Source organism: Sinohyriopsis cumingii, chromosome 10 (assembly GCF_028554795.1).
Source record: "Sinohyriopsis cumingii isolate HCF-2022 chromosome 10, ASM2855479v2, whole genome shotgun sequence".
Lineage (NCBI taxonomy): Eukaryota > Metazoa > Mollusca > Bivalvia > Unionida > Unionidae > Sinohyriopsis > Sinohyriopsis cumingii.
In genome coordinates, this window is record NC_142970.1 from 96,548,510 (window position 1) to 96,620,598 (window position 72,089).

Below are 72,089 nucleotides of genomic sequence, written 5' to 3' on the forward strand. Positions count from 1 at the left end.
ACCCTCTATAAATGAAGCACTATTTGCATTATTATTATTATTATTATTATATGTGTATATATACGTGTATGTGTTTAGCTAAGTATAGATTAATATATATGTGTGTGTGTATTGATATTTATAATATTGGACAACGCCGTGTTATGCCTTATTCTCCTAGCCTTGCATTGCTTCACGTTGCGTGGTGAGTCAACTTGTCTGTAATAACGTTTTTATTTTGCCGTGAATCATCTTGCGTAGCCAATGAGTAATTGCTTGCATTGCGTTGTTTAGCTAAGCCTTGCGTTGTCAAATGTGGCGTCATTTGGCTACCTTGTCTTTTATAATGTTCTTATTTTGTCATGCAAAGTTCTTGCCTATTGCCTCGTCTTGCCTTATTCGCCTAACATTGCATAGCCACACGTCTCGGCGTGAGGCCACCCTGTCTTTCAACGTGTTCCCATTTTGCCATGAATCATCTTGCATAGCCCATACCTAATTCCTCGCGTTGCCTTGCTTACCTTAGGCTTGCATGGCCAAATATTACGTAATTTTTCTACGTTGTCGTTTTCGTATTTTAATTTTGCCATGCATAGTCGTTGCGCAATGCATTGCCTTGCGTTATTAGCATATGCTTGCACTGCCTCACGTTGCGTCGTGAGGCCATCTTGTCTTAAATAGTTTTCTCATTTTGCCCTGAATCATCTTCCGTAGCCCTTGTTTAATTCCTTGGGTTGCGTTGTTTAGTCTAGCCTTGTGTAGCCAAATGTTGCGTCATTTGGCTACTTTGTATTTTATTGTGTTCTTGTTTTGCCATGCCTGACCTAGTATAGTCCTTGCCCAATGCCTTGCCTTGCATAATTATCCTAGCCTTGCATAGCCTCACGTTGCTTCGTGACGTTACTTTGTCTTTAATCGTGTTCTCATTTTGCCTTGAATCACCTAATGGCGTGTGTTGCGTTTTTTAGGCTAGCTTTGCTTAGCCAAATCCTGCGTCATTTGCGTCATATTGTTTTTTATCGTGTTTTATTTTGCCACGCCTCACATTGCATAGTCCTTCCTAATGCCTTGTATGGCGTTATTATCCTAGCCTTGTATAGCCTCACACTGCGTCATGAGGCCATCATGTCTTTAATTGTTCTCATTTTCGCCGAGAATATCCTTGCGTACCCATTGCCTAATACCTTGCGTTGTGTTGTTTAGCCTAGCCTTGCATTGTCAAATTTTAACTTTAATCGTGTTCACATTTTGTCATGAATCACATTGCGTAGTCCTTGCTTAATACATTGCCTTGAATTGTTTAGCTTAGCCTTGCGTAGCCTTCCTTTGCATAGTCTTTGCTAATGCCTTGCCTTGTAAACCCTAGCCTTGTGTGACCTCGCGTTGGTTCAGTATGACACGGTGCGTCATATGTATGTGTGTTTATGTATATGTATATATGGAATATATGTAAACAGTGAATATATTTAAAGATGTGTATATACTACTCTAAAGGCCCAGTGGTTTTAGAATTCACCTGTGAATCGGGAGGTCGTGGGTGGCTACTTGGTCGAGTGATACCAAAACTTACGAAACGGTACTCAACAGCTGCCTCGCTATGCGCTTTGCATTAAGATGTTTGTGGTAGGTCTGGTCGGCCTGGTGTCAGGATAATGTGACTAGTTGGGACATCATGCTACATGTATGCGGCATTATGCCCCAATGCTATACATCACTACATCGTAGCGGTATGACTGAAAAATTGTTAAAGCTACGTTAAAAATGCAAATCACAAACAAACATATGTGTATATATGTGTATGTATATGTGAATATATGTGTAAATATATTTGTAACAATATCATTTTTTGCCGATTATGTCGATAAGTAATTATTGCTATCTTCGTATAATGTGCATTGTTATACTATTATTATTATTATTATATGTGTATAGATATGTATATATATATATATATATATATATATATATATATATATATATATATATATATATATATATATATATAATCTGGATTAAAAATCTTGATGTTTGTAAGATTCCCTCAAAGTATTCCCCTATCTCAAAGTTTTCCCTTCCTCAAAGTATTCCCTTCCTTATAGAGGATGCCAGATTAACCTCTTAGATTTCTAGAACAAATGTGCTTACTTATTGCAAAGGACATGGTTTTTATGTGTCACATTTTTTGTTGTCAGTTTAATTTTAGAATTCAGATTTTATTGCTGGTATTAACCAATTTATAACATTTTCATGTGTATGACATGAGCGCACTTTTCTTGCAAGGGACAGTTTCAAATGTTTTCAGAAGCCGTATATTGCGTTGCTTGCAACTTTCACTATGCTAACATATTATAAACACGGTTAGTTTATATTATTCAAAGAGCTAATTATATTTAAATTGACTGCATAACAGGATATGGAAGATATTTTATAATATTCACAGAATAATAAGTGCTTCCATGAACAAGCTATTCTAATTACCTGCGCCATATTCTAGATATCAATAAATAGTGAATTGTTCTGCCATATCACTTTGCCTTGTACGTTCTTTATGCGCCTTGCTTGCTATGTTTGCCTTGCCATGTATGTTGACTGGCCAATAAAACACTAATGACCTTTTGTTGAATATTACTGATGCTAATAGTTAATATTTAAAATACATGGTACATTATATTTATATCACAAAAAAATATCCCCCCCCATTTCAGTCCTATTTTGAGCCTGAAATGGGACACGTGATGAAAACATTTTAGTTTGTGTTAATACTTGTGTCCTCTGCATTTATTTACACTGATGCTTAGATAGTCTGTATAGTTAAAAATATATATTTCATACGTGGATAATTGCTACAAAAATGATTAATGAAAACAAATGTTATGTTCATATGAAACAGACCTGTCAGCCCTTCGATTTCACCACAAATCTTACAGAAATAACCCTTAAAATACAACTTGTTTGCAGTCAGATCAGAATTATGACTTGTCATTGTTTGATTCATATCTTGGGTTCATGATAGTCAGTGGAATTAAGAAACCAGATTACCTTGTCCAGAGCATCTCAGATGCGTTAGATTGTGCGTATTCGGCGATGCAAAATGTCTCCATGATTGATCTGTTTATTACTATTTTTAAAACTTGCTTCCAACAAGTGACATAAGTTTTACCACTGCAGAAGATTCATGGGGGAAAAAACAGGAAGGGCAATAACTGCATTTATGGACATCATGTATTGATTTGAATATATTCACATGGCGGAAAGAATATTGCCATTTCCACAGTCAAAGTTTTGTTTTGTTTTCTTAAGGACTACATCAGGAGATATCTAGAAGCTTTTGAGCTTCAAAGGGTTCTGAAACTTCAGTGTGTGAAACTGCATTGGAGGTAATTTAAGTTCAACGAAACAATACCATTGCTTCAACAGTCTTAAATGAGACTTCTAGACTTTTAAATGTTTTCAGCATGGCACTAACAGTAAATATCTTATTTATGCCAAAAACTGGTCCAACTTCTGAACAAAATTGCCTTACTGAGGTTTTTAAGGTTTCATAATAGTCAAGTGTGACGGCATCATTGTCTTTATAGATTTATAGACTGGTCTGATGAGACTAAAACATGAGATGAACGTGTAATCTAATTACAGGACACTTTATTATATCCATAATTAGAATGACAAGTTTTCATCACGTGTGGCTCTTCACGTGGGGCGGCCTCCTCGTTGGCAAGAACTGGACAATACTAGACACTCCGATTGCCCAGTATTGACTAACTGGCCCCACATCTACTTTTTTCTTTTTGTGCAAGTAATTAAAAATGTTAAAGCAAAATTCAAAAGCATGAAAAGACGAAGTGTTGAATTATCATTGTAAGTGAATGGGTTGACGTGGTGCCAGGTCACAACTTTTTATTACACTGAAACCATTCCATCCTAACATTCATGGTTTTGGACTAACAAAAGCCAAGGCATCGTAAGTGTAGAGTGAAAATGGATATTTGCATGAAGATGCAGAAGGTTAGTTTCATACACATGTTCCAAATATTCTTGTGTGTGTGTATATATATATATATATATATATATATATATATATATATATATATATATATATATATATATATATGTATGTGCATGCGTATGTATGTATGTATGTGTGCATGTATGTATGTGTGCATGCGTGTGCATGTATGTATGTGTGCATGCGTATGTATGTATGTGTGCATGCGTATGTATGTGTGCATGTATGTATGTGTGCATGTATGTGTACATGTGTGCATGTATGTATGTATGTGTGTATGTGTGTGTGTGTGTCGGGGTGTGTGTGTGTGTCAGGGGGTATGTGTGTGTGTATATGATTTGTGTATATGTATGTGTGTATGTGTATCGGGGGTATGTGTGTGTATATGATTGTGTGTATATGTATGTGTGTCGGGGGTATGTGTGTGTATATGATTGTGTGTATATGTATGTGTGTATATATATATATATATATATATATGTATTTATATATTTATATGTATATGTATGTATATATCTCTATGTATATATGTATATATCTCTATGTATATATATATATGTATGTGTGTATGTATATACGTATGTATTTATGTCTGTGTGTGTCTGTGTATTTATGTGTATTAGTGTATATGTCAGGTTCATGTGACTGGGTGGGACATCATCACATACAAACTGTAACACTGCAGACATCGTAGCGATGTGACTGAAAAATTGTTAAAGCTTTGTTAAAAATCCAAATCACAAACACACACTACCCAAATAACGGTCGTCTTTAGCGTGTTCCGATGTTGGTTAAGATCGGAACAAGTAGCCAAAGTTACAGGAATATCTCACACACTTGCCAGCCCATATCAACACTCTTTCACAAATTGCTATGTAATGAATATACTTACTGTTCTGTGTTTATCCTGGTGGAATCAAAATCTGACACTAACAGTTGGACACTTTTTCATGTTTGATAGGCATACATTTGAATTTGCTGACATGTGACGGTAGTCGAGGCATGCTGAAATATGTTAATGTGGGGGGATATGTTTTTTAAAGGAAACAAAACATTGCTTACAGTTCCAATAGATAAAATATATTTTAATTCGTTTCATTAGAGAATAATATTTCAACTCAACCCGATTTTGGCATTCATGACTTTCATCGCTTTCCTAATCAACTGAAATGTTGGCCAACAAAATTTGAAAACAGGTCCATTTCTTTTGAGAGAATTGGTATTTATTAGAGAAAAGACATCAGAGTAAGTAAAGTCTTTGACTTTCTTTACAATGTTAGTTGATGTAAAAACACTATACACAGTGATGTTAGTTAGACAGTAAGACCCTGACGCCCATAACATAAACATCAGTGTCAAGGTCTTAAATGTAGGACTTGGAAAAAGTCAGAATTGTAGAGCATTGGTTGGACTGCACCTTACATACAAGGTTGATTAAAATGCCTGTAAACTAGATTAGACCAGTTTGTCTTTGAAAAAATGTTCATATACAGAACCCCAGTCTGATGATCATGAGTAACGATTTAGTGTTAAAAAAAACACCTTTTCAAGTTTGAAAGCCACTTAGACAGAATTATGTGCCTGTCCAGGGATCACATTGAAGGCTTTCAGGGATGTGAGCTTCCGCATCAAATACACATGAAATTCTCTGAGGATGCACATTTTTTATGTCTAATGCATCCCCACGATGCCCCTCAGTTTCCACCGTAATACTCCCCTTTTTATATTCTTTGTTAGTCATGGCTGATATACAGGATAGCTAATGATTAGACTTAGGTGGTATGCATGTGCTTCGGGATTAGATAGAACACTTAGGTTACACACACACACACACACACACACACACACACACACACAGAGTAGTAGCAGTATTACCGAAGCACACTATATATTTAGACATAGTGTACACTTCGGTAATACTACTACTGCTATTACTACTTCTGCTTCCAATGTATGCTAATGTCAAAAGAAAAGGTGGGATATGCAAATGTTAGAAGAAAAGATGGGATATGCAAATGTCAAAAGAAAAGGTGGGATATGCCCTTATGGAAGGATCCAGAGCTTACTGAAAACTAAGAACTACATCAGCCCTGTTGAGTGAAAACACCGTCTCACCCATTTCAGTTTGCGCAGTAACTTTAGTTCTAGACTACGTCGTTTGAGTACATTTTCACGTGCTCAATCAACGATTCCAATCCGGCTTCGCCTTGATATCGGCGCAGTATGGATCAAAGGCGTAGCTATGATATTTTGCGCCCGAGGACGAACTATAAAATTGGCGCCCCAGCCCCCTCCCCGTTTAATCACATTTTTGAATATTACCCTTGTTTACTTATTATAATGTAACGTTGTAAGCCTCATTTTGGCGCCCCTGTACATTGGCGCCCGGGGACATATGTACCCCCCTTGCCCCCCCTCCCCCCCCCAGCTACGCCTCTGATATGGATGGTTCCAAAGTTTTACGTAGATATGAATCAGTGGAACAAAATCCTTATCAATACTGGCATCAATGGTCAGCACCGTCAGCAGATTCCTCAGACTTATAACCGCGATCAGAATCTCTTACTTATATGCACTATTAAATCTAATCATAAACACAAACATCAAAGACATTATTAGCACTTCATTGATTAAATGTATAGTTTCATTGGTCTTTTCTAGGCTTAAACATTAGGATCTTACAATAATTGTTTTTCATCCAGTAGCTGATTAGTGAAAGATCCCCATTGTCAGTAGACTCGTACAAAATAAAGTGATAGATCCCCATTGTCAGTAGACTCGTACAAAATAAAGTGATACATCCCCACTGTCAATAGACTCGTACAAAATAAAGTGATAGATCCCCATTGTCAGTAGACTCGTACAAAATAATGTGATAGATCCCCATTGTCAGTAGACTCGTACAAAATAAAGTGATACATCCCCATTGTTAGTAGACTCGTACAAAATAAAGTGATAGATCCCCATTGTCAGTAGACTCGTACAAAATAAAGTGACAAATCCCCACTGTCAGTAGACTCGTAAAAACTAAAGTGATAGATCCCCATTGTCAGTAGACTCGTACAAAATAAAGAAATACTATCCTGATCTGTCGGCAATAAATCACTACTAGGATAAAACCGAACAATATATATATTTGTTACAGTAGATATTCACAGTACACTAGCATCAAAAATCCATTCAATTTATTCGTCCATCTGATTTCACTGAACTGTATGTCCACATAGTGTTTTGTCGCAGCATCATCACCATGAATTGACTCCTGCATGAGTTGAATACTGTTTCCACTCATGATAAAGTCTTCACTCATGTCATCGCCAGGCTCTCTTTTTTAAAACTTTCGACACCGTATTTGTGAAGATGTAGTCCTTAATAAACGCAGTCAATATACCATAGTCTTTGATTTACTCCCACCTGACTTATCACGGCTAGGTTTTGCGCGACAGTACCTCTCAGCCTCACAACAATATCTCGAATGTCCATTCAAGACGTTTTAAGTTTGCTTGTTTGATCTTCTCGTATCACAAGCTCACCGGTTCAACATGATTAGTAAACAGGCTGGTAAACTCAACTAAATCGGCTTTGGTGGCAAACCTGTTCAGTTCCACATCAGCGCAGTGTCTGGTTCATAAATAGTATTATGTATATTTAATTTGCATTGTCATTTAGTCTTTCTTTAAACTTCCCTATATGCTATGGATTATGCGCAAATTGTAATTGTGCAGCTGACCTTGTCCAAAATCAAACTCATTTTCGACTGGACCCGAATCGTTGGTTCATTACACCTAAAAACAACACAGAAATGCTTGACCAATTATGTTATCCTGAGTAATCAAGATTGGTTAACGGACGCGTGTAATAGTAGACCTCGGTCCAATAATGTCTTGCGACTTGTCCCTGGTAATTGAAGGTATTTTCTTCTTTCGTTCGTTTACGCGACAAAAAGCCATGATTTGTTTGCCAAAGCCATTCTGAATTCAGTTACATCCCATAACACGGCCACGTTTGCTATCGCCGGTGCGGCAGTCGCTATCAACGCTTGAATCGCTACTAGGATTATAAATATTCCACCCGTGCTTTGCAGTTGCATGATCATAAGTACTGTTATAAGAGCAACATTTGTTTGTTACTGATCGACGTTCCTGTCTTGTATCTCACATAACTATCTTTTTGCATGAGCGTCTGTTGGTAGATTCACGGATCACAATCAGCAGTTTCGCATTCATACGCGTATGATTTGGTGTGGTATGAGGAAAAGTCATGTGGGGCAAAAGTATATGACTTAGATCAGTAACATAATACAAACTGGTACTATGACACTACTAATCGAATTTAAAATGTTAAAATGTGGCGCGAAACGGGGGGGGGGGGACAGGAAAGAGAGAGAGAGAGAGGGAGGGAGAAAGAGAGAAAAAATAAATTAAGACAGTGAAAACGGTTGAGGCTCACATTTATTGACATTTGCATGTTTATATATTGTTTACAGGAAGTACGCCAAATGCTGTGGGTTTCGATAATTAAAGACACACCCAATATTAATATCTTCAAAATGTTAAACAAACCTGTCACGTAATACCACGCAAGGTTATCATTTGACTATCTGTGATATTTACATTAGATGTAATATTTCACTACCAGGTGAGAAATCGAAATTCGGTAGCATCAGCTTCGAGTACATGATGAATCTTAAGTGGACTTGTACAGTTTTGGCTCACAACCTGCAATTATATAACGACCGAGTTTCTATTATTTTTGTCAGTATTAAAGAGAATACATTATAATAACACTGTGCTTACATACGAGGAAACATCTTTTCCAATGAAAAAGCTTTCATTAATTTGAAACGATATATTGGCCCGCATCCATAGACTTGGGGCGAGTACATGCAGATTCGCTCCTTCAGAATAAATCAGTGTGCATAATCTAACCATAACAAGTTCTGATGCTCAACAGCTCTTTGGCGCGCGTGATTTATCGATTTCATTTGCATATTTTCCTCTATCTTCTTATCAGTGCATTCATTGTAGCAAGGGCATCAGATTTAGTAATTTTTTTACACATGTACTCAACGCAAACATGACATTAGGATGAATCGAAATGATGAACATGTTCAGTGTTGAGACACTTGATATAAAGCTCTTGCAATAACTGTCCTTTAAATAAAAGCTAATTTGGAGACCAGGTTTGTAACTAAATCCAGATAATTCTGTTTCACAATTAGCCGTTAACTTCCTAATGGTGTTCACATTTACAGCTACACTTAAGGTTATCTAAGATCATTTTAATGTGAAGAAAGTCTCTTTTCCAACAAGTTGCCACATTTCTTCGAATTAAGACCCGTGACAGGTAAAGGGCCAGAGAATGTAAAAATAAATTCTGATTCATCGTACTGCCACAGTTATTTTCTCTCCAAGATCCATTATTCTCAATATTGCAGATTTGTTGATAATTCTCACGCCAGAAGAGAAGACACCAGCAGATATATTTATACCTATGCCGATACTTTTCACAAGAAAAATATTTCTGAGTTATATTATAAATATATACTTCTCGTAAATGCGCCGATTCCCACCAACTTTCACACAATGCATGCTACTGTTATCTATTAGCAAAACACATACTTTCAGGAAAACAAGCTAATGAGTCGTAAACTAATTGTGGTGATGATGTAATAATCTTCCGATCTTGACATGGAAATTTGGTTAAATTGTTCACAAACTTTGGTGAAAGTTGTTGAGAGGCTAGCATTTTTTCTTTCAAATACAAGTAGGAGACATTTTAGTCATTAAGTGTAATTACACGCTTATAGAATATAATTTGGCATTTTCGCATTGGCGCGACAATGTATCTGTAGCGTTACACAATGTTGAAAATACGCGTGACCTGGAATGAACTTGACACTGTTACAAAACTTAACAACATTTTGAAATTTTCTGTCCCATAACTTGTCAGATATCTAATACCATATAGTTGTAATAGCTTGTTGAAAGGCAAAACTTATCCACTTTAAAGTGGCTCCTAGATTACTGAAAAGTGTCACAGTAAATGTCCATTTTAAAATGGCTCGTAGATTACTGAAAAGTGTCACAGTAAGAATAACGTAGTACGATTTTCTAATAGCACGTAAGGTATATAATCACTCATTTAGGTCTGGTCCTTGCCAGCGCTTTCTTTTGAAGGGGAGGAAATCCCATTTCTGGCTCCGTCGTGTGCACAGCTTAGCCGGTATATATCATTGCATGAAAGGTCTTTTGCTGAAAGTCTGCTTCCCTTCACTTCAAAGCTACACTTTGCGACAATTAAACCGTCGAGAATAACCACTGAACTTCTCGTACATTTTTACAAATAGAATAAAAATCAATTAACTTATATAAATTGCTTGTAATACCTCAATAGTTCCGTTATGACATCCGAAGTAGACCCCATATTCAATCTGTCCGGTTTGATCATGGGACATAGAGATCGGGGTGTACATAACTCTGTCCTCACACCTCATTCCAGTTACCTGGAAATCCATTACAGAATCATCATAAGTTACTTAAACTACCATGTACAACTTGTGTAGATCACGACTGATATGGTTCAAACTTAATTATTGTGTCCGTTCAACATGCTATATATTAATTACCTCTTTTTTTGCCTTGTTATTCATATAAAATAAATTCAACAAACCGTAGAGCTAGTGCATGGTACAATTAATTGTTCTAATAAGTTCTAATATATTTAATCGTTTGTTCACATTAATTAAACTGCATCATTTACGTCAGTTGACGTTAATTTATCTCTTTCAGTAATTAGCCCCAATAATTACTAACCCGACGGGCGCAGTCATAATGTACATGCCCTGGTGTGTATGCGAGTTGTATCTAGATGCGTTTCTGATTTTCAAACAAAAATATTCAGTGTTGCAATTTTGTTGCTTCACTAGTTGATAAATCATGCCTATATTACCATTTAGGACATTCTGGTCATGAAAATAGACCTAACCATTCAAACTGTGAAAAAGCACGCCAAACGTCTTACTCATAGATATATCAAGGTAGGCCGAGTCTCTGTGTTTGTAAACTCTCCCGATTATCTACAGCAATAGAAGGAAACATATCTATAAAACAACTGAGCACAGTAAAGTCTTACTGTCAGAGCCTAACTTTGTCAAGGACTGGTAGTCCAAGAAATATACAGGACCGTCATAAACAAAACTTGTAGTCTGCACATATTGCTCCACATACAGATCTTGGTAAATTTGTGTCAGAATACGTCAATTCTGTACAGGGTTTTGTTTCTGTAACTCTTGTTGCCATCGATATTACATTTCTCGATGTTCCAGGAACAAGAAAGGACAACAAGAAATACATCGGTATGTTTACCAACAGGACTCAAGATAGTAAGTATACAGGTTTTTGACTGAAGCTTGGGAAAATATTTTGAGTAAGGCAGTACGATGATGTTTTGATCCGCTTGTGCATGAAACTGCAAGGAAGTCAATATTCAGATGCAATGTAGAGTCTGCTGTACATTCCTGGAAGAAGTGATTCTACTTTTAAAAGAAACACAGGTTATTTGTGTATTTCTTTTTCCACACACAATCGATACCTAGCTTGGTTGGGGGGAGTCTGCTGTAAGATAGTTTGCTTGCAGACTTTTTCTCGAAAACAGGACATGTTCCTGGCACAAATCGTTGTGTTTTAAGGCTTTTTACATTCTTGGAGATAATGCATTTCCTTTCAAAATTGGGATAAAAAAAAAAACAACACAAACGCCGATAATTCTGTGCAACTAGTTTCGCATTTAATTGATGCTTCTTCAGGCACAAAATGGTCTGAAAGAAACGGATGACGTCTACATTTTGTAAAATAATTATGTCATTTACGTAATTTCATAAATGATATGTATCATCATAACAATTTTATAAAGAGGATCTCAAATGGGCAATGATATAATATTGAATTTATGAAACGAGTTGAATAATGTCCAACTTTTGCAAGCCTTGGCGATCAAAAGCTTACATTATTCAACGAGTTTCATAAATTTAATATTATGTCATTAACCGTTTGAGATTCTTTCATCACATAGTTTTTATTTCAGTGGAAAGTATTTAGATAGAAAGAAGAACGAATAATTTCATATGTCTGACGCACGGTGCACATTTCATTTGTTGTGCATAAAATATAGACCAACACAAAGTTGAACTAGTAAAAAGAGATTCTACCTTTTTACAAACTATAAACCAAAGAAAAATCTTCCATCCGAATAAACAGAACATTTTATAACGGCAAAATCATTTTTCAAAACAGAATGATCTATGCGATGTGATGCCACATTGTTAGATACAGAACGCAGTTGCCCTAGAGTACATGTTTACCCTAGAATGTCCCTTTCAGAACAAAACATTACATTGTTGCGATTTTCATGTGAAATAGGATTACTGGATGCAGAAATTCCCACATTTACTGCAATGCATTTGTCACCGGATATATGCAGTATTTGACTGCAACAAGACTGTACAGAAAACGTAAACAAAGTTCTTTTTGAGTCGGATGTGCATCCCATATACACTGCGCAAAGATCAGCTGTGGTTGGATAAAGTTCTATCAGTTAAGAGACCCCTTTATGTTCAAATTCGTCCGTGAACAGAGGTGAGTTTATCTACTTCTGTAAGTTAACATTTAAACCACGCTTGATTATACGGTGGATTCTATATCTATGTTACATATATACCGACACTCCCCCACCCCGCCATTAAATAAGCACTACCCTTAGTTTTACTTCTTATTGTTGTTCTTGTCTTGTAGTTTTACGCCTTTTTTCTCATTATGATATTGGTATTCATGACATAACAAACCCCTGTGGGGGTAGCATATCCATATTCAGACAGCCGAAATAATTTTTCCTCAATTTCCTTTCGCGAGTCAAGTTCAAAAATGGCCGCCAACAATGTACATTCAAAACAAAATATTCCAGAAGGTGGGGTTAAAAATGTTTTCCCACGATCCCAGCCAATCATTAAAGAGGATATTGCACAATAATTTGATGGGCTTATTTGGACCAATCAGAATCACATAAAGTGATATTGTAACATGTGGTAATATAAAAAATATGAAACTGCACATACGATAGGAAAACTATACCTACTATGTGATAAATATATATATGACATGATCAAAAAGAGACACGAGTCTCTAATGAAACCTGAATCAGTAAAATAATAGAATAAAATAGAGACAAACAGTCATGCATATAATTATATTGTTATAAAGGATATACAATTTATCAATTTTTAAAGAAAAAGCAAAAGAAACTTTTTGTTTTACAATTTTGTATAGTATATTGGCATTAAGGCCATTATGATACAAAGTATCTAACTTATGAATCCAATAAGTTTCTTTTATGAGTCTATTCATATCACCATGTCACCAGGCACATTATCTATTGGCATGAAAGAAAAGTCGAATAGAGAGTGATTACTGATATCATTTTTTTTTTTATATGAAAGCGATGATTAATCATTCTCTGAGAATCTTGTTGAAGTGTTTGTCCAACATAACGTTTGCTACTTGTTTTACAGGTTATCAAGTAAATCACATCAGTTGATACGCAGTTAGTGTTATAACGTTGAGAAAATACCTCATTTTCATGAGCGGTACTGAAAGAAATACTTTCTGTTATGTTTGCACACTGAGATTCATAAGTTAGAAACTTTGTATCCTATGGCCTTAATACCAATACAATTTATAAAATTGCATCATTTTTTTTTAATTGATAAAATGAATGTCCTTTACAACAATATACTTATATGTATAAGTGTTTGCTTCTATTGTTTTATTATTTCCTTTCAAAAGAGACGCAGGTACTGATCAAGATAATCAGTCTCCATAGTTATGCTTGAAGCATTCAAAGATGAATTTTGGTCTAGATTTTCCATCAGCAGACGAGATTTTTGTTCAGCTGTTTTTAAAATCAGATTTGCCACAAAATATGGACTTCTTGCAAATGGTAAGTATCTCTTCAATGTTCACTGTGTATTATACAGAAATAAATTGCTTCTAGATTTTACTTGAATTGGCGGTTTTCGTTTTATCTTTTTACGTAATTCAAGACCAAGATTCGTAACACAAGTGGCAACGGTAAAATATATTTTGTTTTCGTACCGAATGACCCAGTTTCCACGTGCTATTGCTTGGTGCACTACAGAACTTGAGTAGTGGGGCCCTAGACGAAAAGAAGACCTCGTCTGTACAGGAGTGAGCGTCGCTATGGTGGACTGATAAATGGTTGAATACAGCAACCAACATACCGACCTTGTCACAAAGATGTATATCTAAAACACAAACGAAGTATTATAGAATTAAGGATGTGGAGAAAAAGTGGACTGCCGATACAAAAACGCAGAAACAACCTAGGTAAATCCCAGGATTCACCTTTAAAAAGAACTAACTCGCTTTAAAACGGAACTGACTAACTTAAGCAAAAAATTACTTATGCACAAATTGTTGAAACTTCTAATGCTTACAAACGCAATCTGGTTCTTCTTTCGTTGGTTTAATTTGCATTTAAGTCTCTGATAGGACATATTTTGTGGGTACCCAGTCAACGTGCTAGTGAACTGATGCATAAGGTGGATGTACTAACGCATAGATGCTACTCGGGTCAAAACAGCCTTCCAACAGTGATGTATTCCAAATGCGTATCATCTGTGATGAACGCGCATTTCCCATATCAGAAAAGTCTTCTACGTAACGATGTTTCTTCTCTGGACAACGTTATTTTGACGTTATTGTCGATTTACGCCAGCAAAACAGTAAATCCTGTCGTAACTGGGCAGAAAGCCTGTATATATTTTAATATTATACTGAAGTTTCCTTCTGAATACAAGGAGTGATGAAGAAGTTTTATGACTTTTAAAAACTGCAATTCAACACCATACTATTACTGGTGTTATGGCAGAGTGCACGATCAAAATATCTCTCAATTTAAAGTTCAAATGGAACGTTTCTTCAATGATTAAGTTTATTTAATAAGCTCGGAGTGTTGGAAGCCGAAAAAATTAAGCATAAAACACATGGAATCGGCAAAAGTGGAAACTTTGTATTTTACATCTAAAATGAGATATGTTTCTTTCCGTTTTTAATCTAAGTCAAAGAAAAATTGTGAGTCATTAAAATAGAACCCTATTTGATCCCTTAACCTCGCTTTCTGCATTCTGTTACTATGAAGTGCACTTATAGTATCTGTTTCATGGCTATGAAGTGTACTTGTGCTATCTGTTTCATGGCTATGAAGTGTACTTGTGGTATCTGTTTGATGGTATATATCTCATGACTATGAAGTGTACTTGTGGTATCTACTTAATGACTATAAAGTGTACTTATGGTATCTGTTTGATGGTATCTGTTTCATGACTACTAAGAAGTGTACTTGTGGTATCTGTTTCATGATTACGAAGTGTACTTGTGGTATCTGTTTCATGATTACGAAGTGTACTTGTGCTATCTGTTTCATGGCTATGAAGTGTAGTTGTGGTATCTGTTTGATGGTATCTATCTCATGACTATGGAGTGTACTTGTGGTATCTACTTAATGACCATGAAGTGTACTTATGGTATCTGTTTCATGGCTATGAAGTGTATATGTGGTATCTGTTTTATGGCTATAAAGTGTACTTGTGTTATCTGTTTGATGGTATCTGTTTCATGACTATTAAGTGTACTTGTGCTATCTGTTTCATAACTGTGAAGTGTACTTATGGTATCTGTTTCATGACTGTGAAGTGTACTTGTGCTATCTGTTTCATAACTGTGAAGTGTACTTGTGTTATCAGTTTCATGGCTATGAAGTGTACTTGTGGTATCTGTTTGATGGTATCTATTTCATGACAATGAAGTGTACTTGTGGTATCTGTTTGATGGTATCTATTTCATGACTATGAAGTGTACTTGTGGTATCTATATCATGTTATCTATTTCATGGCTATCAAGTGTACTTGGGGTATCTCTTTGGTATCTATTTCATGACTATGAAGTGTACTTGTGGTATCTGTTTGATGGTATCTATTTCAGGACTATAAAGTGTACTTGTGGTATCTGTTTGATGGTATCTATTTCATGACTATAAAGTGTACTTATGGTATCTGTTTTATGGTATCTATTTCATGGCTATGAAGTGTACTTATGGTATCTGTTTGATGGTATCTATTTCATGACTATGAAGTGTACTTGTGGTATCTATATCATGTTATCTATTTCATGGCTATCAAGTGTACTTGGGGTATCTCTTTGGTATATATTTCATGACTATGAAGTATACTTGTGGTATCTGTTTCATGGTATCTATTTCATGAGTATGAAGTGTACTTGTGGTATCTGTTTGACGGCATCTGTTTGATGGTATCTATTTCATGACTATGAAGTGTACTTGTGGTATCTGTTTCATGACTATGAAGTGAACTTGTTGAATCTGTTTCATGGCTATAAAGTGTAATTGAGGTATCTGTTTCATGGCTATAAAGTGTACTTGTATATCTGTTTCATGGTTGTAAAGTGTACTAATGGTATCTGTTTTATGGCTGTGAAGTGTACTCGTGGTATCTGTTTCATGCATATGAAGTGTATGAAGTGTACTTATGGCATCTGTTTCATGACAATCAAGTGTACTTGTGGTATCTGTTTTGTGACTATGAAGTGTACTTGTGGTATCTGTTTCATGACTATCAAGTGTACGTGTGGTATCTGTTTCATGGCTATGAGATGTACTTGTGGTATCTGTTTCATGACTATCAAGTGTACTTGTGGTATCTGTTTCATGACTATCAAGTGTACTTGTGGTATCTGTTTCATTACTATGAAGTGTACTTGTGGTATCTGTTTCATGGCTATGAAATGTACTTGTGGAATCTGTTTCATGGCTATGGAATGTACTTGTGGTATATGTTTCATGGCTATCAAGTGTACCTGTGGTATCTGTTTCATGACTATCAAGTGTACTTGTGGTATCTGTTTCATGACTATGAAGTGTACTTGTGGTATCTGTTTCATGGCTATGAAATGTACTTGTGGTATCTGTTTCATGACTATGAAATGTACTAGTGGAATCTGTTTCATGACTATCAAGTGTACCTGTGGTATCTGTTTCATGACCATCAAGTGTACTTGTGGTATTTGTTTCATGACCATGAAGTGTACTTGTGGTATCTGTTTCATGGCTATGAAATGTACTTGTGGTATCTGTTTCATGACTATGAAATGTACTTGTGGTATCTGTTTCATGACTACCAAGTGTACCTGTGGTATTTGTTTCATGACTATCAAGTGTACTTGTGGTATCTGTTTCGAGACTATGAAGTGTACTTGTGGTATCTGTTTCATGGCTATCAAGTGTACTTGTGGTATCTGTTTCATGGCTATCATGTGTACTTGTGGTATATGTTTCATCACTATGAAGTGTACTTGTGGCATCTGTTTCATGACTGTGAAGTGTACTTGTGGTATCTGTTTCATGACTATGAAGTGTACTTGTGGTATCTGTTTCATGGCTATCAGGTGTACTTTTGGTATCTGTTTCATGGCTATCAAGAGAAATTGTGGCATCCGTTTCATGACTATCAAGTGTGCTTGTGGTATCTGTTTCATGGCTATCAAGTGTATTTGTGGTATCTGTTTCATGGCTATGAAATGTACTTGTGGTATCTGTTTCATGACTATGAAATGTACTTGTGGTGTCTGTTTCATGACTATCAAGTGTGTTTGTGGCATATGTTTCATCACAATGAAGTGTACTTGTGGTATCTGTTTCATGACTATCAAGTGTACTTGTGGTATCTGTTTCATGGCTATCAAGTGTACTTGTGGTATCTGTTTCATGACTATCAAGTGTGTTTGTGGCATATGTTTCATCACTATGAAGTGTACTTGTGGTATCTGTTTCATAACTGTCAAGTGTACTTGTGGTATATGTTTCATGACTATTAAGTGTACCTGTGGTATCTGTTTCATGACCATCAAGTGTACCTGTGGTATCTGTTTCATGACCATCAAGTGTACTTGTGGTATCTGTTTCATGACTATGAAGTGTACTTGTGGTATCTGTTTCATGGCTATGAAATGTACTTGTGGTATCTGTTTCATGACTATGAAATGTACTTGTGGTATCTGTTTCATGACTATCAAGTGTACCTGTGGTGTTTGTTTCATGACTATCAAGTGTACTTGTGGTATATGTTTCATCACTATGAAGTGTACTTGTGGTATCTGTTTGATGACTATCAAGTGTACTTGTGGTATCTGTTTCATGGCTATCAAGTGTACTTGTGGTATCTGTTTCATGGCTATCAAGTGTACTTGTGGCATTTGTTTCATGACTATCAAGTGTACTTGTGGTATCTGTTTCATGTCTATGAAGTGTACTTGTGGTATCTGTTTCATGGCTATCAAGTGTACTTGTGGTATCTGTTTCATGACTATGAAGTGTACTTGTGGTATATGTTTCATGGCTATGAAATGTACTTGTGGTCTCTATTTCACGGCTATCAAGTGTACTTGTGGTATGTGTTTCCTGGCTATCAAGTGTACTTGTGGTATCTGTTTCATGGCTATCAAGTGTACTTGTGGTATCTGTTTCATGACTATCAAGTGTGTTTGTGGCATATGTTTCATCACAATGAAGTGTACTTGTGGTATCTGTTTCATGACTATCAAGTGTACTTGTGGTATCTGTTTCATGGCTATCAAGTGTACTTGTGGTATCTGTTTCATGACTATCAAGTGTGTTTGTGGCATATGTTTCATCACAATGAAGTGTACTTGTGGTATCTGTTTCATGACTATCAAGTGTACTTGTGGTATCTGTTTCATGACTATGAAGTGTACTTGTGGTATCTGTTTCATGACTGAAGTGTACTTGTGGTATCTGTTTCATTGCTATCAAGTGTACTTGTGGTATCTGTTTCATGGCTGTCAAGTGTACTTGTGGTATCTGTTTCATGACTATCATCTGTACTTGTGGTATATGTTTCATCACTATGAAGTGTACTTGTGGTATTTGTTTCATGGCTATCAAGTGTACTTGTGGTATCTGTTTCATGACTATGAAGTGGCCTTGTGGTATCTGTTTCATGACTGTCAAGTGTACTTGTGGTATCTGTTTCATGGCTATCAAGTAAACTTGTGGTATCTGTTTCATGACTTTGAAGTGTACTTGTGGTATCTGTTTCATGGCTATCAAGTGTAATTGTGGTATCTGTTTCAAGTACTTGTGGTATCTGTTTCATGACTATCAAGTGTACTTGTGGTATATGTTTCAGCAGCAGAGGGGGCGAATCCGACATTTTGTCCAATCGTCATTTGGCTTAATTAATACTTTCTGCAACTCAACGATCTAGTGTCGTCAGCGCCTGGTAAAAAAAAAACGACGTCGTCGTTGGGGGATCGTCCAATCGTCATTTGGTTTAATTAACACCTTCTGCGCGCCGATCCCCAGCGTCGTCAGCGTCCGGTAAACACATCGACGACCGCGTCGATGTCATCGCCCCCTCTGCTGCTAAGTGGCTATTTACAATGAAGATCTTTATAATCTTACAATTTAACCGAATATTTGGTCAAGTCCGATACGATATCGTGTCCGAGGGTCATGTAAATTTATCGTTACAAATCCATGTGGGGTCGACTGAGCATGACTAAAAAAGTTTCGAAAAACATTAAAGTCCATGTCACCGCCGCACCATGTCTGCCAAATATTTCGTAGCGTGTGTGTATCGACGCCGTTGAATACAGCAAGAATATTACAGTTGTCTCTGATTACCTTTGGAATCTGAGTGTATCGTTGAGTGACATATATCACGTCGGTGTTTTTATGCCTGCCTCTGGAAAATATCCTAGCTGGGTTTTTTTGATTGTCTAACATAACATCATCGTACACGACTAGATTGTTAACGTCGCCATCAATATCATCGATACCTGGTGCATCATTGATATCTGTAATAAACTCAATAACAGTTTTTTCAGCGATCGCTGATGCATTCTCGTTAAAATCTTTCAACACCTCGTAGCATCGTTGATCATCTACGCTAGGAGCAACCAAATACAACTTATCCCACTTCATCCATCTCATTATTAAATTAAGTAACAATTGCGTCTTGCCGGATCCAGATGGTCCGATGATAATCATCCGGATCGAGTTTGGTAACGCTGCAACATGCTTAACTGGTTCTCTTGTTTTAGTCGCCGAAAAATCAATTATATTCATATCTCTATACATAAATTATGGATCTATATTGTGTGAAGTGTAGAGTGCGTACTGGCACAAATGATATGACAACCGCCACAACAAGAAATAACAGATCGGCGCTTACTGGCAAGTGTGTACAATGCGGTACAAAGAAATTTAGATTTATTTCTATTAAACCCGGGGATGTTTTAAAAAAAAGCGAGGAGGTGACATCGCAGCCAGGTTATCAAAACTCCCGGGAACACCGTGGGCAAAGTATCCAGGAGAAAAGCACCTCCCAGGATATAGCTACTGTGGCCCCGGAACACGATTAGATATCAGACTCGATGATCAAAATCAGCCCAAACCCGGTGAGTACCCAATAAACGCTATCGATAAGGCGTGTCATGCTCATGATGTTGCTTACAAAAGTAGCGATTTGCAACAGCGTCATATCGCGGATGTAAAATTAATTCACGCGTTAAATGCTATTTCTGATAAATCCTTCAAGGAAAAATTGGCTTCATGGTTGGTAAAATCGGCTATGAAAGGTAAATTAATGATTGGAAGCGGAGCTTCTCGCGCTGGTAATTGAAAACGCTAGCGTTTATAATAACAATATGGAATCCATCTATTATTCTCCGAGAGGATACTGGAAGGGAAAGGTCGCAATTGGTAAGCTTGCAAGCGCTGCAAAAGTAACGAGGGCCACTGCGGCTAATTGGTTGTCCAAACAGGCTATATGGCAAATCTATCTACCACCGCCTAAACAAATCAACTTCTCGCGCTTTGATGTCATCGTACCTAATGAAGTTCATCAGGCTGATATACTATTTCTGCCGCATGACAACGGTTACAAATACGCGCTAACCGTAGTTGATGTTGCGAGTCGATACAAACAAGCGGAGCCGTTAAAAACAAAGTCAGCAACTGAAGTAGCCGATGCGTTTGAGCGGATTTATCGAAGAGGTCCTCTGCGCTGGCCAAATCTATTGCAAGTTGATCCTGGTAGTGAATTTCGCGGCGCTGTTTTATCAACGCTGAAACATCATAGCGTCGCGGTACGACGAGGTCATACTGCGCTACATCGTGATCAGGCAATTGTTGAACGATTCAATCGGACTCTTGCTGAACGGTTATTTGGGTATCAATACGCGAAGGAATTCATCCAAGAAAAACGATCTCGTGAATGGGTCAAAAGGTTGCCAGGCGTAATTGCCGCGTTAAATAACGAGATTACCCGAGCAATCAACATGAAGCCCAGCGACGCGATTAAATACGAGTATATACCCGGAAGATCAAAAATAAATAGCGTTTCCAAGCCGATTCTCGGCGATGTTACCGTGAGATATCTATATGAACCAGGAGAGCTTGAAGGCGGTAAAAAAAGAGCTACTGATCCTATTTGGAGTGTTACCACACATAACATATCAACGATAACACGATCAACTGGTAGACCACCGATCTATAGACTGGATTCAACTGCTCCTCAGCGCGGATTTACACGCGAGCAACTACAAGTGATACCTAACGATACTCAATTACCCCCGCGTGGTCTTAACTAGCGCCGTTGCGTCTATTGCACTCAAGACAGGTCAACCTCACATTGTTTTTGACATGACCGAGACTGTTATCGATCCTGTCCACGGTAAATTGGCGAGCGTCTTTATCCGAATAACGCCAACTCATTATACAATTGCAACTCGCGCAGTGATTATTCTGTTGTTGTCGTAACGCAATTATTAATTCGGCATCAATATCAAAACGCCGCTGTTTTTTTTTATCCTGTTGGCGGTAACCCGAGAGTTTTCTATCAATGACGCTTGCATCGATGATGTCGTTGTCGTTGGTGACTCCGTCACTGACTTCGTCAACAACAATTCTTCGAAGCTGATTTATTCTCCGTACTCGGGACACTGCAAGATAGACTAGATTCGACCATTCAATGCGATTATCAACCATCCAAACAATTGTGTCCGTGATGGTTAGTCCCTGCGAGGAATGTATTGTTGTTGCGTATCCTAGCGTCCACGGGGATTTATCAGCACGTAGCGCGTCCTCGACGACGCTGATATCAACGAGCACGATACCATTCAGCACGAGAATTTGTTTTTCTGTCAGGCCTGGAATTTCAACTTCAATGTTCTGCCGCCGTGTATCCGCGGGTCTATAGCATAACGGCACTGGACGCGTTGGAAACTTTTCCTTATGCAACGTAAACAACCTTCGCTGAAGTGTGTCTCTGACTATCTTTCTACTCGCTACAATCAAATCGTTTGGTCTCCATGTTTCCCAGAATTCATTTAACGGCGTTTCCGGAATCACCTCGCGAATTATTTCACATTGAATTCTATCCGGCTGTAATCTGATTAATTTTTTAACCTCGCGCAGTTGTTCATCAAGTGCTCGGTAATCAGTATCGGTTTCTTCATAATAGTCCACAAAACCCTTTAACCAATCATGTGGGCCCTCGCCGACAAATGGTGGTGGTTGGCCATGGTCGCCACACATGATCACCGCTGTATTCGCGCGCAGCAACCACTCAAGAAACATTTGTAAAACATCTAACGAAACAGTACATATCTCATCCCAGATGATAACCTCAGGAATAAATTTTTCACCCATTCGATCAGGAGTCCACTCACCGCCGCTGTATCGAAAAAAGCTGTGATAAGTAACGGCGTCAACATTTCGTTGTTTTATCTCTCGCGCTAGTCTATGGGTCGGTGTAAGCACGATTATACTTGCCCGCGTTCGAAATAATTCAATTGCCCGAGTCGTCTTTCCTGACCCGCCACAGCCGCTTAAATAAACTGTTTTGTGTCTACAAATTGGATCAGAACACGGTGGTGCATCAGACCATTCTGACAATTTATCACCGCGTAAGTAGTCGTTCTCAACGGTGACATCTGCTGACGGGGAATAATCGCGTCGTATTTCATTTTTAATTCTCCATGTACCCCAACTCTCGTCCGGACTAGTAAACTCGGCTACGTTTTTCTTATACTTCGCGTCTATATAAAATGAATCAACGGCTACTCTAACCGCGGTATCGGGGAATCTATTTATCATCGAGAATAAATTGATAGCGGCATAACCCAGCATAGACGCCCTCAAATGTGGATATGCCGGGCTGTCTCCATCGCTGTAGGTAACAACTGTACCCAACCTCGTTCCATTGGACAAGAAAGCTGTTTTGCAGTTCACGTATCTATTTTTCGCCACTGCGTCCTTGATTATGAAATCATATTCCGCGTCATCTATAATCAGCCGTGAGCAATATCGTTTGTAATCGCAGTTTTTTCCACCTTGTGTGAACTTACCAATTATTCTTCTACCGAGATCTTTTGCCTCGCGGTTTCGTTGGTTGAATATCCTCCTGGACCATTCGATGATATATTCCTCGTCGGCATCAATGTGTTTTTTGGATTCGTCAATTATACTATCTAGACGCTCCGGTTCTGGTAACCAGACTTCAGTCTGCGCCCGGTATGATATAATCGCGTCACTGACAATCAACGAAATTAGCATTTTACAATCAATCATATACCGTAGCAGCGCTATTGGCAGCCACTTCTTTTCAGTCATGTGTCTACCGATCCAAATATAGCAACAGCGATGAAGTCCTGCTGCGAATTCAAATGATACTATGCGAGCGAATCCGGTTAAATCAAAATCAGGCAGTGGTCCATTAATAGCAACACGAGTCATTTCATGTCTGGGGTGTCCAAATCGTCTAAAGTACTTAGCGGCGGATCCATACCCGAGAAAACTCGCTGGATAACAGGCAACCATATCAACCGAGATCACAGCGTCGCGGTTGTATTCAGTGTTCCATAGTCCACCGTGATAATACTCCAAACAACTGGATTGTACATCCGGCAGAAATTCCTTGCGCGTTGGTCTCCACGCATTTTTCCTTGCTGCAACATGAGCTACAACCGATGGAATCGTAAAACAATTTGTTAGCAGTTGTTCATTATGCTCTTCAAATTCCATGGCGGTTTTTTTCATCCTGTTGTGAAATGCTTCAGTGCGATATAATTCACCGTTTGGTCTTACAAACTGATCAAAGGTATCCGCATCGTTTTCAGCGCTGCGAAGTAACCACATTGATACAGGGTCGTTTTTACACAAACAAGCAATAGCATCAAATAGTTTCCTCTCCGCGAGAAAACCGTCCTCTCCAAAAATTCCCCCGGGATATACTTTACTGTTCTATCCCGTGGAAATATTGTGATCGCGGGCGTCCATGCGTGTTCGTTATGATCAATAATTTTGATTGGGGCCCCATTTGATTTATACTTCGATTCGTATAATACTTCACCGGTTATCGTTGTAACGGTTATTGGAAATCTCAGCGATGTTTCTAATCTCGCTATGTCGCTGATGGTTGCTCCACGCTCTTTTACGGTTAGTTCCCACTGGTTGATTTTGCTACGTCGTAAATCAGTCAATTTGTTTCCTCGACATGCATTTGTAAAATGCTCTATTATTCGTTCTGCTACACAATTTATCCCAGTTGACTGTTTCATTGGTTTCAGTTTTCGGATATCAGGTTTCTTATTTAGCGGGTATATTCCATAAACAACTGCTGTTTCAGGATACGCTCGTTCATAGTATGGTCTGTCAATTCCGGTTAACAACCCCGGCTTGGAGTCGCGGCTAACAATGACTGTTTTCTTGTCGCTGAGAACTGGTTCAAATTTATCACGTATGATCCAATCACCTGATTCCACCCGGACAATGAATTTTACTCTGAAGAAATACCTTTTACCGTCAAGTTGTGATATTATCGTTGCTGCGCGGTTGTCGTTCATGGTAGCATCAACAACGCCATCAATTCAAAATGTTGACCAACTATGAGATGCACCATCACGCTTGAATTCATTGATACAATCGCGTATTTTATTTAACAGGGTTCTATCGTTTATTAACGCTTTTGGTACGTCCTTGAGGACTCTATCGAGATTAAACCTAATATTTTTCCAGGGCTTAATTGCTGCTAATCTCTCGAACTCATCCATATAATTAAAACAAGTATTTAAATAAAAGAATATAGTATAATGAATAAATGCAAATGGTTGATGATTGGGTCGACAACCCCGTGCAATAAATCATGTAGAGGTGAATTCTGCGGGTATCATTTACAAAGCGTTCGTAATGGTTCTCTTGGCCCCCTCCCGTGCTTGGTTTGCCACGTCGGTGTAAGAGGAAAATCGCAGTTGTGTATTAATTGTGGCGGAAAGCGATACAGGGAACTAAAACGCTATTATGACAAGCGAATTAAAAACGCCGTCATTGACCCCACCGCCGACTTCGTCATCAAAACCCCCCAGGACTACGTTGAAAGATTTATAATTAAACCAAATAATAAATTAGACAAGTAGTATTATTATATAAATGGACCAAGAGTTCAGACCTCACCCCTTGCTCGTCAATTACGAGGCATCTCGCGACGGCATTGTCAGAAACCGCAGACTGAAGAAGCCGGTTGGATGGAAAAATAATCAGGGGTATTTGATGTTTGGTGCCGGAAAGAAGAAGTACTATGTTCATAGGGCGGTATTTGAGGTATTCAACGGATTAATCGAGAATGGACTTGTGATTGATCATATTAATAATAATAAGACTGATAATTCTCTTATAAATTTGCAAGCTATCTCGCAAAGTCAGAATGCCAAAAAAGGCCAAACTGGTAAATACCCAAAGAAAGCAAGGGGTGTTAAATCGTTTGATACAACAACGCACGAAGAAAAAACATTTCACTCCATGAATGCGGCAGGGAAATATTTCGACATTTGTATAACCTCAGTACGATTTGTTGCAGAAGGAATACAGAATTCAGCGATCTCAAAAAAGACTGGGCACAGAATTCGATTTTCATATATAACAGAAATTAGCGAGTGACGAAGTCACCGTGACAAGGCCACCGGCGCCTATGGCGCTGACGAAGTCGCCATGACAGTGCGAACGCTACAACAAATCGTCTGTTCCGGAAGAAAACAAAGTATTCAGTGTTGTTGAACACCTCGGGATTGATACACGGGGTTCATTTTTTTTATTTAAAAACAAGATGTTTTATAAGAATAATGAATATCGAAGACATCAATAATATATTAGCCGAGATTTCAAAATTAAAAAATCAAGGAATTGAATTATCTGATGGTCTCGACAGCGAAAAAATATTATCCGATTATGAGATTATTAACGAACAATCGAAACGGGGGCGTTTTACCCTGGCCCGCGAATACTTTTTTATAAAACGATTACAACATACGATTAATGAGAACCTGTACCACAATGACGCAAATGCATTCATTGGACTATTTACTGCCTTTGAAATAATACGAAAAAAACTTGGACGTGTTTATGAACGACGCCGGGAGATTTCTAGTAAGATCAAAAACATTAGAAGGATTATAGACGGAGCCTCCGATGGCACACTCGGCGAGAAATTAGAAATTGCGGAGCAATTGCAATAATGGTAGGCGAATCACTCACTACTCGGCTAGCCAGAGAGCGGCTAGCGGCGCTTAAAAAGTTCATACCGTTACGAGACAGGGTCCGAGAACAACTTCAAACGCAGCAACAAATGCAAACTGATTTTGCTGTTGGAAGCGAAGAACTCTTTGCCCCGGTAACTAAAGCGACTAAGGATGTTACGGCGGCAACTGTACCCGTTCTTGGTGCGCTTAAAAAGATAGCAACTCAGACCGAACAAACAAAAAGGTCTTTAGAAACACTTCCTGCGAAAATAGCGGCTGCTACAACACGGAGGCCACCACCACTCGCTATAACGGAACCACAAGAACCTTATGTTACAATGGCCGACGAGGAAGAACTAGGTGCTACTGCGAAAGAACCAGAAGAAGAAATACCGGAAGAAATACCGGAAGAAATACCAGAAGAAAAAGAGAAAGAGGGGAATATACCCCGTAATGTACTCAAGAAGAGCACAATAGATCAAATTAGAGCCCTCGACGATGAAGAATTAGTTGATTTTGCCGATGCAAATTTTGCTAAGAAAATACGAGATAAGAAGCATATCAATAGCGGTTACGAGAAAAATATAAAGTCGTTAAAGGATTGGACAAGAATGGTGTATTTAGCGAGTAAACATAAAGATGCATTACCACATCGTGGTGATCCCGATTACGATGCATTCCACAAGAAAGTTGAAGACAGAAGACTAAAAAAAGGAAAAGGATACTCTGTTGGTAAAGAATCCTACGGCGTTACCTGTCCTGGTAGTGTTCTCAGTGATATATCACGGCTAGAGGTACTAATTGGAGGAAAACGAGCCGGAAATAACTCTCCGGAAATAATCAATGAGGCCGCTAATATTTGCAAGCGTTTATTTGCAGGCGGTATCATGGACATTAATGCATATCGAACGCTCATAGACGAACTCGTGGATGATTAAAAAAATTATAAAATTATAAAATTATAAAATTATCGTTTTTGTTAATTTTTGACTGTTTTTTGACTGTTTTTGGCCATTTTTTGACTGTTTTTGGCCATTTTTTGAGGGCAAAAACCCAAGGAAATCATTTAGAGAAAATCGATGTTTTTCTGAAAAATCGAGAAAAAAACGACTATAGGCAACAAAAAACGACCAAAAATGACTAAAAATCAAGAAAAAACCAGAAAAAAACCAGATTTTTATCGAGGGCAAAAACCCAAGGAAATTTTGATAAAATTTATTCCGGTTTTTGATTCGGTGGGGGGGGGCGATCAATCACTGGTGATCACAATCACTAATTGGAAAACTGGTGTTTTTATAATAAGGATGATCATACACTACAACCACGATAAACCAGTACTCGTCTACGTGGTAAACTCGCGATTGCCTGTTTACCGCGCGTACTATGGAGATGGTCTCGGTAGCACCATTGCGGGGTTATTTACAAGAATGGCTCCAAAAGTAGCGCCGTTAGCCAAACAATTAGGAATGAAGGCTATTGATGTTATTCGTGATAAGGGAATCAGCGCTATTGGAGATGTTGCCGGAAAGGCGCTTTCAGCCGCGCGGGACAAACTAATGTCGTTGGTGAGGTGAAAAAAACAGATGCCATCAACGACAGTGATGCCTGCAAATGTCAGTAAAGTAATAAATAACGCCGTGGAAAAAAAACTAGAGTCGTTGGCGGCGACGACCTCGCCAATGGCGACTTCGCCATCCACCGATGCGTCAACCAACGCGCTCATGAACGCAATAGCGGGGGAGTGGTCTTAAACAGAATTCAAAGAATTTACGACGAAAAAATCGCAATTGAAAACATCAACATGATAAATAATAAAATGTTTGCGCGTACCGCTGATCCCGCGCTTGATATGGACGCCCCAGTGCGCAGGGATGATTCTGTCCGTGATTATCAATATTATTCTTATTATGCAGCACAACCTGACCTACGATCGCGAATTGAACTTCAGGTCCAAGATACCAGTAAATATTTTTTGCCGTGTGAAGCGTTTATCGAAATTGAGGGAGAACTCGTGACAAATGCTGCCGATAATGCGCCATACGCAGATGACAATCGTGTTCGAGTTGGCTTTGTCAACAACGGTATCATGGCGTTATTTGAGAGCGCCAGATATCTTATTGACGGGCGAGAAATTGAATCAATAGAACGCGAGGTTGATGTTGCAACAACGATAATTGGGTTAGCGAGATACTCGGATGATTATACAAGATCGGCGGGCCCATCTATGATGTTTGCGAAGGACTCCGCCGATAACGCTGATCATCTTCAGTACGTCAACGTGCTGGTGGAAAGAGATACCGCACTTGCTAATCAAGCTGAAGCAGCCAATCCAGACCGCAGGGCAAGACCGGGCGCTGAGTTCAATATTATGAAAAGTCTTAACGATAATTACAATATGGGATTCGCAGCACGAGTAACAATGTTGCAAAGACCACGCCGACAGTTTTCATGCGCGATTCCACTCCATCACATATTTGGATTCTGCAGAAATGTCAGGAAGGTTATCTATGGGGCTAAGCATACAATCGCGCTAACGCGAAGGGGGAATGATAACAATGCAATATGGCGTGCTGCTGGCGTCGCTGCCGGTAAAGTCATTTTAACTAAAATGGCATTGTGGATGCCGGTGCTGACTCCATCAGTTACCACGGAAGCACGATTGTTAGCATTTATGGAACAGGGAGGAAAATCGTTGTTGAGTTGGCTAGCGGTAACAACTGATGCTAAAGAGGATAACGTCGCCGATACGTTTACATGGCACCTGGCATCAAAACAGGGTGTTTCAGCCCCGCGTCATATATTCATAGCGCTACAGAATAGGGAACGATTGGGCAGTCAAGAACACAGCCATATGATATTTGATCAATTAGGAGTCAGGGATGTTTCGCTGAGAATAAACGGACAACAGGAACCATCCGAGGATATACAGCTTAATTACGGCGACAACCATATCGCACGTGTGTATCATCGATTGCTGTCATATATGGGTCGTGATCAAAACGTCGACACTGGTTTGCAAATATCACAATTTGATTTTAAAAAGTTGTATCCGATTTATTATTTTTCGTTGGAACATCTTGATTTAACGAGACAATCCGTCGTTGATATACACTTCCGAGCTCGTATAGCCCCGGGTGGTGTTAATTACAGAGCGGTTGCTGTCATTCTCAGCGATAAATCAATGCTGCTAGAAGGCGTTGGTGGACGAATGAGAATCGTTGATGCGCCAGTGGAAAACATGTAATTGAAAGCACAAAACGCGTTTACAATAAATGTCGTATAGTGTCGTCAGTGTAGAGTTGACTGATGGTCAAGTCAAGAAATTACGATCAAAGTCGGCTAAACAATGCGGGACCACAATAACGCTGAAGCCGTCACAGATGGCAGGTGGTAATCATAAGATATCGTTGACGGCGCGTCAAATAAAACATTTCAATGATGCGATGAAGAATAAAAAGGGTGTTCAAATAGATTTTTCGGCCGCAGCAATTAAAAACATGGAAAAGACCGGTGGAATATTTCCGCTGTTAGCTGCAATTCCGGCATTGATTGCCGCGGCCGCACCAGCAGTGGCTAAGGCGGCTGCGTTGGGGGCCGTTGGTACCGCGGCGGGAATGGCATTGAAGAAGGCAACCGGGAAAGGCTACAAAAAAAACGACCCGTGGCCGGAAAGGGTCTAAGACTACCGGGAACTCCGTATTCATGGTACTCGGGAAAGGGTCTAAGACTACCGGGAACCGTTTATTAACGCAGAAGTCAATGACTCCTATGTCTAATTTTGATTTAATAGACGCCGCAAACGCGCTAGCGATAAAAAACTTCAGAGGTGTTTTTATGAGGGATCAATTACCGGCGGCACCAAGGAATATTGAAACCGGCATAATTAACCTCGATGGGTCCTCCGGAGCGGGAACCCATTGGGTTGCGTACGCGATTGATCCGCGTGCGATCGTCTATTTTGATTCATACGGGTTAGCCCCGCCGAACGAGTTCATGCGGTATATCCGGGCGTGTTCAGCCCGGGCGTGTTCAGCCCGGGTTTTTTATTCCACTCTGCCAACACAGCAGTTAAGTGACCCGCCGATATGTGGCCGTGAGGTATTGAACGTACTTGCGGCGATTTCATCATCGCGAAAACCACCTCATGTGGTTGTAAACGAATACACTAGTGGGGTCGTAGAGGCCCGGCGGTTTAATTAAAAACACCGTTTTTTTTTACAATAACGATGATTGATATTTGGGGACGACCGGTTTCGGCGCTGAAAAAGCCCACGGAAACGCCCGCCACCGATGACATAAAAAAACTAATTGAGGATGAAATCGCTGATACGTTGAACTTAACCAGTGTTGACCCGGGCGAAATAGTTGTATTTCAAGACCGCCAGGGTAAATTGAAATCCGGTAATGTGTCGCTGAATGACGTTTTAATACGACAGCGTGATGCCGCCGAGGGCGCTATCGCGTTGTATACCGGCGACGGACGACTCAAACCGGGTGAACATCTGTCGACGGTGACGGATAGGGTAACATTAGTCCAGGACGGTTTTATAAGGTTGGATAGATCGGTGACCGAACTTGACACGCAGGTGAAAAAATCTGTCACCGAGGTGAAAAAATCTGTCACCGATATACAACTCACTACCGCTAGTTTTTTTGGGACCCCGACGGTAACCGAACCGAATATTACAACAATAAAAAATACTATTTCGGAGTTTACAACGCTGTCGGGCCAATTTTACACGTTACGAAAAAATGTTAACAGGATCGATGACAACTTTGATAAATTCTTTGGTAAAAAAAATACCAAGCTGGATGAGATTACAACAACTATAAATGATATCACTGCGTATGGACGGGAAATAGAAACAATCAGAGCTAATGTTGCAGAGAACAAATGGAGTGTAGACGTGCATGAACGGGAAATAGGAATAATCGGCGCTAATATTGCAACGATCACAAATAATGTAGACTCGCATGGATGGAAAATAGAAAAAATCAAAACTGATGTTACAATGATCATGGGTAATATGAACAAACACACACAGGACATAATAACAATCAAAACTGATATTGAAGCGAACAAAAAGGGTGTAGACGCGCATACACAGGAAATAGGAACAATCAAAACTGATATTGAAGCGAACAAAAAAAATATAGACGCGCATACACAGGAAATAGGAACAATCAAAACCGATATTGAAGCGAACAAAAAAAATATAGACGCGTATTGGCGGGGAATAGGAATAATCAAAACTGATGTTGCAGCGAACAAAAAAGGTATAGACGTGCATACATATGAAATAGGAACAATCAAACTTGATGTTGCAGCGAATAAAAAAAGTATGACCGAGAATACACGGGAAATAGAAACAATCAAAACTAATGTTGCAGCGAACAAGAATAATATAGACGCGAATTGGCGGAGAATAGAAATAATCGGAACTGATGTTGAAGCGATTAAAGACGGACTACCGAGAGTAGTAGAGCAATTCGAAAAAATAAAAATCCCTCATGAAAACACCATCAACACAGTATACACAATTCGGCATGGATCATTCGATTGGACTCCTACACAGAATACAGTAAATATTACCGCAACTGTTAAGGGCATTTATCGATTGACACTGGTTTCAATGATGCAGTTTAATATATTATCGTCGAGTTCATCCGGGTTTAACAATACAATATCAACAATTATAGACAGGAACGCAACTGAACAGTTTACAATTTATGCCGTTGATGGAAATCTAGCCGGGGCAAACATCACATGGTATGTGGAATTTGTAGCGAATCTAATTAATTAAAAACACTAGCTCTTTTAAAATAAAAATGACCACCAAGGAAATTGAATCAGAGGTATCACCGACGTCACATCAATATCGATTCGATACCGCAAAAGAATTCTCCGCGAACTTAAAAACGCTTTCCGAACAATACCGTGCAAAAATAAAAAAATACCGTCGTAAAATAACCGCCATCGACGCGGTCGTGTACTCGGTGTCGGGTATAGTAGCTGGCGCCGGTGTTATTTTATCCACGGTGACCACGACATCCCCGATCGCTGTTCCAATCGTTATCTCCGCAATGACAACAGTTGCTGGAGTCGCCAACGCAATCACTAGGAAGATATCATCGTGTTTTCAGAAAAAACTCAACGAGTATACAGTAAAACATCAAATAGTATCCGACGCGTACTCGAAATTATCCGGGTTGATCTCGTTATCGATTGATAATTTGTTCGTATCCGATGTTGAATTCTCCACGATGGTCCAGTTGTATAGCTCCGCGATGTCAAAAATCGAGGATTTTCAACTGGAAGCCGGAACCACTTCAATGGGCTCTGATTATTAATATTAAACACTAAAGACAACAAATAATAATAATGTCGCTGAACCCCGAAGGGTTTCAGTTGCTTCAGAGGATCACGGAGAACACCACTCAGGTACAAACAAATATGATATCAATAACGTCAACGAAACCCGAATTTAGTGTGAACTTCCCATCGCCGGTTCCAGTGAAGGAAATAGCGCTGGCAAAATTGCGAATATATCACAGTTGGCCTAATATTCGAGCGAACGCATTTAACGGACAACAACCCAATAACTCGCTGGTTTTTGCACGGACAAATAAACCCGATGGGACCCCAGAATGGGAGGAGGTTACAATACCAACTGGGTCATACCAAATAGAACAAATCAATAAAGAATTTCAACGCAGGATAAAATCGATCACAGGAAAGGAATCAAAAATCGCTATTACGGTTCATGAACCGACGTTATCGTCGACGATTGAAATAAGCACACCGGGGTATATGGTTGATATCTATAACAGTTCAATAAGAACCATACTAGGATGGCCTAAGAATCCACCTCATGAAATCCCCGCGGACTTGCACACGAATGTGCAATCGTATCATGAGATTAATCCCGCTTATCAAATTGATTTGTCTATTATGAAAAAAGCGTTATTACCCAGTAGGTTTATATTTCAAGACAGGAATACCATGCAATGGATATTTCCGTATAAGGAAACTCCTAAATTGTCCGGCGAGGCCACAGTTAAATTAAGTGATATTAATAGGTATTTTGCCGAGATTAATCGTATTTGCCAATCACAACTAGAACAGCTACGGGAAACAAAAGCACAAAAACACGTTGAGGTGTTAAATCAACTTATATCAGACATGGAATATATTAATGAACGAATCATCGGGACAATATCCGCTAACAGCGATGATAATAAACAACGATTCCTAACCGAGTATAATATCGCAGAAGCCGATTTACCGGATTTTAGGTTTCCAGGATACAACGCGCCAGAACTAAGAAAGTCTCTTAATGATTTTCTCAGTCCATCAACTCATATCCTCAGACACGATAACGGAGATGATGGTAGGCATATTGCCCCGTACAACGTAAATATCGCATCGGTGATAGCAATCAATCTAGTGTGTGATGTTATCGAAGGGAGTTACCAGGTGGATACCAAGCAATCAAATCAAGCTCAACAGGGGTATATCCTTTATTCATTTTCACCAACAGCCCCTCCGGGATTTTTGATCGTTGAGAGTCCGATTAATCCGGTCTATATGCGATGCCATGATCGGTTTTTAACGAGAATTAATTTTAAAATTACCGATCAGTCAAATAACCTAATTGATCTACAGGAGGAGGAGTTAGTGATCACTCTGTTTGTAAGATCATAAAGATTTTCATTGTAAATAACCATTTAGCAGCAGAGGGGGCGATGACATCGACGCGGTCGTCGATGTGTTTACCGGACGCTGACGACGCTGGGGATCGGCGCGCAGAAGGTGTTAATTAAACCAAATGACGATTGGACGACCCCCCCAACGACGACGTCGTTTTTTTTTTACCAGGCGCTGACGACACTAGATCGTTGAGTTGCAGAAAGTATTAATTAAGCCAAATGACGATTGGACAAAATGTCGGATTCGCCCCCTCTGCTGCTGTTTCATCACTCTGAAGTGTACTTGTGTTATCTGTTTCATGACTATGAAGTGTACTTGTGGTATGTGTTTTATGACTATGACGTGTACTTATGATATCCGTTTCATGGTATCTGTTTCATGACTATGAAGTGTACTTGTGGTATCTGTTTCATGACTACTAAGAAGTGTACTTGTGGTATCTGATTCGTGACTATGAAGTGCACTTGTGGTATCTGTTTCATGGCTTTGAAATGTACTTGTGGTATCTGTTTCATGGCTATCAAGTGTATCTGTGGTATCTGTTTCATGACTATCAAGTGTACTTGTGGTATCTGTTTCATGACTATGAAGTGTACTTGTGGTATCTGTTTCATGACGATGAAGTGTACTTGTGGTATCTGGCTGATGACTATAAAGTGTACTTGTGGTATGTGTTGTATGACGGTCTAAATGTAAGATATGGGTGAAACACGTTTTCGCCCAGAATGAAGCAGGTTCGACGATTAATACGAGAGTTAAACATATCCTAACCAAGCATGAAAGAGGTTCTAGGATTAAAACAAGAGTCTCGCATAAGCAGGTTGTCAATCCATGTTTAAATATTGATATCGATATTTGTTATACCCGCATAGGCTATAGGCATGCAATTTGTTATACCCGCATAGGCTATAGGCATGCAATTTGTTATACCCGCATAGGCTATAGGCATGCTATTTGTTATACCCGCATAGGCTATAGGCATGCAATTTGTTATACCCGCATAGGCTATAGGCATGCAATTTGTTATACCCGCATAGGCTATAGGCATGCAATTTGTTATACCAGCATTGGCTATAGGCATGCTATTTGTTATACCCGCATAGGCTATAGGCATGCAATTTGTCATACTCGCATAGGCTATAGGCATGCAATTTGTTATACCCGCATAGGCTATAGGCATGCTATTTGTTATACCCGCATAGGCTATAGGCATGCAATTTGTTATACCCGCATAGGCTATAGGCATGCAATTTGTTATACCCGCATAGGCTATAGGCATGCAATTTGTCATACTCGCATAGGCTATAGGCATGCAATTTGTTATACTCGCATAGGCTATAGGCATGCAATTTGTTATACCCGCATAGGCTATAGGCATGCAATTTGTTATAACAGCATTGGCTATAGGCATGCTATTTGTTATACCCGCATAGGCTATAGGCATGCAATTTGTCATACTCGCATAGGCTATAGGCATGCAATTTGTTATACTCGCATAGGCTATAGGCATGCTATTTGTTATACCCGCATAGGCTATAGGCATGCAATTTGTTATACTCGCATAGGCTATAGGCATGCAATTTGTCATACTCGCGTAGGCTATAGGCATGCTATTTGTTATACTCGAATAGGCTATAGGCATGCAATTTGTTATATTCGCATAGGCTGTAGGCATGCTATTTGTATACTCGCATAGGCTATAGGCATGCAATTTGTTATACTCGCATAGGCTATAGGCATGCAATTTGTTATGCCCGCATAGGCTATAGGCATGATATTTATTATAATCGGAAAAGGCTATAGGCATGATATTTATTATAATCGCATAGGCTATAGGCATGATATTTATTATAATCGCATAGGCTATAGGCATGATATTTATTTTAATCGCATAGGCTATAGGCATGCAATTTGTTATACCCGCATAGGCTATAGGCTATAGGCATGCAATTTGTTATACCCGCATAGGCTATAGACATGCAATTTGTTATACTCGCATAGGCTATAGGCATGACATTTATTATAATCGCATAGGCTATAGGCATGCAATTTGTTATACTCGCATAGGCTATAGGCATGCAATTTGTTATACTCGCATAGGCTATAGGCATGCAATTTGTTATACTCGCATAGGCTATAGGCATGCAATTTGTTATACTCGCATAGGCTATAGGGATGCAATTTGTTATACTCGAATAGGCTATAGGCATGCAATTTGTTATACTCGCATATTCTATAGGCATGATATTTATTATAATCGCATAGGATATAGGCATGCTATTTGTTACACTCGCATGAGATATATACTCGCATGGGATATAGGCATGCAATTTTGACTAGTATGGGCTATAGGCATGCTATTTGTTATACTCACATGAGATGTAGGCATGCTATTTGTTATACTCGCATATGATATAGACATGATATTTGTCATACTCGCATCGGATATAGGCATACAAATCATTAACGGTCGCAAAATCAAAATTTGATTTCAATGTGGAGTAGTTATATAATATTAAATTATTATTTACATAGATTAAACTATTTACGATACTTTGTAGCGTTTCTTACATTTATCTTGATGTACTCTGTACACTTGTCTTGTTCTTTAAAATGGGAATGGATGTCTAGCAAAATGACAAATTGTCTTAGAGAAACAGATAATAATAATAATAATAATAATAGGAAGATGAAGAGTAATAAGAGGTCTGGTACCTGAAGGACACGGATCTTTATCACAACCCTGAATCATGGTATCCATTCCTTCGCAGACCTTGCCATTATTACTCGGGATAGGATTGTTACAGTATCGTTGCAAAGTCTGTACACCATCACCGCACGTGGTGGAACAATCTGTCACGGGATGATAGTCACTCCATCCGCCATCTCTCAAAACAAAACGCAAGATCAGCATGAATTTAAAGTAAACGAAACTTACTCTTATATAAAAATATATTTTCGTCTAAACTTCAGAAACTAGCTTAGTCATCATTGGAAATTTTAATGCAGTTGAAACTCTGTATTTCTTAAAACCTGACTTTGTTCGCGAAAAGTCTAGTAAATTACAAGCATTAGTCTTCCATTATAAAATCATTGGCATTGAAACATACATAAGTACAAGTTGAATTCACCGTCTTATGTGAAGAACGGATCAGCACAGCTTGTATTCTTCTATATTCTTTGACTCTCTTTGACTACAAGATCCTTCTACACTTTGACAAGTAGGTACATAAGAAAGCGTTCCAGTAACTTCCCGTGGGTCGGTGGTTCTTTCCGGGATTCTCCCGGATTCTTGCTGAACTTGCAATACTGGCCGCTATGTACGGCCTGTCTTGTCCTGAACAATGGCGTTAAACCTTATAACAACAACAACAATATTTTGACTACAAAATCCGTAAAACCTGGCGTAGTTTGTGAGTATTTTATATCGACAGCATTTCGACAATTATTCTTCTGATATGCACTACCAATTTAAGAAAACATGCAATTATAATATTTACACATTTATGGAAAGAATAAAAACACATTGGAAGACAATCAGACATATTCCTCTATCAGTACTAGTCGAGACTGTTAAAATAACGATGGCAAAATACAACGAAGACAGTGGTGGGAAAGACGAAAGAGAGGAGAAAGAAGAGTTTGGAAAATTAGAGACGGATTAAATGAATGAAAAAAAAATGAGATTGAGAAGAGTCGAAACTTAAAGAAAGATGAAGTTATTACCTATATGACAGTGAAATGTGTTACACGACTGACTTCCATTGATATCTCCGACACAAGCATGCCCTCCAAACAATGGCGCAGGATTGTTACACAAACGTTGTAAGGTCTGCAAACCACCGCCGCATGTTTTTGAACAGGCTGAAGAAGTCTGCCATGGTCCCCACACTCCGTCTACCGTACGTAAATGATCGAGAATATTATTATGGAAAAGTCATCTTTTATGTAAGAATATGAAAATAGATTTAGGACGAACTTTAGGATGTCACTGCTCAAAGAACCTTCGTATTCACATTTTAAAAATGGCGCTCTGATTCAATATTCCAGATGCGAGCTTTATTATTATACCACAATTCCTGAGAGAGAGAGAGAGAGAGAGAGAGAGAGAGAGAGTTTTATATTACCAACAGGGCAATCGATTACACATTGCCTATGCTGATGATGCTCAGTTTCGCTTCGCTGTGGTTTCTGCATATAAGTATCCTTTTCAGATGACCGAAGTTCTATTCTGTGACGTGTTTGGACGCCATATCCACACGATACCGAGCATGTGCTCCATGAAGACATTGTATGTTCACCCAGTACAATTGCTATAAATTCAGCCAGGAACAATACTGTTGTTATGATTCCACTCATGTTGTAAACTATAAAGAGAGAAACCCATAGTTTGCGCTTTACCATATTTTTACTAGGATGCTATCCGAGTGCAATCAAAAACGTAAGCAAAGGTATAAACTTGGTGCAAATTCATAGTGATGCAGCTGAACATATTTCAGGTGTGTCATAGAAAGCATGTGAAATTCAAATAAATGTAATGCCTATCTAGCCGGGTAACATCTTCCTTGAAATAATTCCATGGGGATTTCATGATGAAAACTATCAAATATTTCTTTGGAGACCCGAAAGAACAACAAAAACAAAAACATGTTATTACTTTAGGAATCTACTCTAGGCATTGTGATAAGTTAGTGTAGGCATCACTTGATTTGTACATTTTTGGCTGAGTATTTTTGCCGAAGTATACATGAGAAATTAATTCGTTTATTTCATCATGAATAGTACAAAAATCAACATGTACACTATAAACTAGATTCTTAGTGTGGTGTTGGGATTTCGTTTGCTAAAGCTAACGTTCAGTTGTTAAGAACATTCTGCTGCAAGGATATTTATATTGTTCTGTAATGAAGACAGTAACCGAAGCTAAAGTGACGTCTGCATAAGTGGCAAGGTTTGACACCAGCTACTCACTCAACATTATCTGCCCGGCAGAGACAGGGAAGGTACTCCTGGAGAAATAAGGTCAGATGCCAAAGTACTGAACTTCATCAGAGAGCGTACTTACTTTGTCGATAAAGTATGTCAGGAGATAAGCAGATGTCTTGGCGATGTTAAATTCCGAAATGTTGAATTATGGCGTGCCGCATTGCCCAGAATTAAGACACAATTCATGCAGAAATGTGTTGTATAGCCACACGAACTGTTAACGTGCAAGCACCTTTACACTACTTCTGAAGAATTATCATGTATTCCTTCCATATTATAGTGTTTATTAGCACTAAGTACCGTAAAAAGATTACCCATTTGCCAATTTATAAATGTCCATTCGTGTTTATCCACACAGCAAACAGTGCTATGCTAAAGGATATAAGCAGGAAACGTGCCGCAGTTAGTTTCTCCATTATGAGCATGGATGTTTTCCATGTGTTTGGTATTGGTTACAGGAAATCAATGATCAAAGAGTAACAAGTTTGCTAATTCTTTTGACATCATTATATGGATGCATATGAAGCTGATTTCGTCATTTGTGCGTTTTGAAAAATACAGTTGCTTTGTTTATCTTTTATTAATTCAAAAAGTTTTAAGTTGAAGTGATTTTATTTAATGTCCTAAGACTTTCTAGTTCCACCACAAGCAAGTATATATTTCACACCTAATACTGCCACAATTCATGCTGTGAGAAACAAATATATTTGTAGGCTTCTGTTCGTACGTTGTATCATTACTAATGTCATAAATGCGTTGCTTTTGAAGGACGGTGAGAGTACCAATCACATCCTCCACCACGACAAAAGAAGAGGTCAAAAAGTTACTAAATTATTTGTTTCATCTGATTGGCAATACTTGATAATAATAGAAAACAGTACTTTAACGAGATTTGCAGACCAAGAGGAACTGAATTTATGTATTTTGAGAATGACAAAAATATCTTATCAAAATCATGGAAGTCCGGGAGGATATTACACATTGCGCACAACAGATTGTTATATCTCCCCAGGCAATAATAGCATTCAGTCAGTAATTGGATACGAACTATTTAAAGTCATCAATTTTAGAATTTGTATGCCTTACACATAAGCACAACAGCAAGCTTTTCTAGACAAGTTTGGAGCCAGCATCCCAATGACAGCGGTTCACTTACATTTAAAATGACTGATGGAATCATTCATTGACAGTAATAATTGTGTATGTGTTCGGATAGTTGTATATAATATTAACAGCCAACGTGAAGAAATATGCTCATCAAATACACGATCCGCAATAATAAAACTGTCAAACGCACAAAGAGAGAGAGAGAGAGAGAGAATGATACATTCAGACAGACAGAGACAGACAGACAGAGAGACAGACAAACAGAGAGAGAGAGAGAGAACATGAGTTAAGTTAGGTTCTCGGCAACATTGTTATCCATAATTAAAACAAATCTTACTTAGGCCGATGTATTCGACAAAAAGAAAATTGACTGTTCAGACAACCATCTGTTGAGTGGCGATCAGACACGATATGTTTGACTTAGAAGGAAGTGCAAACACTTTGCTTTATATGACACATTAAACTGGAGATTGTTTACGGAAAAATTGTGTTTTTATATGTCTGGCCGAGCAATCTCATACCTAAGATACGAATGAGATTTGATTGCATTAAGATTAAAAGCTGCCAATTACAAAAAAAAAAAATATTAATGTCACAATAGCAACAACACGAAGCACGAAGGAAGGTTTTGCGTGAATGTACAGGACTGCCTAAACTATTAAGAATTTTATTTCTAACTTCGGATTTTTCCCTTGAGAAATGAAGAAACCTTTTATGTATATGTCTGGTGAAGAACACTTATAGATTACACATTTTAGAGTTCTTCAAATTTGCAGAATTAATAAATCAAGAAACATTTTGTTCGAGTGCATTTATACAGAAAGCTCTTATGTATAAAGTCAAATTTAGTTGTGTGTGTGTTCATGCAAGCATGTGGTTTGTGCAGGAATGTATTTTATCGGTATCAAGTAGAGGTTAGCAACAAAACTTTTGATAACTGTTGGATCATATTGAAACAATAGAAATGATACGATAGTCGCAAAGAAAGCCAGAAGTACACTGGAACTGGAAGAAGATTCTGAACTCTGGACTCGTTACATAAATAAATAAAATGTTCTGAAACCGATCGTCTAAGACCAGAACCCAGTTTCAACAATTCTGTTCAAATTTAGATTTGATTTCGTGTTGCTTTTGACAATGACGACAACATCGGTAATTTTTTTATTAGACAAAGAGATTGTGGAAAAGATGCAAAATCAAATCCTTACTTTGCAGTTTAACTTATGAGACCTTTCAAGTCTTGAAAATGGAGTCTATAGATAAATTCCTCAAATTTTTTGAAGAACCACTAAACGTGACATGCTAGATATGGCAAGACTAATTTAAGGAACATTTATGATTGGCTGAACTGTAATCTCAGGTCAGTGCTGAATTTTCTGTGAGAAAAATGTTTTCTTAATTAAGTCAAAATAGAGGAAGAAATGTAGAGCTTTCTAGTGAAACTTGTCGCAGGAGACTCAGTTGTGACAAGGGCTGTAAAACTAACGGCTGTACACATGTAAATGGCAGCAAACAGAGGCGTCAACAAGTCGCAAAACGGCAACGATCTAACTCTGTTGCAATCGTTTTCAATGAAGTCTTCTATATATTGACCTGTTTTAATGCCATTAAATATATTCAATTATAATCGTCTTCAATGAAGCCACCATATATTGGCCCGTTTTAATGCCAATAACACGCCTTTTAATATTGTGTATTCTATTTTCTTGTGTTAAGAATATGAACAGTATACGAATGATTTTCAAATTCTGTCGTGATGCTCTTTCGATTTCGATCTCTCGTTTTGCCTTGATATGCGTCACGCGATTCTGTTCCGATAATAGATAATAAGCAGTAGAACAATTGTAACTAAAATTGATTTTCATTTACATAGTAAGAAAAAATAGCTCAGTGAAGCTATTTTACTGACTAGAAAAACTTGAAGACTAAAAAGCCCAATTACATAATACATACACACGGGCATTAATTTTCCTATATATTTAAAAAAAATTTTTACACCTGCAGATTCCGTGTATGTTCACAGTTACACACACGTAAGGATTGGGAAATTACACGTATACAATAAATTTTGTATATGCAGACAATTTAATATACAAATACAAAGATCGGATAAGAATAACAACAAACATGCAGAAAGTATGCGTACGATAAATGTAAAATGCACTGCGAATACATTCATCTGAAGACATTGCAATCAGAAATATCATATACAGCATAACGTGTATGACATACTTCGCTGGAATTAATGCAACAACTGACAGCATGTACAGGAAAACAAATATGAAAGTAAGACACTGGGATTAAAATCAACTACATGCCAAGTACTGCGACAGGACTAAAGCTAAAACACCAAACATCTTAAATAGGGAAGGAAGCATAACTTTAAAAGAAATGCAAGCCATATGACCATGTTGGAGGCGCTTGCAAGTCATACTTTTATATATTAACATAAAAGCTTAAAGGCAATACATACAGCTGAACCCAGCAGTAATGTCAATGTTGTTACTTATGTTTGCATCTAGTGCATTTATATAAAGCATTACCAGATCAGTTCTTGAAAAGAGAATTGAAATCGATAAATTCTGGGGTTATTCTTAAACTGATTGGTAAAGAATTACAGCTTGCAGAAAAGATTGTAACGCATGCCTGGTTGTTATAACATTTGGAATCTCTAAGGTGTTAGCAACCCCCCCCCAAAAAAAAAAAAAGATATAAATGAAGAAGTTGATTTTGACAAGAATGAGGACTATATAACGCAGCTGGACTCTATTATATTCTTAAAGATTCAGGAAAGAATGAGGATTATATAACGCAGCTGGACTAAATTCTATTCTTAAAGATTCAGGAAAGAATGAGGACTATATAACGCAGCTGGACTCTATTCTATTCTTAAAGATTCAGGAAAGAATGAGGACTATATAACGCAGCTGGACTCTATTCTATTCTTAAAGATTCAGGAAAGAATGAGGACTATATAACGCAGCTGGACTCTATTCTATTCTTAAAGATTCAGAAAAGAATGAGGACTATATAATAAAGCTGGACCCTATTGTGTAAAGATTTTGCAGATATCTTCATGACAAACATACACGCTTATGCTCAGCATTCATTTAATGTTATAAAACTGTACTGAAACAGTGGTCAGCTAAATGGATTAAGTGGTTTAAAGAGAATGAGATGAAAATAAATCATGATAAGTGCACAAGACCCAGCAAACCTAGAAATAGACATGAAAGAGCTATGCAATTTATCTTTACTGAACATAAGAAATATTACTAAACTCCATGATAACACTTCGTATTCGATTGCTGGCTGTAGACGTTTTCAAACGTTTGAAAATACAAGAGTTGTATCCTGGAGATAGTTGTGGTAATGTTGGTGATGGTGTGTGTATGATTTGGATTATTAACATAGCTTTAAAAAATTCAGTCATATCGCTACGACGTCTGCAGTGTGGCAGTTTACAATACGTCTAGCATTGGGACATCATGCTGTAGACATGTAGCATGGTGTTCCACCCAATCATATTATCATGACACCTGGCCGACCTGTCCTAACATTAAACTCTTAATGATGTGCGCCAATCGAGGCAGCAGCTAGTACCATTGTTATGTCTTTGGTATGGCTCGACCGGGGCTCGAACCCACGACCTCTCGCATCCGAGGCAGACGCTGTAACCACATTGGCCAACGGTGCGTTCCCAACCTGTTGGTAAATCATAGTTCAGGTTCTTAATTGAATTAAATTGAAAAGGCCGAGAAGGTGGAATCGGATGCAATCGAGAATGGCAGTGGACACTGTCGAAGTATCTACTCTGGTTGAGATTCACTCTTCATGGGTATGCATGAGCAAGGCATATGAGATTTATATTCAATCAGCACAATACTACCTCATCTGAGCGATTTCTTTTATATAATACCTGTTAGCCTCCATTCACAAGTTCCATCTTTCTACACTTGTATGCTGGGTAATCATTTCAACACATTGTACCAAAAATAGAAATTTTGACGAAGTCATTATATGGGTTTTTTCATTTAATAACGGATGACTATGGCAGCTTTGACTAGTTTTTTAATAACGGATGACTGTATGGCAGTTTTGACTGATTTATTAATAACGGATGACTGTATGGCAGCTTTGACTAGTTTATTGATAACGGATGACTCTATGACAGTTTTGACTAGTTTATTAATAATGGATGACTTTATGGCAGCTATGACTAGTTTATTAATAACGGATGACTGTATGGCAGCTTTGACTAGTTTATTAACAACGGGTGATGGCATGACAACGTTGATTAGTTTATTGACAACCGATGACGGTATGGTAAATTTGAGCAGTAAATTAACAACGGAAGACATTAGGACAGCTTTGACTAGTTTATTAACAACCGATGACGGTATGGAGGGTTTTGACTAGTTCAGTAACAACCGATGACGGTATGGCGGGTTTTGACTAGTTCAATAACAACTGATGACTGTATGGCAGCTTTGACTGGTTTATTAACAACCGATGACTGTATGGCATCTTTTACTAGTTTATTAACAACCGATGACTGTATGGCAGCTTTGACTAGTTTATTAACAACGGGTGACGGCATAACAACTTTGATTAGTATATTAACAACGGATGACAGGATGGTAGCTTTGATCAGTTTATTAACAACGTACGACGGTATGGAAACTTAGACTAATTTATTACCCTGTTATTACCTATACTACTAATATGACTAGCCAATCAGTAATACATATATTTGTTTTCAAATTGTATTAGCAACTTATGTGTGCAAGCTCTAGGATATTAACGGGTAGTCAGATTCAAGGTTTTGTAAAATCTCTATATGGATAGGAAGTGCGCAAATATTAAAGATTGTTTTTGTACGGCTTAAATTTAGTTTCTTCTGTAAGGATATATATAATTGTGTTGTATGACAAAAAGACAGTGCCTTAAACCTTGCATTTTAAATGAATATAGTACTGACACAAATAACGTCAAATCATTTTGAAAACGACTTTTAAAAACTGATGACAAACTTTATGTTCTGAAACGAATTGGAAAATTTGAGAAAAAGAAAAATCCTGAAATATGTACAGTTGAAAAATTGAGATGTCAGTAATGTCTATCAATTGGCTGGAGAAACCTTCTTTTCTAATGATGATGTTAACTTTTATTTTTTGGTCTGTCGAAAAAGCAAGAGGATATAACTTTGTTAGTGTGAAAAGTAAGATGAAGGATACTGTGTTAGTCGAAAAAGCAAGATGATGATGCTTTGTGTTCATCAGTCTATAAAGCAATAACATAAAATTTAGAAAACTAACATAGAGTGAGGAAAGTGACATGTATGATTCGTACTGCAAAAAGTTCATAAAAAAGCACGCCACTTGAATGGCACTGCTGAGTATTGATGCCAATTATTGATGGGTTCTTTATGAGACAAGAAACACATACAGTCAACATGTCTACCATTAAATGCTAGGTTTGTTTGGTTTAATCCTTTACTTCTCAGTGCAAGAATACTTTTCCAACAGTTAATCAATCCACGTATCATTATGATATGAAGATATTTCAAATATATTGACTTGGTAACTGATTAGTACAAGGAGTGGCCAAAGTCTACAATGGAACACGATACTTCGCGTCAGTCTATTGAGGAAATGGTAAATGGAAATGTTTGATTTTAATATGTTATAGACTTTAATGTTAATCGTGTTATCAACGAATTAGACGGAGAGTATCTATCATGCTTTAATGGTTTTTTAGTATATTTTCTGACCAGCAATACCTGAATGCTAGTCCTGTATGATATCCGCTGAGCAACTGCAAATTCGTCAGAGATAAGATAACAGATATAAACGTACATTCAAAACAATGCTAATGCATATATTTTAATAATTGTATTTATTTTCTATCAATTGACATTCAAAGCGTATCAATCGATAATAGAGTCACTAATCTGACGATTTGTAAGATTAAGACATTAATTTTGGTTAATTGCAAAATAATTTCTAATAACCAATAAAACAGAACTTACTTTGACCGATGTTCTGGAAAGCAAATTGGCTTTTTAGACGAGAGACAGCTGAGTGACGATCGACCACGATGGATATAAGTAGGATAAAACGTGTTTGTCTGCTGCAAATGTACAGTCTTATCAGACACACCGATTAGGGAAGCAATCTGGTTTAATATGTCAGAGCGTGCTAATTTCACAGCAGAGACATACACTAGTTTTTATCGTAAAAAGATAAGAATCTTATGGTTAAAAACAAATTATTATAGTGAGAAATAGCAACAACATAAAGTTCGAGGAAACATTTTGCATGGATGTATTGGACTGCTTCAACTATTTGGAATTTAATTTCTAATTTCGGAATTTTACCAGAGAAAGGAAAAATCCTGTTATCTCTCTATCTAGTGAAGGAAAAAAACATAAATGTACAAAATTTGATAATCTTTAAAATACCCAAATTATTTCCTTTAATCGTAATATCATGAACCATTAAATCAACGAAACTATTGCCCCATTGCCCCAGGTGATCACTTAATATTTGTAATTTCCATGACGTCATATGCTATAATTACCTGGATAAAACATATCAGCAATTGGAGACTTCAGAATAAAGCATAGTCAACAGAAGGCCTGCTTAAAAAATATCACTTCATCAAAGAAGGCACCTTTCAACAACATCAAGAGACGGTCCAATTGAAACTAAGAGAGTTACAAGACTCGTGTTTGAACAATAGGCAGACGAGATTCAGTCCTACGCAGACAGGAATGATGTGAAGAACTTCTATGATGCTTTCAAGGCACTCTACGGGCCACTTTCATCGGGAATATCTCCAATACTGAGTCCCGACATACTGCTTACAGACAAAGAACATATTCTTCAAAGATGGACACACCACTTCACCAGCATCCTCAGTCAACAGTTATCTATTCAGCGAGGATGCGATTGATTAACTTCTGATTTCCCAAGAACACATCAACACAACACTTGCTGAACCGCCTGTGCTGACAGAAACTATGAAACAAATTGTCATGCTGTCAAATGGCAAAGTACCTGGGGAAGATGCTTTACCAACAGAAGCTACGAAAGCCGGGTTCTCGCACATGGCATAAAAACTTACTGAACTGTTCCAGTCAATATTGACTTTGGGAAACACTTCAACATTGACCCTGAGGCATTGGGAGATCGCACACAGGATCGCTTTACATGGCGGAGTCTTATCCATACTCGAGCAACTTTCAACGGAAGAGTAGTGAATAATCAGTGCAAAGCGCAACCGGGCAATAGTTAATTAATATGGAGAAAATTTTGGACGCAGCAGTCACAATAACTTTAGCTGATCTCACGCTTGAGACAAAGTATATAACAGTGTTTCAATCTAGCAATAGAAAACATCTCAGTAACTACGATAGGTTTACTAAATATATTTTATTTGCATGGTATCAGTTGAAATCGCAGTTTACAGAAGCCACAAAGTATTTCCGTTTGTGATAACATAAGCACATGCAAACTAACAACTCAGTTGATGATGCTGTTTTTCGTCATTCGAGTTCGAAGATGACAATAGCTGGTTTGGTTACTTTGAGTACATGAATGACTGATCAAGCGAATTTGTACTTTGAATTGTCTGTTAAACACTTTTATTACGACAGGTTTTAGTTAAGGACTCTCACATTATAGCCCTTAATGTTCAGTCAGACATTCCATTGCAGATGGTTTTTATCAAAGTTTAAAAGTACTGTTTTTTCCCCCACCAAATCCATAACTTTGTTTTGTACATTTATTTTTCTTCATCAAATTGTATTTTGTTTGGGGGTCTATCTTATGTGATCCCTTAATCGCATTGGTGATTTAATTACCCTCTTTTGTCATTTTTATAACCTAAGATGATCTCGATAAGAGCTTCATAACTGTAAAAATGTATTTATAAATCTTACTGTATCTTTTGATTTTTCCATGCCAACCATATCAGTATACGACATTTCATCCAAGTGGCAAACGAACCCTAGTCTTAAATTATTTTTTTTCTCTCGCTTGCACGTGTAATGTGTATATGGAATGATCAAATAATCATTCTTCCATTCTTTCAAGTCCGTGCATTTTATTAAATTGTTGCCCTGCTCATTTCCTGTCAGTTGTTTATTGATATTAGTGTAGTCAACTGGACTTCCAGGAGGGGTAAAGGTGTCTTAAATATTGCTTTTTGTCGGTCGTCTCGAATGGAGATGGGTTTTTGGTACAACATACAAAACAGTATTGAAAATAAATATCAGAGGAACACATTGTACCTGATAGATTGTCTTAAAGTAATAAAGAACGCACATACACGCAAACAATATGACATATATCAACAACAAATACTTTTTTTCAACATTTCGCAATACTTTTCAATCCTTTCAACCGTACGAACATTATCCGATTTATGATTAATTTTGCTATTCATATGGCTAATCTAGAACAGCCTGTATCGATTGCTGTCATTTAACCCTTGACCGTGTTGTTTGAATCTTGAGCTCGGCCAGTGTGGGTATGTGAGAAAGCTGGCCAGTTGATTCTTATGATAATGTTGGTGTTTCTTGACCGGTGTTTTTCTGAGTTCTTCCTGCAGCAGTTATACTGGCCACTTATATAATCTATCGCGTGCTGAATAGCGGCGTTATACCCCAAACAACAACTTCTGCAACAACAACAAAATCATAATCAAATGTAACCTGCCAATTAGTATCTTTTCTAATGCTTTGCAGTATGTCTATGTTGATGTTCGAAGCTTAACAATCGTTGCATTTATTGCATAACAATCGTTGTATTCATTGCCTAACAATCGATGTATTTATTGCATAACAATCGTTGTATTTATTGCCAAGTATGTTTTTTTTTTTTTTAAATACAGATAACTTTGATTACGATGTTATTACATCCAAATATGCAAACATATATTCATTATCTCTTTATACTGACATTGTTTCCTACAAGTTAATCTTGTAAAATGTTTACGTCACCTTTCTAAACACTGTTGAATGTAATACACTGCCATGATGCATGCTGAAACTATTATCTTGAGTCTGACTAGCCTAGTGATTTTTATGATATTCAAAATAAACCAAGAAGGATGGTCGACTTAAGATCACTCTTATCTCTAATATTCCCGTATCTAAAACGAAAACAACGATTGATTTCCTTATCTCGATATACTTACTACTCCTTTGATGTAATCTCTCTCTCTCTCTCTCTCTCTCTCTCTCTCTCTCTCTCTCTCAACTCAGCTTTGTTTCCATTCCAAATCTGTCACATGTAAAAATGTATTCCATATATTATTCTCCACCACGCCATGCTACACTTGATTGTTTGTGCCTACAAAAGTTATACATGAAGCAAGAAAAACGAGCACTCTTTGAGCTTGCGCAAATAAACGGAAACTGCGTTACTTTTGAAACATGGACAATATTTCTGCTGAAGAATTTTGACTGGACACCGTTCGAGTTTCAATGAAACTATTTCCCTTTATGACTTTGATAACACTTATCAACCCAACCCAATGTGATGCGACGCTGCATCGGGTTTGATTGGTGATCAGATATTATCAAATTGTTTACAAAATGTCGAAGATGTAATTTACTGCAACAGGTTAGGTCATCCCAATCATACCGCTCGCTTCAGTCATGTGTTTATCCAATGAAAATTGAAGTGAATTTATGAGAAGAGGGCGGAGGTGGGGGTAGTGTACTGAAGACTGAGTTTAACTCTCAAAGCTTCGACGTAGGTGCAAGTTTGGTATTTAAGGAAAAGGAAATGTTCTTGTTTTTGAGGAAATGTTAAAGTTTTCATCGTCTGGTACAAAAGAACGATAGATTTGAACTCGTGCCTTAGCCACTTGATAAAATGTCGTGTTTTTTGTACCACATGATAAAAGTTATCCAGTATTCCTTCCTTCCTTCATTTCGGTAGTTGCTTAGTCAGGAACTTACATCATGTAAAGTATGAAGTCCAGTCGAACATATTTCATTTTGATAGGTACTTTCTGGTCAAATCATTCTGATAGGTATTTTCTGGTCAAATAATTCCCATTCAGATCTGCATTTTCCTCTTATGGAAAGCAGCTACAATTGCTAAATATTCAACAACGAATACTTCTTAAATGAATCTGAATGTAATTTTAAGACAGTGGCTGCAGATGAATAAAGCCACGCTTTATGCAAGTGATATCTGTTGTTTGCTCCGGTCGTTTCGTTCACCTTGCCATAACATTCAGTTTTCTAAGAAATCTAGAAATTAATATTGGATAAAAGATGAAATTAAGATGAACACATTATGTATAATAAACATCCCCAACACCTCCCATACTCAACCCAAATATATAGAAGAATACAAAATAAATCGCTGCTTATAAATATAGTTTTATTTTATATATAAAATATACATTCAAGTCAAAGGGATGAAAGCCGAGTTAATCATGCTGAGAATAAGCTGAACATTCGGAATGCAACGGCAACAGTAGGAATGCAACGGCAACATTCGGAATGCAACGGCAACAGTAGGAATGCTATTTAATGAAGATAAATATCCACAGTGGATAAGGATTTCTTTCTGCGAAAAGGCCAAATTGTGATGAGGAAGTACTTTCGACTTCCATTATCATAACATGTACTGGAACCCATCTTTTCTATTTGGTTGTCATTGTATGCTGTTTGTGCATGACAATTGATAAAACTGTAGTATAAAAATTTTCTTTTGTTATATTTTGAGAATAGAACAAGGTTTTAAGCTTTGTCTAACGAACTATAATATATCCAACAGAGATAAAATCGAACTTTTAGATGGTTTATGTGACGATAGGTATTCGAAAAGTTCGGAATATCTTTATATAATTATTTGTATTGCTGCTTGGAACCTGTCAAAAGACAACGACAATTGATCATAAAAATATTCTATACAAAAGTCTGCATCTGCACGTGCAGCACGCAAGGGATATACAGATATGTGCGTGTAGTGTAGCAATGGTATATGACAACTACCTAAAATGTTTTCAGCAAGGCAATTCAGTTATTGTGCAATGTGTAAAATCCATGGTCTTCTATGGTACTCGAAAATAAAGCTTCCTACGAAAAAATAAAAATACAAGGTCAATAACGCCAAACCGAAGCCACTAACCAACCGAGATGTTTCTAACTGGGTTAGCTCATTTTGTTATTTTATTTTTGACTCTTGTGTTTTTCATATTTTTATGCGTGGTCGTTTACCCACCAGGACACTCATTTTTTGTCGTCACCCAACCTGCTGCTACAGTGTGGTGTAATTAGATCATTATTATATCAATAATGGAATCTCACACAGCTAAGCTAGTTCGACAGCAACTAGAGGCAATTAAGAAGTATCTTCCAGTTCACGATTCGGTCAAGCAACAACTACAAGCTCGTCAAGTGGAATTTACAGAAGGTACAGAACAGTTATTTAAACCAATTGTCGAAACCAAAATAGTAAATGGTTACAGCAACTGAAGCGGCTCAAAAAGCTCTTGAGACATTGCCTGTTCATATTGTTGGTCGTCTTAAGCAGCTCAACCACCACCCCATCAGTCTCCTCAACCACAACCTCATCAACCGCAACCTCTGCCAAAAGTTAGAATTAACATTACAGATAAATTCACGCCTGAAGGTATTGCCATTATCAAGGACCATGACCAAGTAATTGACATTGGCACGTTTGGATATCATGAAAGGAATAAGTATGTAAAGTACGGACATTTTAAAACTCTAAAAGCTGCCGATTGGGTCAAAAATGTATATTCCATCGCTACTGATACTCCACAAATCATATTTGATACAGATGTTAATCAGTTTAATATTTTTAAACAGGCAGTAAATGAGTATATTACACAATCATGGTAGGAATGGAGACAAACAGAAGAAGAAATAAAGTCGAAATGTGAAGAATCTAAACAAATAAGTCGAAACGTAAAATGGTTGAACAAGCAAGGAAAGAAAACGAAGAAAAAGAAGAATTGGAATTTGAAGAAAGTAGACGAAGGAGGGAGTCACGTTTACCAAATAAAAAAGAAGCAGAAGAAACAACTGGAAGTGGTCTTGTTACTCGAGGAAGTGGTCTTATTACTCCATGCCCCAATAACGTCCTTGCCAATTAGATGATCATACATAATGCTGAACGTGGACCTGTAATAGTCATGGGGATAAGTTCGCGATTACCTACTTATAAAGCGATCTACGGAGATGGACTTGGTGATGATATTCGGGTTTATTCAGAAGGATAGCACTAAAAGCAATACCGCTTGTAAAGCAACTGGAAATGAAAGCTATTGACGTTGTTCGTGATAAAGGTATTGGTGCTCTTGCTGATGTTGCTCGTAAAGCATTCTCGGCAATCAAGGACAGACTAGCGCGATTAATACGACGAAAACCGCGATCAGTAAAATTACCCAGCAGTGAAAGTGTACCCATGTCATAACAAGAAAGGTATAACTGCTAGTCTGGTTTTCGTGTTAGACGATAGCATGTATAATAAAGATGTTCAAACGTGTATCTGATCCAGCATTTGACATGGATGCGCCAGTTTTAAAAGATGAATCTGTGTGAGATTATCAATATTATTCTTATGACGCACTTGTACCTAACGCACGAGAAAGAATAGAGTTGCAAGTTCAGGATACAAGTAGATATTTCTTACCCACTGAGGCTTTCAATGAGATCGAAGGTAGACTTTTGAAGGCAGATGATAGAGCGTACGGACATTTAGATCGACCTGGTTTGGTTAACAATGGTGTGATGGCGTTATTTAACAGCGCCACATACATGATTGATGAAAAAAATATTGAATTGTGTCTCGAAAGGTTGATGTTCCCACGACGATACTGCGTCTGCAAGATATTTCGATGAGTACTCGAGGTCAGCTGTTCCGTCAATGATGTTTGCGAAGGATACATCGTATCACACCGAGAGTAGCAACGTGAGACTGAATGTTGCTGGGGACGCAGTTGTATCAATTAATGACAATTTCAACCTAGGATTTACCGCACGTAGATCAATGTTAAATGGAGAAGAAAAATATTCATATGTGATTCCACTATTACATATATTTGGATTCAATAGAAATGTTAAAAAAGTTATATTTGGCGCTAAACACACCGTGGTACTTGTAAGAAAATGCACCGACAATGATGCAATCTGGCGACCCAACGCAATTGATGCTAAAGTAATACTAACAAAACTTTCTCTGTGGATGCCTGTAATAATAACTCCTTAGATCGACGAAGAACAACGGTTACTTTCTTTCATGAGTCATGGTGGTAAATGAATAATATCATTGTGACAATGTCCACAGACATTATTCAAAGTAATGCTGCTGGGTTATTCACATGGCAGATAGCATCGCAGCAGGGAGTGTCAGCATCACGACATATATCCACCGCATTTAAGAAAATGCAAGAGTAGTATCACAGGGACGAAATCCAATGATATCTGAACCATTGGGGTTAGTGAAGGTGTTTTGAGGATATATGGACATCAAGAACCTTCTGAAGAAGTTTTGCTACATTTTGATGAAAATTAGATCGCACGTGCTTATTATCAGTTGATGACATTCATGGGGCTTGATCAGAATGTGGATTCTGATTTGCAGATATCTCAGCGGGATTTCACAATGCTGCATCCAATATATTAAGTTTCGTTGGAACATTTGGATTTATTCATGCGAACTGTAGTTGATATATATTTTTGATCTCGTGTAGCTCGACTAACCATTGGTTATAGAGCAACCGTTGTTATACTCTCAGATAAAACAATACTACCTGAAGGTGCTGGTGGACGAATGAGAGTTATCGATGCTGGAGCAAAAAACATGTAATTGGATCGTGAACGTTCAGTAATTAAATCACTCATGATTTATAATATCATATCATCATGTTAGTGTTACTCTGACTCCTGGTCAGATTAAAAAACTACAATCTGTATCAAACGAGAACTGTGGAATACATATGATTACACAAAAAAAAAGAAAAATCGAAGGTGGTCCGAATACACTACCATTGTCAGAACGTCAACTCAGTTACTTCAATGAAGCCGAACGATCAAAGACCGGCTTACCAATTAATTATCCTGCGGGCACCATTAAATACATGGCTAAGACAGGTATTTCCACTTCTTGCAGCTATACCAGCGTTAGTATCCGCTGTTTTCCCAGCTCTTGCAAAAGCAGCTGCTCTTATTGCTATTGGAATGCTGCTGGGATGGCATTGTGAAAAGCAACAGATCACGGAATCAAGACTTCCAAAAAGGGGAAAGATCTAAGACTTCTAGGAATTCCCCATTGGTGGTACGGATATGGTTTAATACTTCATTGATTCTTCATGTGTCCCATTTTGATTCACTTATTGCTGCTAAGCGATTAAACATAAAAAGTTTCAGAGGTGTTTTTATACGTGTTGAATTATCAAAAACAACCAAATATCCAGGAAACTGGTATCATTAATCTAACTGAATGTTCTGGTCCAGGTACTCATTGGGTTGCAAACGCAATTGATCCACGTGGAATTGTTTGTTTTGATTCGTATGGACTGGCACCACCAAAAGAATTTTTAAAATATGTGAGCACTGGAATAAGTAGCATTCCTGCAATATGGTATTCAACATTACCAACATGGACATTAACCGATCCGTCGATAGGTGGACGTGAAGTACTCGCTTTACTCGACGCTGTGTCATCGTCAACAGCACCACTCGTAAAACCGTGCACGAGTATACCATTTTATCCAACTTTTTAAACAGGTCTTAGATAATATATAATGGTTGATATTTACGGAAGATCATCTCACCTGAGTAAAACTAAGCAAGGCGATTTGTCCAAATATGCAGCTCTTTACGAGGTAAAAAAATGAACTTGCTGATATTTTGAGTATCGCAAATGTGGGCTAAAATGAAGTCGTTGTTTTTCAGGATAAACAAGGACGATTAAAGACGAGAAATATCCCGTTGACATATATATTACAATGTTTTTTATAGATGCGACCGAAGGTAACTTACCCGTATTTACTAAAAACGGTTAAATTCAAAACTCGAAGGAATCAGTATTAACACTCATGGGAAAGATTACTGGACGTATCAGATCAGAAGAATCAGAGATATTATGCATGGTGATCTCAACATGAGTAAAAATACAAATATTAATGTGAGGGAACCAACAGCAGACGATCATGTGCCAAAAAGGATACGGATAAAGCAACAACAACACGATCAGTTATGAGATCGATGATCGTTTACAATGACTGGTTCTCTCAATATGGCTAATAACAAGAATACTGGTCTTATAGAACCAGAATCAATGATGACGCTGCAACGAAGAAATTCGTCGACAATAGCAACATCCCGATGATGAACACCTTAATGACGGTCAGTGATGGATTGACCACATTTATATCTGAATTTTCTATTCACGTACAAGCATTTACAAATTTCGTAGAAAAACAAATAGAACCATTCATGAATTTTTTGATAATCCAGCAATTGTTGACATTAAGTTGTTTGAAACAAAAAGTATCACCGACAGTGTAGCATATATAGTACTGTATGGATCAGCATTATGGACATCACTCAATAAATCCATCAAACATCGCGCAGAGGTTACCGGTATATACAGGTTATCACTATTCGGCGTTACAAGATTTGCGATATCTACTACAATTTCACGGCGTTATCCACTAACTGGATATTCTGTATCATTAGTAGTATTATATCAAAACGATGAGGTAATATTTGTAGTGGAATCCCGTGTGGTTCGATTGGTGTCTTGAATTACGCTAAACTACCACTTGCTTGAAATATAATGAATCAAAACCCAATCGAAGTTTAACATTTCAGATACGAATAAGTGTGTTCGTGGCATAACCAGCTGAAAATATCATCTATGAGTATACAGTAAAACAAACACAAAATACTGCAGACGTGTTGTTCTTATTGATATGATAGTATACTCTGCATCTACGGTCATCGCTGGAACAGTAACAGTCATCGGCACATTGTCTGCTACATCTGCAATAGCACCAGAATTGGTATCAACAATGGGAATTGGTGTCGCCGTTATGACCAGTGTTACTAGCATTCTTAATATTATCGCAAAAAGTTGCCACGTACGCAATTGACAAATTACACGAGTGTACAATAATGTTTCATACATTACACGAGTGTCCAATAAAGCTGCATACAGCGACGCTAGCATACTCCAAATTATCTTCGTTGATATCATCATGGCTCAGCAATGGAATCCTTTCAGGTAAAGAGTTGACAGAAATAGTTAAGATTTACCATGAGGCAAGTACTGTTAGAATCTGCGAAAAACGATATTAGACTCCTGATTTAGAATCAGGATTTAACAAATAATAATAATGTCAGCGTCGAACGAATTACTACAACAGATTGTTTCTAATACAATTCCGTAAAAAAATCACGCTGATGTCAGCAAGCTCATCTAATCCTGAGTTCAGCGTGGTTTTTCCAACTGCGATTCCAGCCAAAGAAATTGCCTAAGCACAACTTCAAGCATATTATAGTTGACCTAATATCAGATCAAAATCATTTGGTGGATAACAAGCAAAACAATTCACTGGTATTTACGTATAAAAAGAATCCTTAATTGTTATCACTATTCATGAAACAACATTATCAGCCGCCATAGAAATACATTCTCTAGATTATGCCGTAGATATATATCAACCATCGATCAAAACTGTGTTAGGATGGCCTGAGGTTCGTCCTGTTTAGCAAGGACCACCAGAACCTAAAGAATAGGATTATGTCACAGATAAACGAATACCTTTAAAACATCCATAATATCGAAAGAAACAACCATGGTTGAATATTGAATCACGGGTAGACGGTGAAAAGCCTTTAGTTTACTATAGCTGATGATGAAAAACTTTCTAACATATCAGAATTTATATATAATTTTAGCAAAGAAGGAACTTATTACATCGATGAAGAGTATATTAACTCATTTTCCAATGAAATTAATTATGAATATGATAGAGTACACGGCGATCTACTAAATCTGTTTTCTACTATATCACATCACTACAATGATGATACAAAATAACATATTATTAGAACAATATAACATCTAAACAAGTTGCATCAGATCTCAAGTTTGTTAATAGAGTAATGATTCAAACAGTAGTTTTCTACGGACATAGGATGTTAGTTCCTTAAAAAAAATTATCACGTAAAGGATTATTTCTCGAACACTATAAAATAGCCGAATCAGAATTATCAAAATTTATAATACCATGATTCAACAACGACGAGCTAATAAAAAATCAATCAACGTTTTAATCGTCAAAAACTAGCCTACATTTATTGCCGCATGGACAAAATAAACTCACTAGCAAACATTCTCAGACATAGCAACGATCCATACGGTGGAGGTCGTCATATTTCGCCAGGTGTTGTCGTCATCACACTAACGATCGCAGACAATCTTGTATGTGATGCAATTTATGGCAGCTATCAAACAGATGTTGGAACATCAAATCAGGCCCAGCAGGGATATATTTTCTATACATTCACACCTCAAGCACCCCCTGGATTTTTGATTGTGTTATAACCGTTAATCCAGCTTATATGCGATGTCATAATCCGCTATTGTCACAGATACATTTCAAGCTTACTGACCAGACCGGACACTTGCTTGATATGCGACATAACGTTTGGAATATAAATCTGTATGTGTGTTCATAGAGGATTTTATAAAAATCTGTTTCTGAGTCGAAGTTGGCGTATTACAAACGCTAGAAACAATTATTTATGTGGGATTATATATGTACCAATACGCGATAGGGTTTTCGTATACAACAAGGAAGTACTCGAAAGAGCCGTCTGAATAATATTAACAATATAACCTCAACTGACACAATGAAGGCAGAATAATTTAGTGTTAATATAATTATTGATGAATACGGCGATGAAGAATTTTTGTTAACAGTTAAATGAGTTGAAGCGAGAACATATTATTATGATTGTGTGCGATGGAGATTAGATTCTGAATTATTCACATTCTTGCATTGAATTTGATCAGCTTAAAAATATTATAATCTGATTCTGAATATTCATTAGTTTCGTAATCACAATCAGTTACTACTTTCACTTTGTTTAGCTGTTACTGAAGTTTTCACTACTTTTACTTTCATAGTCACTTGTGACAGCACATTCATTTTCATTTTTACAATGGATCGCTTATCGATCGGACATAATCTTTCTCAACTGCCTTACGCGCGTATTCGCAATCGTTTCTGTTTCTTATGTTTGAGACAATTCTGATCTAATCTTTTCGATTGTGTGTGCAAGTGAAACGAATTGTCCAACTTGTGTATCTTTGACTGTCGCCACTGGTTGCATTATTGACAGCTAAATCAGCCTAATGAAACGATAATCAGCTGGTAATGTGTATGTATTTTCGAATCTTCTTTGTTGAAATGATTTAAAATCACAAATACTTTTTCAGGCTCAAGTTGATCAGAAAATTCTTATCCTGTGTTGCTGTAATTTTTGAATTGCAGATAAATATAATTATTATTTTCGAAATTTATTATATAAAAAATCTGTTTAAAATAAAAAATTAAAATATTTCTGAATCTGAATAATTTTTGAAAGAATAAAAATATTCTGAATAAAAAGATAAAATAAATAGTAGCAATGATTCCTTGGGATCTCTTCATTTGCCAGTATTTGCGATGCATGAAGTCCCTTCATACGAGGCCTATCTTATGGCCGACGTTATTTGTTATTCTTTCTGTCATTCCTTGTTCTTTTTATTCTTTCTTTTTTCTGACATTCTTTGTTCTTCTTATTTTTCATCTTTCTGACATTCTTTGTCATGTTGCCGATGGATTTAATCTTAATTCTATGGACGGCACAACAAACACAAACGAGGGAAGGGCCTTCTCTACGTTCAACGAATTTCTGCACACCCTCCCCATAATCAACCCCGGGGAGTGCAAAAGAGCACCCACCACGTGGTGGTATGGTGGGACGGTGTACTTTTTTCTGTTAAGCTTCGAGCGAATGGGACGGACCCCAGTTGTTAATAAAAAACTGCGACATTTATGCCACTGTGGACATTTGTCAGTCACGGGATTGGAACACCAGACCTCGAGTATGAGAATCCGCCAAACGCACAGTGCATGACGGACCATCCTTGCGGATATATATTTCAGAAATTATTATGAAGTTACCTATACTGGGTTCCTACAAATGATCATTATACTGAATAAATCATAATTGTTGTAAACTGCAGAGTAGATTAATTTCAAATTCCCAAGTGCACAGTATAAAATATCTACATTTAATAATCACACATACGTTTATGCCGGATGTCATTGGGAGTTAAAGTACATGTAGGTCTCTATACAGCTATATTACCAAGAGACCTAAAAAAAGTTAGATGTATTGCACGCAGTTGATTCATGTTTCTTGTTTTTCTGAATTTATCTGGGGCGAATTTAAAAGGTGTAGATCCCTTTCTACTAATTTGCACTGTTACAAATAACGCTGATTCACGGACAGTTAATTGCCTCACAAATAGTTAAGATACTGAATGTAACAGATACGATCACAAAAGATAATCGCGTTAGTCATATAATATTACGCAGTAACAATCGAGACAACTGCTTAAACACTATATCGGAGAAATTTTTCTTGACAGAGTTATCTCCCCTCAAAATTCTTGCTGTGTGTAATACAGAAATGTTTTTATTTCTTTGTATTTTCTTGAAAACGCTGATTTAGTTACATATTATTTGCGACAAGGTGCATTTAATACGTGTAAATATTAAAATATTTGCCACCTGAATATGTCGATGAAAATATTATTTTTCGCCTGTTTCTACATTCATTGAGACAACAGACCTCGCGCGTTTATCGTGTTTACTGGTTCTTCCAAATTTGCAATTGTGACTATGTGCAACAGCTCGTAAATTGCATAAAGAATTATTTTTCTGATCTGAATTAATATGATCAATCATAAGAGCATTTTTTGATTACTCCGGGCAAACACTCGTAGACAATTTTATGTGAGTAATAATGTTTATTCCACTTAGCATTCAACATAAGATAACTAGCATTAGTGACATAACCGACAGTTTTTTCTTCAGTCAACAGTTCTTGATAATACCATCTCGAGATGCTTCATAATTCGTGATGATGGGATGTATTATAAATTCATTTTATTCCATTTATATAATAATATTATTTGTCTAATTATTTGAAAATCTGGCAAGAGAGTCTTTTGCATTTGTTATGGGAGATTCGTCGGAGTTATTTTTATCATTATATCGTTTTAGCTCTCTGTATTTTTTTTCACCGCATTTTACACACAGTTGGGTTTCTCTTCTAACCCAAACACCACACTTCAATCACGGTTTTGGTCATGGAATCCCTCTTCGTACGCTTTGTACGTGATATACACATAATTCATTTACGCAGACTTTGTTAAAAAGAGTTGCGGAACCAATCGTGAACCATATACATTTATTATTTGCTTTAACCATTATATATATATATATATAATTATATTTCAACTAAATGTATATTTAATATAATTGCCTTAATTTTAATATGGAAGTGTTTGATTCGATCTTGACAGAATATCTCCTGACTTGCCGGGGCGAGCTCTGTTTGATCCGACGAATGAAACTCTGATTAAACGTATTCGTGGCGACAAGAAATAATTTCGCGAAGATGGCGCGGTTCATGTATGGTCAACATTCAGATTTATGCACAACGTAGACAAACGTCGCGTCGCGTCGATGATACAATGAATGAGCAGCGAGCAGCGACTATTATTAATTATCTCGATAATCATAGATACCTTTTTAGAATACAATTTATTGCGGCAATAAATGATACTTGGATTATCCGTGACAAACGTGGCCCTGTTCGATTACATTATACTTGATATATTGGAAAGCTAAATAAAAATTCCAAAACAGTAATCTTGACTGGTGTTGACAAACCATATAATGAACGAGTGTATCCTGTGACTGAAGTTGTTTATGCGATATATCCGCTGAGTGATAAACCTAGCTTTAATGATCTCAAACCGATGAAACTGTCAAGGCTAAATTGTGTTGCTGAACGAGTTACAGAACACTTCACAAACGCGATACGCGGAAACGGTTTGCCAGATTTACGACGTTAAGAAAAATCAGTGGGCAGAAACAGTTAATGATATCGTAGCGTCCATCAAAGACATCGATGACTAGAAAAAATATTAAGATTTCCAATAGGAGTGACGACATTAACCGGAGAGAATTTGTACGAATCGAAATATAAAAACTGAAGTTTCGATAGAGATTATTGATCACACGTGGACTTCGGATGTGACAATATTTCCAAAAGATCGGAAAGTTCAATTCTATGATGGTGATATATTCGATTTTATCAGAAAAAGCAATCATGTAGCCGTATGGCTGTTTCAAAGTTCCGATGATGAGAACTATGATCAGTTTGTACGACATAATGGATATATTGATCGTACAGAATCTCTCCACGAAGAAATGAAAAATCTTGCATTGAACTACACTTATGATGCCGAAAAATTACTCATTCATTGTTTTACCGTTCCGTCAGTTGCTGCTAATTTTGCTCAGGAAGAAAATTCATGGAAACCAACACGGTTTGAATTTCTTGAAGATACCACATACAGTTGTATGGAAAACGGACACGGCGGATTGCGGAATACTAAATACGATTATAAGGATATTATCTCTGTTGATATGGCTACACGTTATAGCGGAAGTTTTCATGGAATGGGAGAATGTTCTAAATACTTTAAGAGATTTGGACACACAACACACGAGATGACCAGTGTTTTGACTTGACTGGATTTGCATGCATTGAGTCATTCGAATTTGCGGAAGGTCTTCATCCGATTTATTTTATGCCTGGTTGGTAAACACTTTTTATAAAAAAGTTGGACTCCAATAGTTTTATTACGATATATGCTTGATGTAAAAATATTGATATCGTTGGCTGTAAGTGTAGCAATTATATCATTTCGTCAGCAGAAACAAGTTTGATTACCACATCAAAATAAATATTACCCTGAAGAAAGTCCCGATTGAACTGATGTTGAGAACAAAATTAAAAAGGATTTTGGCAGAGAAATAATCGGTAAATTTACGCAAGGAGAATCAAATGATCATAACAGACATTGCATATTATTAATTATAGACGATTCTGAACTCGATTTTATAATTACTGATACAACAGAGAGAAACACATTTATAAATCGAATTAATGTTAATTTATCGAACGGAAGTAAATTAGGCACAATTGTGAGTTTCACTGATAGTGACTCACCACAGCTTACACATTTAAGACCTTCAATGTTAGCGTATGTTTCGATACATTTAATATCGATGCTAAACAGATTTTATAATATCGCGGTTTGATTCGCCACAGATTCATATAATATCAATAAAATGAATACAGGATTGTTAGAGCAATTGCATTTTGACGCTGATGCAACGTGGGGCGAATGGAGAATAAAACGAGAAAAGATACTTAGTTATTCTAACTCTGCCGACTTTGAATCTAAGAAAATATTTTACAAAATTAACAGATGTCAGAATTGTCATCATCACCATCTGTATATGATCCTGTTACCAGACATAAAACAGTTATCTCAATGGACCCGGAGCTTCTGATCAAACAGAACGTGAAATTCAATTATTCTGAATTTGTTGTTTCTATACCCGCACAGAGACTCACCAGAGATATGAACCAAAAAGCTTTTTCCGATGGAAGGGAGATACATGGACTCCTGAAAGAATGGGTGAGCAATATATTCCAAAGATTATCTGGGATAAAATATGTACTATCCCAATTTCATATGCTGAACGTACTAGGCACGGCATGCGGTACGAATGGACTCTCCATTTCATATGCTGAACGTACTAGGTAAGGCACGCGGTACGAATGGAATCCCAATTTCATATGCTGAACGTACTAGGCAAGGCATGCGGTATGAATGGACTCCCCATTTCATATGCTGAACGTACTAGGTAAGGCATGCGAAGCGAATGGACTCCCCATTTCAAAAGCTGAGCGTACCAAGCAAGGCATGCGGTACGAATGGACTCTCCATTTCAAATGCTGATCGTACTAGGCAAGGCATGCGGTACGAATGGACTCCCCATTTCATATGATGAGCGTACTAGGTAAGACATGTGGTACGAATGGACTCTCCATTTTATATGCTGAGCAAAGCATGCGGTACGAATGGACTTCCCATTTCATATGCTGAACGTACTCGGCAAGGCATGCGGTACGAATAGACACCCCATTTCATATGCTGAGCGTACTAGGCAAGGCATGCGGTACGAAAGGACTTTACATTTCATATCGAAGGGCTGCATAATTCACCTGTCGATTTTGATGGAAGAGTTGATATGTTCCTCAATTTCTTTGGCCCATTTAAGCAGCTCTCAGGAAACCACAAGCAATTCACCTCAGCTGTGTTACTATTTGTACTATCCTTTCTGTTGTACGTATTGTAACTGATTTGTTTGTTTGTAAATTTTGTAAACTTTTATTATATCTCTATCTTTAATCTGCAATTATGTCGTGATATTTTATAATGGACATTTAAACTATTAAGGGCATAAATTTAATTTTTTCATATTGAATTTCTCATTAACTGTATTTGTTTATTCTGATAACGTGAAATTAAACAATCTATTGTACAATTGTTTTGTTTTATTTACTTTTGGAAGAAATGTACATATATATTCCTGTATAATTAGAATACAGTGATTAAAAGAAGTTAGTTTTGGTTAGTTTTTATCGGAATTGTTTTTCCTTGTTACAATAGTACGTTTCGCATTAGAAAATAATTCCTCTGCCATCCTCGTGCTCTACAATAAACATTTTAGAAAATAGTATTTTGATATTTTGAATTTACATGTATAATGTATTTTATTATAGCTTCACATGCGAAAGTTTGTACGTATGTGAATGAGATTCGAATATTATTCAGAAATACTGATTTATACTCCATCTCTCATAGATTTTGAGTTAATTGGATGCTTGTCGATATGCCCAGGTTTTGGGTGGTGTCGCAGATAACTACTGTTTTCGGAAGATATAAAGCCAGTAAACATTGGCTTATATTTGATATGGGCAAAAACATTCATGTTTATTTATTTATCTACAAGAATATGTATTCAATTTTTCTTTGACTTCCTTTAAAAATTAATAAAATTACCGCAAACTGCGCGTTTGAGTCCGTCCTTTATACCCCCAATCCCCCATATCATTATATATCATTGCAGCAATTCCACTTTATATGGGTATATTTATTACATCATATGCCAGGTGAAAGCGTAATACATGCAGCTGTGGTTATTTACCTCAACAAATGTTATGCCTGTCCACAATGTATGGTTTTATCAAAGAGAATCGCTAAGATTATGTGACTCATATACATTGAGTTTAAATCATTTGCAATAGATAAAAAGTGAAGAGTAGTTTTAATCACCAAAGAAGAAACTGTTCTCTTCGTTAAATAGCTTAAATTTGCAATATGAAACCATCTGCATCTTCTATTTCTAATTTTCAATTTCCATTTTGCTCCTGCGTGTGGAGGTTCGCGATGGATATGGGTCTTTCTGCATGTAGAATGAGGCAAATAATAGAGGTAACACGTCTAGTGTGCTTGACATGAGGCAAGTAATAGAGGTAACACGTCTGGTGTGCTTTGCATGGGGCAAATAATAGAGGTAACACGTCTGGTGTGCTTTGCATGAGGCAAATAATAGAGGTAACACGTCTGGTGTGCTTTGCATGGGGCAAATAATAGAGGTAACACGTCTGGTGTGCTTTGCATGAGGCAAATAATAGAGGTAACACGTCTGGTGTGCTTTGCATGAGGCAAATAATAGAGGTAACACGTCTGGTGTGCTTTGCATCCTTGAATGTCGTTCCACTTCTGAAGGATTTTATCTTTTTGGGAAATACAGCAAAGTGCATGCATTTCCTGTTAACAAGTGTTTGCTGGGCCCTATATACATGTAACTAGGATTGTATAGGTGTGTCAGCAAACCGTATGCATGCAAATTTACATAAGGTTGTGAGACCAGCTGATCTATGTAATGTAACTTCATGGCATTCCAGTATTAACTGATTGTCTTCCTCTTGGTCTAACTTACTAGGTAAAAAGATATGACGCTAGTAGAATTGTCTAAAAGATGTCCGTAAGAGTCTGAATATATATAATCTTCAAATGCTAACGAGTACTCTTCGCAACGAACAAGACTTTTGAAATTTTATTATTTTTTTAAAAAAGTTTTCAGAATACGTTCTTCATTGACAGTAAGACGAGTATGAAAGTTGACATCTAAAGGAGCATGTGAAACAAAACGGAAGATAGTCAAAGACAATCAAGAAAGACAAAAAGGTTAGAAGTTTATATTCTTACATGGAACATGCAACCTACATAGTACCGTAGTGAGAAGAAAGAACGATTAGCAATCTTCATATTGATACTATCCTTCCGTTGTCTTGATCTCTTTTCCAAACATCCCTTTACATTCTTTTGGAAAGTTCTAGTATCCGAAGACTTCTACCTCGCAAAAATGGAAATATTCCACAGGCCCGAGGACAGCCTGTATCCGGACCCATCTACCGATCGTTTTTCCGGGACATTTTACTGTGATTATGTTACCATCGCTGGAGTGACCAATGTAGTTGCCACATTCATGAAATGCCGGCGATTCACGTGGTAGCACCGTTGCATTTTGGGAACTCACAAGAATTTTCAAATGCATAAATCGCCCTGAAAAAGGAATAATTCTAAATGAATGTTTTCGATTTACTCATATAAAATTGACTCTATTTGTCGATGCTAAGTCCAGTTTTCATCATCTCTAGTAATGTTTTAATTCAATACGCTAGTTAATTCAAGTATACAGAATGATACAAGATTAATTGGTAAATTCTGTGTAAGGGTACACAAATATGTTAATGTTCACCTATATCAACAAATGACATGAACTTTAATGCTTAAACAGCAAGAAAGAAAAACGTTCAGACTAGAGAGTACATTGTTCCTATTTACGTTTTCATTTTATATTTTTACATCACATATCTGTGATAATACTTCTGGTCATAATGCAAATGAGATCTTTTTCCCTTCTTTGACCGAATCTTCAAATATTTTCCTAGTTGCTCTCTTTGGACAATTGCAAAAATAAAACATCCTCTATCATCTTCTACTTGTATGCATGTATGTGTGTGTGTGTGTGTGTGTGTGTGTGGTTATTTGGCAGTAAGAACTTATGTGATAATATACCATATTTGTCAGAAAAGTAACATATTTGACCATTTGTTTTGAAGCATTGTAAAACCTTCTAATGATAATATTGCAACTGTATAATGGTTGTAGGTATTACTTTTCAAATACACATTGCCATTTCTGAATCATAATATGTAAGAAGAATATCTACTATCACGAAACACCAGCCTCCCGCTCCTCTCAAGTACAAACGGCGTACAGTTTTGTTTTATGTCTTAATCTACAGTCAATCGTGCTAAAATGTCGTCCGCTTGCCGAGAGGGAAATCAAATAAGATTTTTTGTCTGGGCCGGCGATCTTTCCTCCTTAATTTACCTCGTCATGTGAAAGATGGCGACTGCGTATCCTTGTACGTGAGCTTAATGACCTTCATGTCGACGGCTCAAAAAAAAAAAAAAACGTATTGTGATAGGAAACGTTGAAAGTATAGCTCGAACCATACACTGTGTAGCTCGTACAGAAAGATCATTATCTTTAATAAGTTTGAATCTCTTGATAAATACATGTAGTTAGGAAGAACAAAAACATCGGCATAAAGAATCGCCATTCAGCTAATAACTAGATGAATATGCGTAAATCATTTTGCTACTGATATTTAGCAAATAATGGTTCAGTACTGAGATGAAGGCAGTTAAGATTTTGATTGCAGGTTTATTATACGACTATGCTATAAAACAAACGTGAACAATATTTTAACGATAAGGTCTGAGTGACATTAATATGCACAATCTGTAATAAACGCCCAGGGGATCATTCAAACTTGTTAAAGGCAAAGTGTAGAAGGAATACGACCCATGCAATATAATGCTGACTTGGCACGACAAACAAAAAGAGTAGCTGGGAATATATACTGTTTGTCACCAACCCCTATCTAAGAGGTGACTACTCTCATCTGTCTCCCGAATCGGCAAGCAGACGGCTTTTAGTACTACCGTTGCTCCAACAAGCCAGATGGAGGCAGTATCCGTCGTTGAAGTTTCGAAAGTCTTGAGTTTCAAGCCATTTCATGTTCTAACGTTTGTGATCGTTAATGTATTTGCAGAAGAAATGATGTCATGATCGAAATGCCATAATTCAACTTCTTGGTTGGGCAAACTTCAACAGCTCATCAGGAATGGGAACAACTCTGTCATGACCATCACTGGGTCTTGCACATCGTCTCGAACATCGTTTGGATTACCTTTCTAGACCATCCACATGTCAAGGGTTTCCTAAAATCTACAATCAAGGCAGACATTTTGCAGCAGGAAATACAGACTTTTCTTGGGAAAACAAGGTAGGGATTACACACAAAAGTAAATACATGTGGTTTTAAACAAGTCAGTTCATTGTTCCCAATGTGAAAAGGCATGCCACGGCGATACGCACACATATATACATATATATATAGTTTTCTCAACCAACACAGTTGTGAGGGATATTATGCTGGCAATCCAGACTTCTAAGATGCATCCCTTCATAGTCCTATTCACAGGTCTGCAAGGAAACTGATGTTAGGATATTATATTGACTTCTGACACTTTCCTTTGTTCTGTATCTCCGTGCCTGGGTCCTCATAAGATGGATATAGTAGTGGCACATCATAGAAACTATCATCTTACCCATGGACGACATTCTGCAAAAGCACAAGGCGAGCAATGTTTTATACTTAGACAAGACAACCTTTGTTTCGCCCTTTTCTAGGTTAAGAGTTTTGTCTATAAGGAAAAAAACCGGTTTCGTTCCGTCTGAAATTTCGCTAATCTACGCATGTGGTTTTCAAACGTTTTTCTATTATATTTGTTTCCTGAAAAATATGCATCGATGATCATTCCTTGTGGCATCTTCCATCGCTGAATGAGTCACATTTTATCTCATAATGTCCTCGCCAATTGAAATTTGCCAATGCGATTTGGGCAGCCTTTTGTAAGACCCATGCAAATAATCCTCTGATACCAGTTACTGCCAAAACAAATGATCAAAGTTTGGAACTATGTAAGGTTCTGTCTTAACAGATCAGAGGACACAACTCTGATTTATTTAGACATTACAGGATCAACGTCCGAAATCACTATTTAATAAAAGAAAAAACATCAAATAAATAAAATAAAACGCCTGCATAGCTCAAAGCGGCCCCCACCTACTGCACCTGCGAAGAGTGGATCAGTCTTTTCGGGTGTTTTGTTTTATAGGAACCTTCTGGATATAAAAGGATAATTAATGCCTTTCGTTTGGGAAAATGGTATTATCTCGAAAAATTATTCTGAATTTTTCCAGAAACTCGATTGTCGACAATTATCTTAGATTCCGAAGGAAGCTGGATCCCAAGATTTCCGTTTGCTTGCTTTGGATTTTGTTTGGTTGTTTTATCGTTGTCACATTATCTCGCAGCAGAGAGAAACAGTGAAATTGGTGGCTTATCGATTGACATTGTATATAGTTCAGCCATGATGATTCGGCTTCTATTATGAAAGACTCTTCTATGATTTCTAGGAACAGGCTTCCGCTCTATAGAAATCAGTTCCGTTGGTTTAAAGCCACTGTCTCTTTTAAACCCCTCTTTGCAATGGCGTCTCCGTGCCCCATCTAAGGTAGTGAAGGGGTACTTCAAGCTTCATAAGAGGGATAGCTCGCTTGCTCTCACGGCACAAAGGAGTAAAGAACGATATTTCTACTTCGGTTCTTTCGTTTATTGAGTTATCCGGACAACATAGCAGGAAATGAAACAAGGCCATACGAATTCCTTACACATATCGGCTCTTACAGCAGTCGCTACCTGCATTACATTCTGGCGATGTTCGTTTGTGGATTGGTTGGGTTCTAGCTTTACTTTGAAGACATAATTGGCTAGTTCAACCAAAACAAAGAGAGCCGTGCCTTTCCCAAGGACACATAAGCATCATTTTGGGTTAAACTGGGAGAGTATTGAACCCACGATCCATGAATTATGAGTCAGAGTCCTCCACCTGAGCTAACGTGTCCCATAGCATTTAAGTGAAAATTCTTCCTGACTGACGTCATTCAATTTTAGGGGTAAAAATATGAAACTACATTCTCAAAGTTTTTCTTCAGAGACATTTCATCTTAAAGAATAATTTTTGAACCTGTCATCATTGACGCGTCGTAATAATTAAACCAACTCATCTTCTGGCAAGATCTGCCGGATCGAAGTATTGTTTCATAACATCGTTATTCGTTGTAATAGTGTCGTGGGAATACTTGCCTGAATCTCGCATGGAACCAGAATATGTCTGATTTTGTTTAGAAAACCAGGGGCTGGTCTATTTATAGGAAAGTTAGATGTAAATCCCCATCTCTTACCCATTCACCAAACGTATTATGATGATATGATGTATTGGAAGAATAAAACAATGTTTAGGTAAATAAGTATCTCCAATATACTGCCACTCAAAATAAGGGCAGCCGCTTTTAAGTCCTCCCTGCAGTTGCATTCGATGAAAAAATATGCTCTTCCCTTGTAATAGTAGCTCACGATTTACGGGATTTAGCGTCCGTCTCAAATTTCATGAGGATACGATTTTCGTCTGATAAGCAGACATTTGAGCATGAAACAAAGTTTTTCGCTTTTAAAAGCAAAACCGTCTAAGGATGTGGTTAAATCGTGCGTAGCTTCGATGGGTGTAATTTGTGAGATGGAAGATATTCTCCAAACATACTTTGATGAGTAAGTATAATTTAAAAATATCTTACTTCAAAAGATGGAGTCCTGTCTTTAGTAATTAGGATTATTAGGGACTATTTCAAAACTGACAAAGTAATCCATTATATTAAAGGAGTAGCTAACAAGTGTGATTGTGTATGTAGTGTTAATCATTAATCTGTGTTCTAAAATTGTTTATACCTGTGTTCCTTTTCACAAGATAATACGTTATTCATCTGGAAAATTGAATAACTTGATTAATATAGTAAGCAAGTTTGAGCACATATATATTTTCTGTGTCCAGAAATCGAATACATTGGACATACCTGGTGAATTACTGTATTTTCAAACATAACAAATACAAGGAATGAAAACATAATTGCAGAATCTACGCACTATTCAGAGTATGTTTCGATGCTATATAAATGACATTATCTACCCTCTACTTTCTCTTCAAATGATTTATATTTATGTTCAGTAGCACTTTGACTAATAAAGGAGTACGTTTAGAATGGCTGACTATAAATACAACAATAAAGAAGTTTGAAAAAAAAACATACATTCTGTGTGCCTTTCTCCTTTGAATGCAAATTATAAATACGCATTTCTAATTACAATACTCCTGTTCTGGAATAATCATTACTTGTTTGTAAACTTACCATCTCCACCTGCATCATTTCTATTATAGATTTTGATTGCGGTTATACTGAAGTTTTTGCCGAGATCCACTGCCCACCAGGAGAAAGGTTCTGCTGCTGTATGGATACAAGATCCATGATAGTAATTGGGATCCTTGTTTCCGTCTACAGCCAAGTTTGGTGGCCCGTTATAGTCAACGCTACTCTGGTATGCTGGCTTATGTAACGCTAGATTCACGAAACCTGACGATGGCAACAAATTAAAAATATTGTGAACGTTTCAACTATTTCTTGACGAATTATTTTCCCCTTTTAAATTTGTCAATCCCTGTGTCTTACAAATTGAAAGCATGCATGCTAGTGGACCTTATTGATCATCAGGTTTGATATCACCACGTAATTCAGTTTGAACGGGGAATTTTCAATGTGGCAACAAGTATCTGCCACCACATAATTCCCTTTCCAAAACAGAGTTGTTAGGATATACTCTCGCATGACGCATATTGATATATGTTAAGCAATAGAACATGATGTTTCATTAGGTGTCGTTTTCGCTTCTTTCAGAATTTCTTTGCTCCACGAACTTTTCTTCTGAAGAAACTTGTAAAAAGCTCTTAACATATTTTGAAATGTATTTGCAAAGATCACCACAGACTTTACACATTGCTCATCCTAATTCGACACATTTCATCTCAAAAATATTTTTCATCCATCTTTTCCGTCAAAATGAAAAACAATTAGATTTTAACTCATCTAAACGAAGGGTCTGATGTTTGAATGGAACTGTCTGTTTCTGTGGAAAAGACTGATTTAGGATAAAGAAAGGAGCTATAAAAGAATGTTGGAAAAGTTTAAGAAATCTCATTCTCCAAATAAGTATTGCAATTAGTAGAACTACCTAGCTTTTCCGATTCCATAAGCGTTGTCACATGTGAGTTTTAAGCAATCAATTAACTATAGTTACTCAGGTCCGGTTTAGA

General features: G+C 37.4%; 2 protein-coding genes across 2 annotated transcripts in view; both read right to left on the reverse strand.

The window, feature by feature from the left end:
- Window positions 1–8,423: 8,423 nt before the first annotated feature.
- On the reverse strand, window positions 8,424–46,663 carry LOC149790618 (thrombospondin-1-like). The gene is made up of 7 exons (XM_089971428.1): window positions 46,506–46,663; window positions 38,509–38,748; window positions 38,108–38,278; window positions 37,097–37,267; window positions 14,134–14,303; window positions 10,374–10,490; window positions 8,424–8,703 (listed from the first exon to the last, which is right to left on the reverse strand). The coding sequence occupies exons 2-7, from the start codon at window positions 38,738–38,740 to the stop codon at window positions 8,617–8,619; spliced, it is 948 nt and encodes a 315-aa protein (XP_089827554.1). The 5' UTR covers window positions 38,741–38,748; window positions 46,506–46,663; the 3' UTR covers window positions 8,424–8,616.
- A 19,266-nt stretch (window positions 46,664–65,929) lies between these two features.
- LOC149790619 (fucolectin-7-like) overlaps window positions 65,930–72,089 on the reverse strand; it is a 14,667-nt gene continuing 8,507 nt past the window's right edge. Inside the window, exons 6-7 of the mRNA XM_089972736.1 lie at window positions 71,131–71,352; window positions 65,930–66,312 (exon numbers count right to left, since the gene is read on the reverse strand). Of these exons, the coding sequence (XP_089828862.1) occupies window positions 66,083–66,312; window positions 71,131–71,352 (452 nt within the window). The 3' untranslated portion in view covers window positions 65,930–66,082. The remainder of the gene's footprint in view (window positions 66,313–71,130; window positions 71,353–72,089) is intronic.

Coding starts and splice junctions, on each gene's coding strand:
- LOC149790618 (XM_089971428.1), bottom strand. CDS start 38,740: ATGAGTGGAATCATAACAACAGTATTGTTCCTGGCTGAATTTATAGCA. Junction 10,491..14,133: donor CGTGGAAACTGGGTCATTCG/GTACGAAAACAA, acceptor ATGGATTTCCAG/GTAACTGGAATGAGGTGTGA. Junction 8,704..10,373: donor GTCATAACGGAACTATTGAG/GTATTACAAGCA, acceptor ATATAATTGCAG/GTTGTGAGCCAAAACTGTAC.